Genomic DNA, 63,813 nt, shown 5'->3' with positions numbered 1-63,813 from the left:
TTTATTAAATAAATAGGATTTATTCCTATGAAACGTGTGTATTGAAAACTTGGGTTTTTACCCATATGTTTAATATTATAAACGTGGTGGTTTACTCTGATTAAATATTTCCTAACTACGATCCTGATGAAAATTTCCGCTGCCAAATTGGATAAATAAATGTGATACCACCGAAACTGGCTCACGGCCGCCCGTTCCCGGGAGATAGGGATCGGGGGCTGTGACAGAAGGTGGTATCAGAGCTATGCCACTGATTCAGCCACAGAAGCGTTCTGCTGACATCAAAATTTAAAGTGTTAGGAAATAAATTATGGAAATACGTGTATAATTGTATTTCTTGCTATGTGTTATCTGACTATTTGTTAGTTTACAGTATGAGTGACCAAGGACCTTCTGACGCCTATCGTCAACTGTCTGGTTCGCCTAGGAGCGAAGGCACCTCCTCTTCTCAGCCTGCCCTCTCAGGGTATTCTGCTGACACAGAAGAAGGGATCTTTGTGTTTAAGGCTCAGTCTGAAGAGCCATTTCCTCAGAAAAAGAGGGGATGGTTCAGTAGGGGAGCGCACGAGCGTAGGAAAAGAATGAAAAAGTTGCAGGAACAGCGAGTGTTAGCCGCAGCAAAAAGAGAAACTGATGCTTATAATCAGGATATGCTCAATAGGGGTATCGCTAATATCCATATTTTAGCAACCACTGCTGCTGACCCAAACCTGGAACAAATGCTAGCACCACAACCACAAAATCCTAATCAACCCATGGAAATAGAAGACCAGATAGAAATGCCTGATTTCAACCCGGAGGAGATACCTATGGTACCTGCACCTGATCCTCTAGACCCAAACAATTACGACCCCTAGTGGGACGATGTTAGGGACTACGTGCAACAAAACCCAATACAGGAAAATGTGCCAATGCCCAACTTAGGAGCTTATCCAGGGTTAGATCCTCAAGATCCCTACAACATTAGTGATGCATACGTTAGGGAAATTTTAGAGAATCCATACCCGTACCAGGCCCCTATGCCTCCGTATCAGGAACCCATACCTCAGTTTCCAAACCCAGTCCTAGAACCTGCACCCCCAATGAGTGCAGAAAATGTCCAGGAACTTAGGACTTTTGGGGAGGAAATTTTAGAAAGCAGTGATCGAATGCGACAGGTGGGAGAGCGTCTCGTCTGGAAGTATGACGAGCGCAATATGGATTTTTGGATGAATCCATATCAGTGAACGTGATGACAGTACGGTAGTAGTAATAATAATAAAATAATATATGTGTGTATGTGTTAGAAAAAAAAACTACGGATGCATACTATTAGTATTGTAGCTTTACATTTCAGTCGGTACTGTAATTTTTATTTCTGTACTGGTGTGTATTGATGCATACTATATAAAAAAGAGTAAAAGTCGCAATGCTCGACGCTTTTGGTTAAAAAATGCGTGTTATGTGATTGGTTATATATAAATATTATTTGTGATATTAATATTTGGTAAATGTCTAAAATTCAGATGGCTGACGCAGGAAATCAAGAAAATCTGAATAACGATAACCAGAGTAACATTAACGTGGTTAATGAGAATTCGGACAATAATAACAACGGAAACCAAATGGATAATAGTGCCGTTCAGCATATAGTGGCACAAGGAATTATAGATGCAATGCCATTTATTATTCAAACAGTTCAGGAAGCTAATAATAAAAGTAAGCATAGCAGTAAGCGACCAACTGAACCAGAAAACAGCGTGAACAATGGACCCATACTTCAAGCGCCCGTTCCCAAAAGAAGAAGAACCATGCCACATGGTTGTTCTTACAAGGAATTCTGGTCCTGCAAACCAATAGAATTCTCGGGCAATGAAGGACCCATTGCAGCTTTACGCTGGATAGAGAAAACTGAGGCAGTTCTGAAAATAAGCAAGTGTGCTGAAGAAGATAAAATAATGTTTGCTTCAAATCTGTTTAAAAATGCAGCCTTAGAATGGTGGAACACTATCCTCCAGTCAAGAGGAAGTGATAGAATTTATAATATGGAATGGGAAGAATTCAAGAACATGGTAGAAAGGAAATTCTGCCCTCCCAATGAAAAAGAGCAGATAGCAAATAAGTTTCTGAATCTAAGAATGACCGGGGTAGATAGTAAGGGTTACACTACCACATTCTTTGAATATGCTAGAATAGTACCTACCCTTGCATCACCTGAACCGGTATTAATCTCCCGTTATATCTGGGGATTAATTGGAGAGATTAGACATGTAGTCAAGGCAGCTAGACCCCAAACCATAGAGGAAGCTGTAGAACTAGCCAATACCTTGACAGATGAGTTAATTCGTACTAGAGAAGAAGACCAGAGGAGAAACCTAACCCAAAGGCTTACTCAAGAATTCCGTTCTGGGAATTCCAATCGTAGGAATGTAGGTTCTACCTCTGCACCCTACTGCAAAGCCTGCAGAAAGAAGCATTCTGGAAGATGCTCTACTTACTGTAATTTTTGCAAGGCCCCAGGACACAAGGAAGAGAATTGCAAGAAGAAATCCAGTAATGGAATGTGTTTCAATTGTGGGGAAAAAGGTCACATTAGGACAAACTGTCCGAAATTGGCTCCAACTGCAACAAACAAAAATCCTAAAAATGCCAGAGCATTCGTGCTAACTACAGAGGAAGCCAGGATGATTCCAGACGTAATTGCTGGTACGTTTTTAGTTAATGATATTTTTGCTAAAGTATTATTTGACTCTGGTGCAAACCAAAGTTTTATTAATACTTCGTTTTGCAAACTCCTAAATCAATCATTAACTAAACTACCACAAGAATGTCTAGTAGAAACAGCAAATGGAGAAACCGTTAGAATTTCTGAAATCTTGCAGGGAGCGAGAATAGAAATTTTTAATCAAAAATTTATTGCAAACCTTTACCCAATGAATCTGGTAGGATTTGATGTCGTATTAGGAATGGATTGGTTAATAGCCAACAAAGCAAATATCTTATGTGATCAAAAGTCAATTCAGATAAAATCACCAAGAGGTGAAAAGATCACAATTAAAGGAGATAAACCCTTTAGATCCACTAAATTCATCTCTGTGATGAAAACTGCGAGTTGTATAAGAAAAGGATCTATAGTGTATTTGATTTCGATAATCACTAACACTAAAGAAAAAGAAGGACGGATCAATGCGTATGTGCATTGACTACCGTGAATTGAACAAAGTCACAATTAAGAATCGGTACCCATTACCGAGGATCGATGATTTGTTTGATCAACTTCAAGGAGCTCGATTTTTCTCTAAAATCGATTTAAGATCAGGATATCATCAATTAAAGGTACAGGAAGAGGATATTCCTAAAACCGCATTCAGAACAAGGTATGGTCATTATGAATTTACTGTCATGCCATTTGGTTTAACCAATGCCCCAGCCGCATTTATGGACATGATGAACCGAATATGTAAGCCATATTTGGATAAATTCATAATTGTCTTCATAGATGATATTCTAATTTACTCTAAAAGTAAGGAAGAGCATGCAAAGCACTTGCATTTACTTTTAAGTTTATTAAGAAAAGAAAAGCTTTATGCTAAGTTTTCAAAGTGCGAGTTTTGGATAGAACAGGTACAATTTCTCGGACATTTAGTTAACCATGAAGGAATTCATGTAGATCCAACAAAAATCGAGGCAATTACCAAATGGAAAACCCTAGAGTCACCAACTGAAGTTAGAAGTTTCTTAGGATTGGCCGGTTATTATAGAAGATTTATTCGAGATTTTTCTAGAATAGCCATTCCTTTAACTAAGTTAACCTGTAAATCTGTTAAGTTTGAATGGGGACCAAAACAAGAAGAAGCCTTTAGAATCCTTAAGCAAAGATTAACCCATGCACCGACACTAGCATTACCAGAAGGAACTGAAGACTTTGTAGTCTTTTGTGACGCTTCTAAATTAGGTTATGGATGCGTATTAATGCAACGTCAAAAGGTTATAGCTTATGCATCTAGACAGCTTAAGAGTCATGAAGGAAATTATTCGACCCATGATTTGGAATTAGGAGCCATAATTTTTGCCCTTAAGATTTGGAGACATTATCTTTATGGTAGTAAGTTTACCATATTCACTGATCATAAGAGTTTAAGATATGTCTTCGGGCAAAAAGAGTTGAATATGAGACAGAGACGCTGGATGGAATTACTTAGTGATTATGATTGTGATATCCAGTATCATGCAGGAAAAGCAAATGTGGTGGCTGATGCTTTAAGTCGAAAATATCACGAAAAGCCAAAAAGGGTACGTTCTCTTAAATTAAATCTACAAGTAGATTTAAACAATCAAATTAGAAAAGCACAAGAATCAGTAATCAAGGAGGATACTGAAAAATTAAAAGGAATGATTAAGGAATTAGAACAAGGAACAGATGGAATTTGGAGGTTCCATAAAAAGAGAATGTGGATACCTAAATTAGGAAAATTACGTCATCGTATATTAGAAGAAGCCCATAAGTCTAAATATACGATGCATCCAGGAAGTGATAAAATGTACCAGGATTTAAGGAAAAATTTCTGGTGGATAGGAATGAAAAAGGATGTAGCAACTTATGTTTCTAAATGTTTAACTTGCTCACAAGTTAAAGCTGAACATCAGAAACCCTCAGGATTGTTACAACAATTAGAAATACCAGTTTGGAAATGGGAATTGATAACAATGGATTTTGTTACCAAATTGCCTAAAACAAGAAAAGGTAATGATACAATCTGGGTGATTGTAGATAGGTTAACCAAGTCAGCTCATTTCTTACCAATGAAGGAAACCTTTAGTATGGAACAATTAGCCAAATTGTATGTAAATGAAATTGTTTCATTACATGGCATTCCTTTATCAATTGTTTCTGATAGGGATAGCCGTTTTACCTCTCATTTTTGGTCAAGTTTCCAAAAAGCAATGGGAACCAGGTTAAATCTAAGCACAGCTTATCATCCTCAAACGGACGGACAAAGTGAAAGGACAATTCAGACAATGGAGGACATGCTTAGAGCTTGTGTAATTGATTTTGGAGGTAATTGGGACGAACACTTACCTTTAATAGAATTTTCTTATAATAACAGTTATCACACAAGTATCAATGCTGCACCATTCGAAGCACTTTATGGACGAAAGTGCAGAACCCCAGTCTGTTGGGCAGAAATTGGGGAAAAACAATTATCTGGACCTGAGATAGTACAAGAAACAACTGATAAAATTATTCAAGTCAAGGAACGACTGAAAACAGCACGTGATCGCCAAAAGAGCTATGCTGATAACAGACGCAAACCATTAGAATTTCAAGTGGGAGATAAAGTGTTATTGAAAGTCTCTCCCTGGAAAGGAGTGGTAAGATTCATCAAAAGAGGAAAGCTTAGTCCCAGATATATTGGACCTTTCAAAATTCTTAAAAGAATAGGACCTGTAGCCTATCAGCTACAACTGCCAGAAGAAATGGCAGGAATACATGATGTATTTCATGTATCCAATCTTAAAAAGTGTTTAGCTAATGAATCACTCGTAGTACCTCTTAAGGATATAGAGGTTAATGAGCAACTCAAGTTTGTGGAGAAGCCTCTACAGATTGAAGATAGAAAGATTAAGAATCTCAAGCATAAGAGATTAGTTCTGGTCAAAGTAAAATGGGACTCCAAAAGAGGACCCGAGTACACGTGGGAGCTTGAATCCGAAATGCAAAAGAAATATCCACACTTGTTCCAGTAGATCTCGAGGACGAGCTCTAAAACAAGGTGGGGAGAATATAACAACCCTCGGTAAAACAGACATCCTCATAATAGTTCCGACACCCTAATATATTTTAAATATCTCAATGTGTCTTTATATGCACCCCGTATGTGAAAACCGAGCCCCAAAATAGATTATACTATATAAAATAAATAAAAACAATAATTATTAAGTTGAGGCGGGCCGCGTAGGGCCTCACCTCAAGTTAAAGCGGGCCGCGCGAGTGTGTAACCAGACTTCGCTAAAACCATAAGCCCAAGCGGGCCGCGTACAAGTTTGGTCAAGTGAAGGCGGGCCGCGAGCGTCCTGAATTGTGGCGCAGCCTTGGGCCGCCACGTGGCCCAACACGCGTTGAACCTAGGTGGTGACCCGGATCAGCTAGCCTAGACCCCTAGGCCATGCGGGCCGCGTAAAGCCCAGCCCTAATGTCACGCGGGCCGCGAGGAAGTCCAATTACAGCCCTATATAAGAAGGTAACGGGCTTTCGGTTTTCGTCGCTCACAACTTTCTTTCTTTCTAAAATTCTGAAGTAGTATACACTATAGCCGGGTATTATACCCCCTAAAATAGCGAGGTTCTGCTACGATGTAAGTATTATAACCCCTGGAGACGTATTAGATACGCTGCCCGATTGATCTAGGGTTCCGTAACGGCTGTCGTGGTTCTGCCCGACGTAGTCGTTGGAATGCCGTCTCGGGGAGGGTATTACTAATGTTAAAATGGGTTATTATACTAACACACGTGCATCTGTGTAATTTATAGATTATCTCCAGGAAACCCTTACGAAAAACCTAAAACAGCAATGTGAGTAATCTCCTTTTTGTTAACTGTTTTTACAAAACCTTAAATACCTTTCCATGCAAATGACAGTTATTGAGTATTTGTGAAGAATACAATTATAGTGGGTATGTTGGGGTTTTGTATACAAAATTGGTTACTGGTGTGGTAACATCCCATATGTTGAGTATGACCGTACCACTGATGTTAATTGTGATGTCTTGGATACAAATGTAATTGCGGATGTGCCCTCAATACTGCAAATTGGTTTTACTTAAACTTGATTAAATTGGGATTCACTCACCAGTATTTCCCACTGACAAAATGTTTTTAAAAAGCGTTTCAGGTAACAATATGTGAAAGCCAAATAGAAGCCAGCTGGACAGCACTGAAGGCTTGGAAAAGTGGCAATAAAGTTACCTAAGAATAAAATGGATATTTTTATTAAATAAATAGGATTTATTCCTATGAAACGTGTGTATTGAAAACTTGGGTTTTTACCCATATGTTTAATATTATAAACGTGGTGGTTTACTCTGATTAAATATTTCCTAACTACGATCCTGATGAAAATTTCCGCTGCCAAATTGGATAAATAAATGTGATACCACCGAAACTGGCTCACGGCCGCCCGTTCCCGGGAGATAGGGATCGGGGGCTGTGACATGATGTTATCGCGAGGTATCGACCAAAATGTGTACGATGATATGCATGTATAGTTGTTTAAACGAAACGTTGAGTTTATTGAATCAAATTTAGATTGAGCTTGGTTTGAAAGGTAGAATATAGTTTGCATATGTAAGAGGATATAAAGTACTTATTGGTCATGCATATCGTATTTTGTAATGAATGGAAATGCTACCTTTGTTTTAAAAGAGTTTACGAAATCCGAAGATGGTCGGTCCCCATGGAGTCTTCTTGCCCACGTGTTTTGAAAAATAGGTGTAGAAAAAGGTAAGTTCGTTTCATCAAAACAAGAAATTTTGGAGTTTTTGTGAATACGTTGATCCTTGGAAAAGGGATTTATCAAAGGTCTTAGTGTTCATTTTAAAGGGTTTTGACAAATGGTTCGTTGATGTTGGAAATATTCTTTGGTAAAACGATCTCATAATATCTATAAGATCCTATAGGTAATTGAGAAAGGTTGGTTTGGTTTCAATTAAGAATGGAAGTCTCTAGTATGACGATATAATGTGAGCAAGTTTTAGTGATTAAGTCGAATACGAAGTTCATGGGCAAGAGTTTCATTGGGCCGATTAAATTGATAGGTAGCATTTCGTAAGGTTTTGAAGTTTGCGTAATAAAATGTTTTAAGACATGATTAAGAATCTCGTGTATATGAGTTGAGTGAAAATAGGTTGTAGAATAAGATGTACGTTTGATAAAACAATGTATTTTGAAATCGGTATGAGTGGGTATTTTGAATAATGATAAACAATTTGGGTATAAAATATGATCGAGTTTGCATAATAAGATATTTTGAAGAGACGTTTTGGTAACGATCACCTAGGTAAGGGAATCACCCCTAACTCGTTGGTGAGGTTGTTTTTAAGAAAAGGGGAGTGGAGTTAATCGTCAAGGTAAGGAAATCACTCCAATCTCGATGATACCCCTCCACTAGTTGTTGCAAGGAATATGAATTTAAATTATATGAAAATCATGCATATATAAATGTATCGAAAATGTTCGATATGTTGTGCGTGTGAAAAGAGAAATCAAAGGTAAACTCGAGGTTGAAAGATTGCATCGTATAAAATGAACAATAGAAACACATGTTTGACCAAAGTTTGGAGTGTTCCAAAACGGAACTTTGACTAACCAAAGTGGTCGAAAAGTCTTTTAAATTTGAGGAGCATGCTTTGGCCTAATAGGTAAAATACTCTCGCCGACAAGTCGGTTAACGGTATTTACCCTTCCGGTTACTACATGTCCCAAATCAATCGAAATGTCGAGACTTGGCGGGATTTATGAAAAAAAAAATGCCAAGGAGTGGAACTAGTCGACAAGGTGCGGGTTTCACCCCTAACTTGACGATTTCGTATCCTAAGTGTGGTTGGTACTCGTCGGGTCAAAATTTAATTTCGACGTGTTGACGAGGGTCCACTAGAATTTGAAATTCGAATTTCTCCATCAAGGTGAGGATTTCACTCCTAACTTGGTGGTGAATTCCGTGTAAAAAGAAAGGTAGAAGGATTGAGAGTCATTCACCAAATTGTGGGTTTCACGCCTATTTTGGTGGACTCGTCTCGTTTATGCAATATGTGTGTTGTCGGATTTAGAATAGTCGAGTAAAATGCGTGAGGAAAAGTGTATATTAAAGATTAAACAAACAAGTATAACATGTCAAGAATATCACAATAAAAGTGAAATGATGAAACGAATATTAATGCATAAAAAGTATGTCAAGAACACACATAAAGGATAAGACGATGAAACAGGTATTAACACATAATAAAAATAAGTATAGCATGTTAAGTGTTAACGCATAAGTGACACATATGCTTACAAGATCAAGAGAATAAATAAAAGCAAATAAGATAGCATGCAAGTAGTTTTTAGTAAAACGTACGAATAAGGCTCTAGAACTATAGACTAGGTTAAAGCATTCCTACTTTTCCTAATTCCCTATAGTTATGGCTCTGATACCAATCTGTCACACCCCAACCAATGGCGGAAACATCGGGATGAGGTGCTAGAGCCAGCATAACGCTATTTGTGACAATATTTAATAAACCGATTTCATTTCATAATTCATTTGTCAACGTTACAAAGAAATCAAATAACGTCAAGTTCAAAGGAATTAGAATACAACATAATCAAAATTGATACAACGATTAAACCTAAACGTCTATATGTGTATCTAGGCATCAACGCTACTTCATTTCATAGCATCATCATCCTCGACCTGTAACATGTTTAAAATAAAGTTCAATGCAAAAGCAAAGGCGAGTATACAAGTTTAAGCATAAGTATAAGTATAAGTATAAAAGTTTAAAATGAATCCACATGGCAACTTAGTTTATACGAGATCAACCTATCGTGGCATGCAATATTTCTAGCCAACCTCTGTTTACGCAAGTAAGTTTAATTAATTCAAAATGACCCAAGTTTAAGGGGGGCGGTGCGTTACTCCTATAGCGCTATACATATCGAAGGGAGGCTCGTGAGAGCTAATGACTAAAACATATCACATAAGTATGGTCCACGTAAGCATCAAGTATCATAACATAGTATTCATGTATAAGGATTGTTTTGTGCATTGCATAAAGAATAAGTTTAAGTGTAGTTTAATAGTAAAACATGTTACACCCCAAAAAGTGGTAAACATAAAAAAGGGGGTTGCGAGTATACTCACAAATTTGCATATGCTTTCCGATTATCCAATGTGACGAAGTTGATGGGGTTAGAAAGTTGAATGTGTAGGGTTAAAGTTCTAGTATGCTTAGAGTCGAGATTCGGTATTTAAAACAACATAAAAGTAAGATATGAGAATAGCATGTGAAAATAATCATCTTCAACACTTAACCCTTGTATGACACTTGGTAACCACAAGGGTTATGATAATGTTTTCATGAGTTGAACACCCATAAGAATCACAACAAGGTTTAGGTCTTAGGTGATGTTCTACTACTTTAACATATAAACACAAGTTCAACATCAAAGGTTCGAATGAGTGTATATATATACTTAGGTTAGGTACTACATATTATTTAGTCCAATAATTCAAGTAGGAGGTAGAAGATTAGGATCTTCATTTAGGCACCTCGTATTATCATAGATGTCATGTATGGGGTAGGAAGGACATGCTTCCATTTAGGAACCCCTTGAATGTTCACCACTTCACTTGGTGTAACAACAACCAAGGAGGGTCACGAACTAGGATTTGCACAATAACATAAACAACCTAACTATAGAGAAATCATCAAATCATGTGAGGATTGTATGTAGGACAACCCAAGTCGTTCCATAATCACTCATGTATCAAAGGCTATGTTTGACATGATTTGTGGGTTGAAACCCTAAACAAAACACCAAGTTTATGAGGTTTAATCCTCTGATTTTAAATGTCTCAACCTTGTTTTTAAGCTTAACCAACCATGGGATAAGTTGTAAGCATTAGGACATAGGTATGAGATGTGTTGAACACAAGTTACATAGGTTTAAACAAGTTTTTGATGAACATAAAAACAAACAGAAAGTTTATGGACGATTTCGGGGCATTTCCAGGTCTGATTCCTCCAAGGAGAAGTCTAGGAATCGAACCCCATGATTATCCAAGTAAGTAGGAAAAAGAATCAAGTGATTTCGTTAAGAAATGAGTGAGTTATGCTCATTTTCGTGAAGGGGTGTCAATCTGCTCGAACCCTTGCTTTCAGCTACGGTTTGGAGGATGTTTTGAGAGTTTTTAGTGTTGCAAAAGTGGTAGGGAGGCTGGTTATAAGTGGTATTTATAGGGGGAAGGATTAGGGTTTCAATGGGTTGGGCTTTGGAAGTGTTTAGAAGGGGTTACACCTTGAAACTAGCCCACAAAGCCCAACTATATGGGGCTGAATTTTGCTGAATTGGGGCTGCCATATTTCTTTATTTTTTTATTCTTTTAAAACATTATAATGAGTAATTTTGTTAATTAAGTTGTGTAATAATATGCAACAATGTTTCTCCTAACTTGTAACAAGGTGAAATATGAAATAAAACATGATTTAACTAGGTAAAAAGTGTAATGTACAAGTATGTAACATGTTTGTAAGTGACAAGTATATGTCACATATTAGATGATTAACCGTTGTATAAATAAGCATATTATTAGGGGTTTTTAGGTATCAACAATTTAAGGACAAGCATGGACATGCATCGTGAATAAGTATCGTATAAGTATGAATTACAAATAAGGATTCGATGTACAATGAATTCCAACGTATGAACATGTATGAATATGTAGATGGCGAATTTAAAGAAATACGAATTTTATTTATGATCCAAGTCTCGGATTTTACAACGAAAAAACGACTATAATAATACAAGATTTCCAAAAATAGCATTACAAGGCGAGCTTTCTAATTATGGAAAGTATGAAAAAGCAGGGCGTTACATTTTAGGTTCAAATATAATTTTTTATTTTACCTCATATTTAGATTTAAATATTTTTCTAACTGATAAGTGATAAGGCATAATTATAGATAAGCTTTTTTTTTTCATTTCAAGTATTCTTTATATTCAACTATTACTTATATATTTCCTAATTGAACTTATTTGCTTAAGGTTTTGTTTTTCTTTTACATTTAATTCATTCATGACTTTATTATTATTATTATTATTATTATTATTATTATTATTATTATTATTATTATTATTATTATTATTATTATTAGAAAAAGTATATCGTACATTACGGCTTAACGTACTTCACGTACAACGTGCGTGATTTGTTATATAACATGCGTGATTAATGTTTCCAATATGCGTGATTATTGTGTTTCAACATGCGTGATTTTGAATTTTTGAGTTATAACGTGCGTGATTTTAAAATGAACGTGCGTAATTACCTATCGTACGTGATGTACGTTAAGCCGTAATATACGTTAACCTTCCTATTATTATTATTATTATTATTATTATTATTATTATTATTATTATTATTATTATTATTATTATTATTATTATTTGGTTCTATAATAAGGTTTTGTTTTTCTTTTACATTTAAGTCATTCATATGCATATACCTCGTATATCCGGGGGCGTACCCAAGTGAGATATAATCATTCATATGCAAATACCTACAAAAATGTTATATCAATATTTTCAACCCTATATTATATAGGAGTAAGTAGTTTGTTGTTAAAAAAACACGTTAATTAGCGATAAAAGTTATTTTGACAAATATGTTGATAAAATTATTTAAGGAAGAATTTGGTTTCAAGACACCTTAAAGTGAGCTTCATCCTTTTTTTCGTCTTTACTCCACATAAGTTTCGATTCTATATTGTTTAATTTAACATAGATTAAAAATTATGTGTTTTGATAATCACTTTATATTACTTATTACTAGGTTAGAACCTCGTGTATTACACGTGTTAAATAAATGTAATTCTATATATTAAATAATAAAAAGTTATATTTTTATGAACCTCGTATATTGTACGGGTTAAATAAATATAATTTTATATATCAAATAATAAAAAATAGTTATATCTTTAAAACCATGTGTATTACACAGATTAAATAAATGCAATTTTGTATACTAAATACTAAAAACGTAGTATCTTTAAAAAACCCGTGTATATTAGGATAACATTTAATATTAATTTATTATTTATATATTTAATATAAGATAAGCAGGAAAGAGGTATTTGTTTTAAAAATATATTAAATTAACAATTTAGATTTGAGGATAATATTTTATTAAAGTATGATAAGATTTAATATTAATTTTTTATTTATTTATTTAGTTAATATAAGATAAGTATATATTTGAGTATATATTCTATGAATAACACTAAACTTGATTTATTTTATTATAGCAGATAAATTACTTATATATTACTTATATATTATTATTATTATTATTATTATATATATACAAATGATGAAGGTCCTTAAGAACAGTATAGGTTTCCAGGTGACATATGACCGCCATCTGCCGATGTCTTCCCACCTTTGCAAAACGTTTCATCTACCCTACCACACCGCTTCACCCTTCCAGTTCTCATCCACCCTGCCATACCACCTGATGCTTCGAACACTCTTCTACCAGATAACCCCGTTCACGCCGGCGACACAACCAACTATTACCGTCGATTCTTAGGAACAGTTCACCTCCATCTGCCAGTCATTCTCTTTATCTTCTTAGCAATCTTTTTGAGAGAGGTGAGAGGCTACAGAGAGAGCAGAAAGCCGCCGGACGGAGAGAAGTAAGATGCTAGAGGGAGAGAGAGAGAGCAGAAAGCCGCTGGTGGGGAGAAGTGAGAGGCTAGAGAGAGAAGAAAACCGATGTCGCCGGTAGTGTGTTGGTTGTCGCTAGAGAGACACTGTCACCGGCAGTCTTCGCCGGTCCAAGGGTACCTATGGCTTTCGATAGTATCCCAGATTGTGGCATGGCATTTAGATTTTGAGGAAACGGCGTTCGTCGGAACCCTAGATAACACAACATTAGGAATAGTAGCATATATAATTACTGGTCCACGTTGTTTTCCCTCCTGCCGTCTAGCCCTTCACGCCGCTTCAACATCTGCTTCACCAGGGTAAGACAAGCCCTGTTAAGCCTCTCTTGCCACATTCTCTCTTCCTTTACACCAATTTTATAACTTGCAAATTTTACCGGTGTTATATTATTATTGCAAATTTTATAGTAACTATTTAATTCCTTTTCACATTGTGCTCGGGGGTTCTTTTGTGCCTGGGAGATTTAATTTTCCCCACTTTCATTGTTATATTATTATTCAATGGTTAATTATCGACCTCGATTTAAGGTTTTAGAGTGAAATTGGTGATCGAGTTTGATATTTTTGCTGATTTATAGGAGCATCAAACTGGCCAAGGGGCACCAAATGCGTTGGCTTTGACTTACAATAGCAACTACCAACTACCAAGACCTTTCACTTTCCTTAAGGTTTTCTTTGATCTCAATTACTTCTTATTCTGAATATGTCCTCTTTGAACCACTTGAATATTTCTTATTTGATGCCTAAGAGTGGTGACTGAACATAGGCTTAATTTACATTGAAGTCGGAAAAAGTGGATAAAGCTATGGAAAAAAAGGTTACATGCCTAAACGACGTTTGTAAAGGGACAAAACGTTGTATGTGGCGGCATGTTCGAGGGATAGGCTCATGCGTCTCCGAGGCACATGTTAGCATAACATCACACTCGCACATGCTACCATAACATCACTGATGGTGTCCCCTACAACCTAGGACGGTGGGCAAGGTGGCTATAGGAATTTGCATCGTGAGTAATCCCATTCTAAATATCAATTACTCACATTCTTAGTCACATAAGTTGTAAATTCAGCACTGTAATTAGCTATTAAGGCCAGTCTTTTGTACAACTTATATGTTGCTTTTTTGCTGTAACCAAAAGAAGCAGCCAACCAAGCAACCACATAGCTGATATAATTAGCGAATGGTAATGTTGAGTTTTTTTATTGCTTTTTCAGCTAGAGACGTGATGGTGGATGGCAGCGGTGCTGCGAGCAACCACATAGTCAATCCATAGGTCAGTAGTAAGTTTTTTTATTGCTTTGAGACGAACTTAAAAAAAAAACCATTGCAAATCAAATGGTAATGTTGAATTTTTTTAATGCTTTTGTAGATTACAAGAAGATAATCAGCATGTCAAAGTTTCCATTAACCAACACAAGCAACAAGAAGGATTTCTATTATGTCCTTTCTTCTGGAATTCTCATCCATGACGAAAAACTGGTGATTCAATATCCTAAACCACATATGTTGTCTGCTTTCCACACGTTTAGCACATCTCCTTTGTCCGATCGATGCCATCGTCCTTAACAATGCAAAATTCACATTAACCAAACTTTAAATAAACTAGAAAGGAGGTTTTTGCAGCTATATCAGAGTAGAAAGTTTAATTTAACATTGATATAGGATTTTTTTTTCTTAATGTAATTATAAGCTAGGAATCTTTAGAGGAAATTATAAATTTTAAGTTTACATACTATTCCTATGACGCATAACTCCCATAAGCAATCTTAAAATGTATTACATGAACTCAGCATACTCACTCTTTGTATATATATTTTGTTAATTGGTATATGTAATTTTATTGCCTTCTTCTTGCAACAATGGTTTTCCACCAGCTTTTCCATCAGCATGAATGAACAGAGTGAAAAATGAAATGATATCAACAAGATTGTTTTTTTTTTTATAATGTGAAGTGGAGATCCATAAGAAATTCAAGGTCTCTCTCTCATGGTCAAAATAATATAGTAACTATTTAATTCCTGTTCACATTGTGCTTAGGGGAAAGGTGAATTGTATTTGATTGTTTCTTCAATATGCTATGTAGTATATAGTTTCTAATGTTGTAACATTGAGATACTTGCTTAATATTAGTAAACCTTATATGGATCTCTTTAAACCAAAACGCTAAATATATTTTGAGTTCTTGGTGTCCAAATAATAATTTACTAGAATGCAGGAGACTAACAAAATTTAATTCGAGCGCCTTGATAAAGAGAATTGTGAATATTTGTTTGGGATGTTGAACGGATTCATTGCTAATCCGGTATGATATTCTCAAGTTCTAATTTTGAATGCTTGATACATGTATGGAAGATAAATGTTTGCGTGACGGGTCAAAACTACTTTTCCAAACTGTTTTCTTGCTAAACCGACGAAACAAGTATTTCCAGATCTTATTGCAAATAAATATCAAGTGATTAATGCCGTTCTTTGCTAAAAAAGGGTTTCGAACCTTTTGTACATGTCTCTGTAGAAGGATGATTCTGTCACTATACTTTGCCTACATATTTTATCATTCCTTTTCTGTTTTATATTTGTTTTCCTTTATAGAAGAATGCTTGCAATGGTGCCAATGCAATGCAGTCATTTCAGAACATGCTAACTTTATTGACAAAGCTGGCACAACTTTTTATCTTCCTTTATATCTTGCTACAAATGTGATCTATATCTTAGATCACATTTGTAGATAGATGGCTGAATACAGAATATCTGTATGTGAAAGAAAGCAAAGCAAGTGGGACAATTTGGTGAGATGGATCATGTATTATTATTGCAGGTGGTGGGATTGGATTTGGTGGATGATAGAAGCAAGCCAGAACCAAGAAATGCCCAATGGACAAATATAAATCTCCTAGCCACAACGCGGCGGGTTCCATCTAGTTAATTTGAAATTAAAAATCTCTTCTTGCTAAACACTATCCAATTTTGTTTGGCTTTTTTACTTTTTTTTTACTCTTTTAACTTTTATTTACTCTTTAACCCTTTTAGTTGATATTTTTTACACTTTTAACCCAATAGTTATCATCTTGTACATAAACCTCATAATTTACATATTTTACACTTTAACACCATCGTTTTCATCTTTTACATATTTGTCACAAACATTTTTTTTAGTTTTTAACTCCAACACTTTTCCGCTTTCAACTTTGGTCCTTATACTTTACATCTTTTACAAATTTTGTTGTTTTACGATTCATTCTAAATTTTGCGAGTTAACAAGCTGCAACGTGCGCGTGTGGTTCAACGTTTTTACGGTTTAACATCTCCATCGAAACTCGCGGGTCCTCAGCGACTTAGTTATTCTTTTCTATGTTTTACTTTTTCGGTCTATTTTTTTTACGAGTTAACATGCCGTAACGTGTATGCATGTATCATCATTTTTACGTGTACTTTTTGTTTGGCTTAACGATCTCGCCGCAAAACGCGGGTCCTAGATACAAGTATTATACATATATATATTGTTGACGAACAACCATAAATAGTAATTTTATTTTTATAATAATATGTCGCTTTTAAATTATTTATTTTTTTAATATTGTAATTCATGATTATTATATTTTCATTTGACTTTTTACATATTTTTATTTTTTTCTTTTCTTAAACCATATTTCCTCTATCATTTATTTTCTATTTTTAATAATTATTTTTTTTCTTTTTTAAATAATATTTCATGTTTAGTTGATTTGATATATTTTTAATAACTTATATAGTTATATTCATTATTTTTTTTCTTGACATTCCCGTATAAGTTTTGTTAAAAATAAACATGTATTCAAAATAGAGTATTTATTTGGTATCATAAAACGATACGATAATAAACTGAACCGATTCTGACGGTTAGGCTTTCTAAAAAACATGCTTCCTTTTCAAATAATATTTGTTTTACCTTATCATTTGCTTCGCTTCACGGCAACGCACGAGCTCAACATATCTAGTATGTATATTAATTTCTAACATAAAAAGAAATATTGTAGTTTTGTGATTTTGTGTTTTTGGCACTAATCTTTTCCATTCCATCTTTTCTTTTAATATATTCAGTAAATAGTTATAAATAAATTCAAAGTTTTATTATTTTATAATTATAGCATAATAATATTATAATTATGTTTTGAGCATGTTTTCTTTTTCGCTTACAACTTTTTTAAATACAGTGTTTTATAAAACTCCAAACAAGTCGTTGCGATGTGTTTAATTTAATTTACTTCTAGATGTAAATTTTACTCAAACCTGAGTTGAGAATAGTAGTTTACAACTGATCGAAAACCAAACGTACATGTTATCAAAGCTCTCTTGGTGTTTACTTCTTCTTTTTTCTCTCCTTTTTTTGAGTAAACTTCCGTTTTGCTCCCTGTGGTTTGGTCATTTTAACGGTTTTGCTCCAATAGTTTAAAAATAGTCATTTTCCTCCCTGATCTTTCGAGTTTGTCGCCAATTTGCTCCCTAATCTTTCGAGTTTGTCGCCAGTTTCCTCCCTGATGGAGTTAGAGGCTGGGAGTAAAACGAAGATAAGTCAGAAAAATCAGGGAGGAAAATGGCTATTTTAAAACTATTGGAGGAAACCGTTAAAATGACCAAACCACAGGGAGCAAAACAGAAGTTTACTTTTTTTTTTTTTTTTTTGTAAAGCAACGTCGTTTACACCTTTTGTAATTAATATCACATCATATAAAAGTTACATTTGAACGGGTTAAATGTATTTGATTTTTTTTCTTTACTGTGATGAACTGAATTGATACCGTTCGAACAACATCAATACCCGTATAGTATTCACTTTTATGGTATTCTTGATGTTTCACAATATAGTATTGTTCTGGTACCATAACTCCGTAAGCAATAGCGAGTGTCAGTAACCAAACAATACCGACAAAACAAAATTGGTAATGGTACCGGTATATGTTTTTTAGTTTCGACCGATGTAAAACACGTGTCGATATCCTCTTGAACACATCTCTTTCGGTTGTAATACCAAGTATCAATATTATAACAGTACTCTAACAAACCAAATCAATACTGACTGAAAGCCCGCTACAAAGCGAGGAGATTCCCACTAGATAATATAACATAACCTTATTTATCTAACATATTAGAGAAGTCGTACATGCATTCATAATTTTTTACAAAGTTACACATTTTAAGGGTGGATGGAGTCGTTCAATTACTTTAGAGTACCCATTCAAGTACCCATTCTACTCTATATTTTGCACTCAATCTGGCAATGATTAAACACATGGAAAGTGGGAAAAAATTTTAAAAAAAATTGTGATTGGTTGAAAGGGGTTGAGACCCACCATTACCCCCCTCCCCCCCCCCCCCCCTCTCCTCCTTACCTCCTCTTCCCGATCGGTGTATACTCACTGCACGACACCCTCACCGATCACCGAATTGAAGTCGGCACCCGATCGTCGATTGATGCAGAGCAATGTTCACCGCAAGGATACTGACCACCCTAAACAAAATAAAATAATCAATTTTTTAAGACCAAGCGTAATGGGGCGTTTTTTTTTAAAAAAAATTGCGCGAAAACGCCCGAAAACGCCCAACCCCCCATTACAGGGGGCGTTTTACGGCGTTATTTTCGAAAAAAATCCCGTTCGGCGTTTAAATTATAACGCTGCCACCATCTTTCGACCGTTGCCACCATCTTTCGACCCCCCATCTTTCGACCGTTGCCACCATCTTTCGACCGTTGCCACCATCTTTCGACCGAAACAAAAATAAATGTAAAATGATTGAATGTGGCATTATGGGGCATTATACCCACTACACCACTTTTGCTATAATGCCCCCTTGCTGACTAGGACGCCACATGACGCAAAACGCCCCATGGTGGAGGCATTATAGTGTTCTACCACTACACATGGTCTAATGGTTAAAAAATACAATAAAAGTGAGGAGAGAGAAGATGAAGATGAAAGGAAGTAGAGTACTTTTTTATGTTGCACCATGGGAGCCAAAAAAAAACACTATTTTACACACACAAAACACAAACCAAACATAAAAACACATCATCATATCACAAGCTACCAAAAAACAAAACTTACAAAATCTTACATCTTCTTCTTCTTCAAACCCTTCACATGCATTTCTTAAACCTTTAACTTTCAAAATCGGTTTTTGTTCTCATTCTCTACAAGTTTTTGTTTCAAGCTGGAGAAGTTTGAGTTTGAGGGGAAGGGGGTGGTGGTGTGGAACAACCACCAACAAGAGCTTGTTGTACCTTATGCATCTCCACTTGTACATTTACAAGATTTGGTGAAGAACAAGAAAAGAAAATACATTAACGAACCAACATCTGTACTTGACAACATCACCACCAGTCCTAGCCCACCTGCCTCTACTTCCACCCTGTCGTCTCACGGCGGAGCTGACACCGCCACCGCCGCCGGCACGGCGGCGTTTCGGCCGGAAAATCAAGAAACCCCCACCTCCAATGTGGGTGTTCTTGACCTTTATCAGTTCCAACCACCACCGCCACCGGTTGAAACCACCGCCGGAACCGGAAAATGCGGCGGAACAGACGACTGGGAAAACGAAAACTCCGGCCAAGACCAAGCTATGCTCGGGTGGATTATGGGTGATGTTGAAGACCCATCAGTGAGTTTAAACAAAATGCTTAACGCCACCGTCTCCGACAGTGCTCCGGTGGACTTCGAGTTTTCCGGTGGTTTTATATCTCCGGCGACATTCAACACCCACCTCAACCACCACCAAAATCAATACTTTTCACCATTAAACGATACCCTTTTGCCCCATTATGATAAAAAACCAAATCTTTACAACACCCAGATGCTCATTCCACCGCAACCCAAAACGTACAACTCAAGAAGCATAGAGTACAACCCTTCAATGCAGCAACAAGGGATCATTGATCAGCTTTTCAAAGCCGCGGATTTGATCCAGTCGGGGAACAATAATCCGATACTCGCGCAAGGGATATTGGCGCGGCTCAATCATCAGCTTTCACCAGCCGGTAATTCTTTCGAAAGGGCTGCTTTTTATTTCAAACAAGCTCTTCAATTACTCACACATTCAATCCTCAATAATATTAATATTAATCCCCAAATTACCCCTGTTGACTCACCCTTTAGTTTAATTTACAAGATTAGTGGTTATAAACTGTTATCAGAGGTTTCCCCATATATTCAGTTTGCTAATTTCACTTGTAATCAAGCAATTCTTGAATCCCTTATCGGGTTTGATCGGGTTCATGTTATCGATTTCGATATTGGGTTTGGTGGTCAATGGGCTTCTTTGATCCAAGAGCTTGGTTTGAGAAACAATGGTGCGTGTTTCTTGAAGATCACTGCGTTGGTTTCGCCTTTAACTCATGACCAGCTCGAAGTCGGGTTGACCCGAGAGAGTTTGATCCATTTTGCTAGCGAATTGAACGTCGGGTTTGAGTTTGAGATAGTCAACATTGATGCTCTTGCTTCTGCTTCATGGTGTTTACCCTTTAATGTTTCGGATAATGATAATGAAGCCGTTGCAGTGAATCTTCCGGTTCATGTGTTTTCGAATTACCAAACTCAGATTCCAGCCGTTTTACGATTCGTTAAACGTTTATCGCCTAAAATTGTGGTTTCGGTTGACCGTGGGTGTGATAGGACCGATTTACCGTTTGCTAATCATCTGATCCAGGCCCTGAAGTCATATTCGAACTTACTCGAGTCATTAGATGCGGTCAACATGAACCTTGACTCGTTGCAGAAGATCGAGCGGTTTTTAGTTCAACCCGCGGTTGAAAAGATTGTTTTGGGCCGGTTTCTTTTCCCCGAAAAGACTCAGCCTTGGCGGGATCTTTTCGTATCAGCTGGATTTTCGCCATTGTTGTTTAGTAACTTTACTGAAAGTCAAGCGGAATGTTTGGTCAAAAGGACTCCGGTTCGCGAGTTTCATGTCGAGAAGAGACAATCGCTGCTCGTGCTATGTTGGCAACGTAGGGAGCTCGTGTCGTGTTCGGCTTGGAAGTGTTGAAAGGTGTTGGTTATTGAAAGATCATGATAAGGTAGGTAGTTGATGTTGTTAGTGTTTGATATGACTGTGAATGTATTACTGTTAATTATGTTTTTTGTTAATCTTGATTCTAGTTATGTTTAGGTTATGGCTTTTCACTGTGGTGTGTATATTTTGTTAGTTAAATCATTCAAAGATCTAACCTTTGACCTGTATGAGCGATTTTCGATTCTAGGAACGGCATGCATTGTTGATCAGAGTCGTTTCATAATTGTTTTGCTGTATGAATCATCCTTAACGCCAACGAGTGGTTGCATGTTAGGCCGACGAGTGCCATCGGCCATAACAGCAGTGACGAAGGAGAGGTTATATAGTTCTATATAGGGATAAGCAAATGGAACCGGTACCCGGTACCGAATTTCCTGAACCGGTTCGATTTTTGGTACCGATTCGGTACCGGTATTTACCTTTAAAAACTGGTCTGAACCATTACCGGTACTGAACCGTACCGTACTGGGTATTTTTGGTTCAGTGCTTACTTTTTGGGATTTCCGGTACCGGTTCTAAGATTTTCTTAGTTTTTTTCATTCATAATTACTCTAAGATTGGTTTGATTCGAGTTGCTAAAGAAATTGCTAATTGTATATGTTGTTATGTTATTTGGTGTTAGGTGGATTGTCATATTTTCAGAAAAGAAAGTATCGAGACCATTTAATATGTATAATGATGATATAACACTTGTGTTATATATTTTTGATGGTTTAGAGAATAGGGGATAGTTATCTTGAGAACGCTAAATATTGCTAGAACTGTGAGAACGATTGAAAAAAACCAATCAAAATCAATTTTTTAATACAGACCTCTTTGTAATTAAGATACAATATCAAAAAAAGAATTTACAACATCAAATAATTCATTTCTTATCTCAAAATCACTCTTATTAAATATTTTACACATGTGTAAATATAACAAATTTACACATGTGTAAATTTTATTTATTTATAAATTTATGTAAATTTAAACGTGTAAATTAAATTTCTAACATTATATTTGAATAATAAAGATAAGTGTAGAAAAAATTTGAATTTGAATTGTTTTTACTAAGCTCTCATGGGTTTTTCATTCGTTCTCACAGTTCTCACAATATTTAACGTTCTCATTTATACCTTGCCTAAAACAATATATGTTTGAATGGTTATATTTCTGTCACAAAGGTAATCATTTGATGTTTTCTAGCATATTTTCTATGCATGCATTACCATTGTGACCAAAACTAAGTACATCAATGTCATATCATCTGTTATAAAAAGTTTAAAACAACTTAGTAACATGGGCGGACCTAGGTGAAGCCCAGGGTGGGCGGGCGCACCCATTGAAAAAAAAAATTTAGTGTATTTTTTAGGCAAAAAAACCTGATCGCACCCCTTGAAAATATGCTTGAACCATTCATTCGTACCCCCAACAAATAATTCCTGGGTCCGCCACTGCTTAGTAAGTTACAAAAATAGATTATACAAATCAACAATCTTATGTTAGTACGTTATCATTACATGTTTTTTCTTTAACGAGAAACCAACTTATTCATAAATACTTATATATACAGAGAAAGTTTAAAATACAAAAGTCTCTTAGTGTGCGACTGTACACGATCAAACGTGCGTAATTAGGGCAAAAACCAACCTATGCGTTTGTGTTTTGGCCATGTGTGATTTCTTCTTAATGCGTAATTAGGGTTTGAAATTTATAACGTGCGTAATTTACAAATGAACACGAATAATTAAGTCACGTACTATCGCACGTTAAGGAGCTATTGTACGTTAATTTTCCCCTGAATATATACACACACATCTTACAAGATTCAAACCCTTCACCTCTTAGATGGAGTAGAGGCACCTTACCACCACATAATGTTGATACCCTTACCCAAATATGGTTTATGGATCGTTAATCGTGTAGTTTTAGGGAGATTCGGGTTAACCCGATTAATCCGTTTTGTTAGTTGTTTCTCGTATTGTTATCTTCTGTTTTTCGTCATTGCAGGAAATTTGGAGCAAATTTTGGGTGATAAAGCTATTATTATCAATAATGAGTGTGAGGTTTTCATGTAGTGGAATCACCAATACGGTTACCAATTAAAACCCGAACCCGGCCAACCGAACAAGGTGGGATTCAAACAGAGAGAATGATTGAGAACATGCCCATTACATTAACGATCAGCCAAGTTTTAAATGGTTCGATTAATGAGTAAGTTTTTTCCATCTAAAAACCTGAATAATACAATCAAAAAAATCTAACCCCGGTTAAAAAACTCAAAGGAACACCCTTAACACCATTTCTTTTCAGAGCCATTACCCTATATATTAAAAACATAAGGTTATGAACAGTGTTATAACAGTGTTATATGCCACATGGCAGGCAATACATTATCAATAGATGATAAGCAAATGGTACTAAGTATCCGTACCAGTATCAAATTTATCAAACTGTGTGTATTTTCGGTATCGGTTCGACACTCGTATTTACCGGTTTTTACTCTCAAATACCGGTGTCGTACCAGTACCGACCGGTACCGTACCAGGTATATTCGGTGCCGGTACCGTACCAGGTATATTCGGTACCGGTACCGTACCAGGTATATTCGGTACCGGTATTCACCGGTTTTTACACTCAAATATCGGTGTCGTACCAGTACGGACCGGTACCGTACCAGGTATATTCGGTACCGGTACCCACTTTTGGGAACCACGGTAACGGTATTTTCAGTACCGGTTGGTACCGAGCTCATCAAATCATGTAGCAACATAGCAATGCAAGTAATTGCACCGTTTAGATTATTTTTCATACACACAGTAAGTAAACTGTATTTCGTTTGATTGAGGTTTTATATACACAACAACTTATTTTGCTTTCTTTTTTGTCTTTTTCTGTACTGAGTGAATTGTAGCATGTAAAATTAACTTGTATATTTAGATTATTGATTAGCAAATCGTATCAAATCCTGTAATCAAACCGATATCGTATCAGTACCAAATTTACTATACCAAATCATTTTCGGTACCAATTTGGTACCCACCTTTTGGCGTTTTCAGAATCGTTACTTTCGGTTCGACACCGGTCTAGCACTATACCTGTATTTATTGATTTTTACTTTCAAATACCATGCCGTATTATACCGAGCATTTTCAGTGCCGGTACCTAATTTTGATGATTTTCCGGATCGGTACTTTCGGTGCCGTTACCGGTACCGAGCTCATCCATATTTTAACGTGTTAGCGCTGTAATAATTGAACTGAAAACAACCGAATTTCCAACGTGTAGAACGTATGGGTCCTATTATTATATATTAGGTTATTTAAAATCGTATTTTAGGACGAAGTGACTATCCTTACCACTTTATTTTTATTTATGTATTAATATTCGGTATCTGCTTGCCGTTGCTGACACACGTTTTGCAGTCATTGGGTCCCCGCCGCAAAGCGCGGGTAGAAAATCTAACTAGTTACATGTAATTAACACTATGAAATAATATATGTATACGTAACGTGTCAAGATTACACATTTTTTGTTGGATATTGGGAGGATATACATTGAATTTGGTGTGTTAACCTCTTATTAGTTTATTTCATTAACCACAAATTTTAATGACACTTCTTTTTTAATAACACTTCTAATCATATCACATGCAACTTTTATCATTGGGCCTCACAAACACTTGTTTATCCCATCTCTTTACTAAAATAATAATAATAATAATAATAATAATAATAATAATAATAATAATAATAATAATAATAATAATAATAATAATAATAATAATAAGGGGAAAATGAGTATGGAGCTGTTTCACATCTAAGGTTAGATGTAAAACCATCCAAAACTACGTAGTTTTGATAAAAAAGAATTAAATCCCCTCCTTATTCCTAAAAAATATATACATAAAATATTCTAAAATCTTTTCTATTTGGAACCCTAACTTCATCTCTAGCAAATTCCTCTGTTCATTCGTTTTTCTCCCCCAAATCCAGTCGACCTAAAACTAATATCCATTGAGTATTTTAATACGAACCCACTAGTTTTAAATTCTTTATCTGATTGGTCAATCATGGAGGTAATACTTGAATCTCTAAACAAATTGTTCTTATTCATATTTTCTACGATTACTTGCTTGCAATTCAATTGGTTGATTTGAAATATTGAGTTTTAATTCTTTTCATATAGGAATCGTCTAACCCAATGGATTTCAAAACACATTTAATTGAGGATATTGATGCAAATGGATATTTGGTCAACAATAGTGGCTCAGATGTTGAAATAAATGATGCAACAATAGAGAAAAGAAACTGTGCTGAGAAAGAGAAAGTAAATGATGCAACAATAGAGACAAGTAATTATGCAGAGAAACAGAGCAAATAAATGATACAGAATTAGAGAAAAGAAATGATAAAGACATGGATTTTGAGTTGGAGAAAGAAGCAGCTAATGATGTAATAGGAAAGGTTTTTGATACCCCCAATGATGCATATGACTTTTACAATCGCTATGCATTTTTACATGGATTTGGAATACGTATTTCTTCGGCATTTAAAAATAAGACAACAAATGAGCCTTATCGAAAGAAATATGTATGCAACAAACAAGGTTTTACGGACATGAATTGTAATAGTTCTAAAGGAAATATTAAGAAACGCCGTAGAGATTTAAGGACCGGATGTGAAGCGTTTATTCGGATTTCGAAAACTAAAGATGGGAAATGGTTAGTGGATAAATTTCTATTAAATAGCCATATCACATTACAAATTACTATCTATAATGGTCAACGATACTAATTACATGAAAATCACCTAACTAAACAAAGTGCACAACGTATATTATCATGAAAAGTGAGCAGCCATTCATATCAGCAGCCCTACAATAGGTGTATGTTGATATATCGTCCAGAGCCGCGTCCAAAATTTTCCCCATCTAATTGAAAATATTCATACTCAAGAGGCACTAGAAGACATGGCAAAAAAAAATTCACTATAGGCGAGACCCCATTCAAATAGTTTTGGCCAGCAAGTGCCGCCTTCTGATAATGCCATATAAGGATCTGCAAAAAAAAGTTTAGAAGATCCAGACCATTTCAGACAATTTGGAAAGAAACATTAATCTTTTTTTACTATCTTTTAAGTTTAATATATGTAAGAACCTTACCGGGTCAATTACAAATATAACTCTTCACTTTTCAACATACATGGAAGTTGTTATGGTCATTTGTCCCTAGAAAAAAAAACAAAAAAAAATGTTAATCAAACTCCACAAATAAGATAATAACCATAGTTTAAAAGAACACTCGAGGCGTCCGTTTTGAGGCGCCCTCGAGGCAGAACGGTGATAAATCGTACATGAGGCGGCGCCTCAGTGCCAGTTACTATACGTACGCCTCAGTGGTACGAGGCGGACGTTTCATTTCGAGGCGGAATGGTAAATGTAGACATTTACACAAACACATAATATGCATAACCAAACACAGTTAGTCAGGTCATGATCTTATAATAAACCTTTCAACTCTAAACATGAGGTTCATCAGATTATTACTATATTGAAAAAAAAATACTGAGACATGGATTTAGGGCTTTAAGAAAGCACATTAAACACAAATTCCTAAACACCAATTTCCTTCCTGAATACAAATTCCTAAATAGGCCAATCGAAACAAATCTACAAGTAGGAATCTAGATTATTCAGTTACAACTCGGAATCGAGCTAACACTATTAGCTAATCAACCAAATTACGCAACAAGTAGGAGGTAACAATTGACAAGATCAAGCTTTTGTGATGTAAATCTTAATAAATTTAAGTATACCAACTGGAATTAAAGAAAAGCACTTAAAACACAAAAGCTTTATGAAAAAGTTGTTGCTCCGAGTACGATGATCGGAGAAATCGAAGGAAAAAGAACGACATCAATAGGTAGTGAAGAAGTTTGACTTACCGTAGATGGAGATATCCCAATTAGGAGAAGCCATGGGTTTGGATCTGTGAGATGAAGAGGAGGTTTTGTTTGGTTCTGTGAGAAGATGAAGAGTTAGGTTTTTTTCTTGTTTGAAGAGAATAAGGAGGGGATTTAATTATTTTTTATCAAAACTACGTAGTTTTGGATGGTTTTACATCTAACCTTAGATGTGAAACAGCCCCATACTCACTTTCCCCTAATAATAATAATAATAATAATAATAATAATAATAATAATAATAATAATAATAATTTTTTAATGTTAAAACTAGTTTATGAAACATTAAACATGTTTAATGATTTTAATTTTCAGAAAAGACCGGTTCATATTTAAACAAGTCACAAGTCAATAATAAATAACAATGTAACCATAAAAGGCATATATCAAACAATTTAGACCATTATAAAGTCTGTCCTCGAAAGTATTCCTAATTATTTTCTCTCACTTTCAAAGCTCCCGTGGGTGTGGTAAAGGATTTGGAAAAGATAATTAGGAGATTCCTTTGGGGTAGTACCAGTGAAGTTTTTAAAATCCCATGGCTCGCATTGTGGAAAGCCTCGGTTCTCTCCATCGGTGGTAGGTTGACCCTTATAAAGTCTGTCCTCGAAAGTATTCCTAATTATTTTCTCTCGCTTTTCAAAGCTCCCGTGGGTGTGGTAAAGGGTTTTTTGAAAAGATAATTAGAAGATTCCTTTGGGGTAGTAGCAGTGAAGTTTTTAAAATCCCATGGGTCGCTTGGAATCGTCTCTCATTACCCATCGAGATGGGTGGGATCGGAATCCCTAATCTTTCGGATGTGAACATAGCGCTTCTATCCAAATGGTTTTGGAGATACAAAACCGATCTTAAAGGGTTATGGAGGAAAGTTATTGTGTCTATTCACTCTAGAAGGAATTGTTGGAGTTCGATTCCGTATAATAAAAATATTAACGGCATTTTTAAAAACATCATTGCTTTGATGGATAATACGAAGATATGGGCTGTTTGTTTATCTCAGAATTTTTTGGGAAAGACCGGAAACGTAACTTCTATTAATTTTTGGCTGGACCGGTGGGCTTGCAGCTTATCTCTCAGGGACAGGTTTCCTTCTTTATTCCTTCTCGAATCTGAGAAAAATTGCAAGGTTTTTGAAAGATATAACGTCGTGTCCAAATCTTTTTCCGGTAACTGGTCTTGGTCGAGGCCTCTTGTTCCTCGGCTCGAGACTGATGATCTGCACTCGTTGGAATCATTGCTGTCCGATAAGTCCTTATGTGATACTCTTGATAAATGGGAATGGACCGGAGGTAAGAACAGTGATTTTTCGGTAAAGAAGTTAAATCTTTTCTTAGAAGTGAGATCGATTATAGCGGGAATTTTATTTTTAAATGGTCGAACATCTTAGTTTGGAGAGCCGAGATGGGAAGGATCGCGACGTCTGATGCCCTTATTAAACGGAATTGCTTCAATGGTGACTCGTTATGCCCTCTATGTGAAGACGGAGAGTAGTCGGCTTCTCATCTCTTTTGCTCGTGCTTTGTTGCTTCAAAATATCTGGTGTATGATTAGTCGATGGTGCAAGATTAGTCCTATATTTTCTTTCTCAATCCAAGACTTGCTTCTTATTCACGAACATGCCGGTTTGAACAAGGCTGCCAGTGAAGCCCCTCCATGGTATCATCATCGTAGGCTGCTGGTGCATTTGGTCGGTCAGGAACAATAGGAGATTTAATAACAAAAGAAAAGAAATCCTAGATATTTTTCAAGATATAAAAGTTTTAGGATCCCATTGGTACCATAATAGATCAAAAAATAGAGGTATTCTTTGGAGAGATTGGTGTTCTTTTAATTTAATGTATTTGGGTTTTGGTTTTGGGCTTCCCTCGATTGAGAGTTGCTTGTGAATAAAAGTTAACTTTCAAAAAAAAAAATTAAAAAACAATTTAGACCATGTTGACTTTTTTAAAGCAATTCTAAGATGTTATAAGTTTATTAATTCTATTCTATTCCCTAAGTATACATTTACAAGCTTAGGGAATAGTGCCAGGCAGTTCCTTATTGGACCAACTCAATTTTTATTTACTTTTATTCCCAGTTTAAAACTACGCTTTCGTCCTTCATTTAAAATTATGTTTTTACCCCCAGCTCAAAATAAAATTATAATTTTGCCCCTAGCTCAAAATCACGCTTTTACCCTCGGTTCAAAAACTCATTTTTAATTTTGTTCCCAGATTAAAATTACGGTTTCGCCTTCCGTTTAAAATTACGTTTTTGCCCTCAGTTCAAAATAAAATGTTGCTTTTTCCTCTAGCTCAAAATTAAGCTTTTGCCCTCAGCTCAAAATTACATTCTTCTCCACAGTTCAAAATAAAATTATGTTTCCCCCCTAGCTCAAAATTATTAGCTGTCTGTCATTTCTCTATTGGACCAACTCATTTTTAATTTAATTTTATTCCCAATTTAAAATTACGCTTTCGTCCTTCGTTTAAAATTACGTTTTTGCCCCCATCTCAAAATAAAATTATAATTTTGCCTTAGCTCAAAATTATGCTTTTGCCCTCGGTTCAAAAACTCTTTTTTAATTTTGTTCCCTGTTTAAAATTACGGTTTCGTCCTCCGTTTAAAATAACGTTTTTGCCCCTAGTTAAAAATAAAATGTTGTTTTTTTCCTCTAGCTCAAAATTACGATTATGCCCTTAGCTCAAAATTACTTTTTTGCCCACACTTCAAAATAAAATTATGTTTTTCCCCCTAGCTCAAAATTATAATTTTGCTCTCTGTTTAAAATTATGATTTCGCCTCCAGTTCAAAATATAATTACGATTTTGCCCTCTGTACAGACATACATGTTGTGAGAGAGAAATATTTGACTTATTGCTCTGCAACGTGGGCGAGGCAAAAACTAGTTATATATAAATATTTTCAGACGTAAACAATCTTAATTTACCATTGGTCTATGTCACTTAGTCTGTAGCTATATATTATTATTGATTTTTATTTTTTTAATTAATTTAGGTTTTTAAGCCTTTGAAAATGTGAGCAGTCTTAATTCACCATGGGTCTATGCGGCTTAGTTTGTAGCTATATGAAATTTTTATTTTTATTTTTTAACTAATTTAGATTTTTAACTCTAAATTTTATACAATATTTATACGACCTCTAAACTCTAATAATTTGATTTATAAACTTTTTACGTTTATACCTCTAAACTTTAATAGATTTTTCTTAAGGAAGTTAAATAATAAATTTGATAAAGTTAGTTTTTTTTTCTTTTTTTTTTAACAATTATTTGGTCCTTTTTTTATTTTGCTTATTATTTATTTAACTTATTTATATACTATTATTTTGCAACATATTGTTGCATTAGTAGTTGTACCCATTGTTTAAAGTTTAGTACTATTAATTTGCATTGTTGTATTATATTATATACTATTAATATTAATATTAATATTATTGCAACATATTGTTGCATTAGTAGTTGTACCCGTTGCTTAAAGTTTAGTACTATTAATTTGCATTGTTGCACTATATTATATACTATTAATATTAATATTAATATTTATATACTATTATTTTGCAACATGTTAGTGCAATGTAGAGTTGTAAGTGTGGCTTTAGTTGTGGTTTATGCTATTTTTAGTTGTACCATTTCTTTGGTTATTTGTACATTATTTATAAATTTATATACTATTAATTTGGAATATTTGTATGCATGTTTGGTTGTAAATTGTGCTTAAGTGGTTGTACCTTAATCAAATAATGGTTTCATTACTTTACCAAATTCAATCTGTTTTGTATGCATGTATGGTTGTAAATTGTGTTTAAGTGGTTGTACTCTAATCAAATAATGGTTTCATTATCTTACCATATTCAGTCAGTTTGATCCATTCTAAATTGTGTTGTTTTATTTGTAAATTATTATTATTTATAATAATCTAATTAATTTAGCCAAAATCTTGTATAAATATAATTTGCAACATATTGATGCAATGGCTGTTGTAATGTATGCATTATGGTTTTTTATAGTAGTAATGATATATATTATATATAGATTACGATGAACCTGTCAAACGGGAAAAAATAGGCGCGGGTTCATCGTAACGCGCGAGTGCTAGATGAACTTAGTTATTTTATTCTATGTTTTACGTTTCGGTTTAATTTCTTCGTATTAACACACCGCAACTTCAGTGTCGGTGGTCGCTGGCGGTAGTGTGGCATTAGTGTTCGCCCCCGCCGCAACGCGGGGGCTACTTAATACTAGTTATAATCAAAAGTAACTTTTAACTCTTGACATGATATCTAACTATGTTGCCTGCTTATTTTTACCATTATTATATATATATATATAGTTAACAAAGGTCGATTAACAGTAACTTTATTTTTAAAATAATATATAGCTTTTTATTATTTTTTTCATTTAATATATTATAATAGTTTATTATTATATTTACTTTTATTAACATAATTTTATTTTTGGGTAAATTACTTTTTGAGTCCCTGTGTTTTAGGGGTTTTAACCAGTTGAGTCCAAAAGCAAAAAGTTTAACGACCTGAGTCCCCATAAGCATTTTCTTTAACTATTTGAGTCCAAATTTCAAACACTGTTAGTTTTTCATTAAAAGACTAAAATACCCCTGTATTATATTATTATTAATATTAACATATATAGAGAACCTCAAACACTGATTTCTTTCTCCCTCTTCCTCATCTCTCTCTCTGTCTTTCTTCCTTATCTCTCTCTCAACCACACCGCCACCACCGTCACCGTCGCACCACCATCACACCATCACCTAACGCCCTCTAGAGTCTGAATTCTTCAAATAATTTCAAACCTAATTCCGGCATCCTGTGCACAACAATGAACTTCTGCAAAAATAGTTCATTTGGTTCAGTCACGCATTTCATCGAACAATTACTAGCAGTTCTTGGAAAAACGATTTGTTATTCATAACAGAAACATTAAATAATGCCTTAATTTTCAAATTTTACAAACCCAAATCACTAATTTGTCTTTTAAATCAGACCAAAAAAATGTTACCAAAATCTTAACAAGCATTTCGTCGAACACCTAACTATCATAATCTTTTAGCAATAAAGATTTATAATTCATGACTTACAAACTTCAAAAATCATCAAAACAACAAAACTGAACAAAACCCAATTACCAATTCCACTTACCAATAATAAACGAATCAGATTTCCAGTACGAAGAAGCCCCAAAACTATCAATACGCCATTGAACGAGTCGTGCAATCGTATCCACTCGATAAGTGGATGGAGAATAGATCGGCCGAAGAGAAAACTTACCGGTGGCCGGAGTGAGTTAATCACCATCCTACACACCTCGTTTAACTGCTCACCGGTGAATCTCTCCATCGTGGGACGCTCCTATTTTCTTCAATCACCGTCCACTACCATCTCCCCACTCCCAACCACCATCCCCGTCGCCCACCTGACACCATTGTCCGTCGCCAACATCCACCAAAATCATCACATCTGTTTTTGTTCTCCATCGGACCCATGGGTCGATTTTGAGATTGAATAAACATATCAGCGAACTTGAATATTGTTTGAGATGGAATTTTCAATCGAACAACATTAAAAGCATTAAAATGAAAGCTTTTGCAGTGTAGTTTTTGAGGAACATCAAAACCATCACAACTGTTTTTGTTCTCAAACAACGGAACATCGTGATTTGTTCAATCGGTCGTAGTTTTTGAGGAGAATCGGAAGGAGTTGCAGGAATGCTGGTGGCTAGGGTCTTAGGAAAAGGAGAGATGGGTTTTTAGGGTTTTGAGATTTGATAGGGTGGGTGATCTTATTGATTTTTATTTTAAATATAAGGGTATTTTGGTCATTTAATAATACTTAACCAAAAAATTCTAACAGTGTTAGAAATTTGGACTCAAATGGTTAAAGAAAATGCTTATAGGGGACTCAGGTCGTTAAACTTTTTGCTTTTGGACTCAAGTGGTTAAAACACATAAAACACAGGGACTCAAAAAGTAATTTACCCTTTATTTTTTTCTTTTTTAAAACCAAATATTTCCTTTACCATATATTAATTTATCAAACAATTTGATATTTCTTTAATAATTTACGTTTATAATTTTTTTTTCTAAAAACTGAAGTACTTAGTTGCTCTTGATTTTTTCCCTTGACATTATGTTATAAGTTTTGTTAAAAATGAAGTTGTACTCAAAATAAAGTATTTATTTGGTATCATAAAATGGTAAAAATGATAAACTCACCATTCTAATGGTTTGACTTTCTATAACATTCTTTATTTTCAAATCACGTTGTTTTACATTATGATTTGCTTGGTTTCGCCGCAACGCGCGACGTAAAAAAAACTAGTTTACATTAAAACATACATGGTCTAAGTTGACCCTTTATTTAATATACTAGTGTCACACCCCGATTTCCACGTGTCTCACCGGTGGGCCCAGTGGGGGATTACCGTGACGTAGTTGGCAACAATATAGTCAAACCACACAATTATATGAATGCACAGCGGAAGCATAAAGATAAATATAATTCAACCTTTTGAATGTAATATCAAGTGTATTACAGAAGTCGAATTGTATCCACAGGGGATCATAAATAAAATAAAGTATTGTTCAGTCAGATACAGCATCAAGTTTGCGAGACTATTCGTGATGCTAGGAAGCTATTACCAGCCAATTTCGTGTAGTACCTGCACTTAATCTTTTGGGGAAAATACGTTAGTTTACACTGGTAAATACGTTCAACTGACACATTTAAAAATGTTTATTAAAATTGATTTGAATGCACGAGGCACAAACTCTTTTATAACTTGGGAAAATTATTAAAAATCTTGTGAACGAATTACATGTCCTTTTATGCGTTCAGTAGCCCGGATCCTGTCCGGGTTAAAGATTAATAGACACACCACATTGCGTAAAACCGTAGTGTAAAAACCAACGGCTACGTCTTTTAATAATAATAATGTCGACATAATATACCGGGTGTACGCCTACACCGGGATGTCGAGGTCGTGGCCATTTCGTAAAATGATGCCAAGGATATCCGGGACAACGGTCATTAACCCCCCAAAGGCTTTTAAGTAACAAGACTGTTTAAATGAGCCGATCATATTATTCAATTAACCACCTAAGCGATGGAAGATATGATGCTCAATCAAGCGGTATTAATATACCGTATCCCAAGCCCGTATAAGGGAAAATAAGTTAAAGTATTTACCTTTGCAAGTATATTCCTTAACGGATTACGTCACAGATAGCTTTTACTGGGGCTCCTATTCTGGAACGAAGGTTTTAATTAACCTATTAGAATCCTAACGGGTCTTTATATTAGCCGTAGCCTAGACCGGTTGGTTTCAAAAGACAGATATGGTTTAATCGCGCGAAAAGGCGAAAACCGAGAATGGAGTGTGATTCTGACCCAACAAGTTCAGAGACTTGATTTATATGGGTTTAAAGTTCACACTCTGGATTTTAGGGTTAAAATAATATGGTTTGACCCATATCGGCTAATTTATGAAAACTAGTTCCATAAGCCGAACCGTGCGCGCAATAGGCGAAACGGTTACCCATGAGAGTCCTACGCTTGTTTCCTAAGTTAATATGCCTTAAAGAGGTTGTGGTATCAGTAGGATACTTTCCGTGATGCCCGTAACGAGTTTTAGTTAATATTATGCCCCGTAGGGGTTTTTCGGTCATTTTAAAGACTTTTAAAGAGCTTTTCGAGTTCTACAGGAAATCTGAGTTTCCCGATCAGTTTATAAAGTTTAAAATACTTTATTTATTATTTAAAATCAGTAGCAACTGGAATCGGGTCAAAAGACCTTGTAGAACTCAAGTTTTGGCCGAAAAGGGCATATTCGGTATTTACCGAACCGTAGCCATAACCGCAGGTTATGAGCAAGGTAAAAATTATTAAAAATCTTTAAAATTCCAAAAATATTATTTTACAACAGTGGGTAAAAGTTTTGGTGACGAAATCTTGGTTTAGATAGGCGTTATGCTAATTGCGCCGTTTATTACAAAAGTTTACTTTAATTGCGCTATTTAGCATGACTCCCATTCTAGACCTCGGATTGACGTGAAACTTTAAGGACATGCTTATAATTCAATAAGCAAGGTTATGGTCCGTTCACGTGTCCGAAATACTCGTTTTATTTTTAAAAAGGGCGTTACGGTCAACTTTTAGGCGATTAACGGAAATGCGTAAAAGACTCGGACAACCATGAACCGGTCACAGAGGGTTATACCATCATGTAACCTGGTCCTAAGAGAGTCCTAAGGCATATCTATACCTCACTAAAACGGGTCAGAACTGAAGTCAATGCAAAAGTCAAACTTTTGCGACATTCGGCTCCGAACCGGGTCAATATAGCAAATGGTCGATTCAAACGAGCTTAGACAAGTTTATATACTTAATATCATGTTTTATAAGTGTCAAAACAGGTTTTATATCATTTATATTACAGATTATGCAAGAATCGCAAAAATAGCTTTCTGTTGACTTTTTAAGCATTCGTTTGACTCGACATTTGAGCTAGTTAGAGTGGTGATCAGAGGGAACCCTTTTAGAGGTTTATTACCCACATGAATACCAACTCATAACTACTTTTGGTCCGTCATAAGACTGAGCCATTACGGATTTATTTTGAAGTCAAACCGTAGTTACGACGGTTTGGTTTTTAGCTACTTTACTAAGTAAAATTGAACCATAAAGGATCTAAACGACTTACAGAAGCTTAGGCTTGCTTAGAGAACAGGGAAGAACACTTGAGAGCTCTTAGAATGATCAGTAGTTGAGTGTTTGAGGTGTGGTGAACATATGCACACAATGTGTCTATTTATAGTGTTCAAATGGCTCTTAGATCATTACACAATAGCCTATGAGTGAGTATGGATGATGGGCAGGTGGCCCCTGATGCTAGGAGGCAAGTAGAGGGCACCCATGCTGCACTTATTGTCCAAATGATCGTTCACAAGTTCAAAAGGCATAAAAATCCAAAGTTTCTGCATCTGGGCGTCCCACGCGGCCCGCCTGGAGGTTTAGGCACATTTTAACGCGGGCCGCCTGATGTTTAAAAATCAGACGCGAATAAGAGGTGGCTCGCGGCCCGCCTCAACTTAACCCAAAACATAACGCGGGTCGCGAGAGGTTAGATTTTCAGGGTTTTTAAATCTTTTGTAATTATGACAAAATCCTGGTAATTAATAACGAAATCTTTTGTAATTATTAACCTGACCTTTCGGGTTTGAAGGGGTAACTTTGCGGTTTGGCCCTCGGTTAATTACAACTAGGGACCTCGTGTTATTTACCCGCATTGTTAAGTCCCCGGTTAGTTTATTAATTATTCTGAAAGCCTTAACTTTCATTGTTGACGCTTTTAACCCTTCTCATACGAATTCGATCATAACTTTCTCGTTTTAAAACGGAACTTCGCGGAATTTATACAGTATATTCTAGTGAGCGTATAATACTGTTACAAAGCCTCGGGAGCGTTAAAGGGTCACTCAGAGGTATAATTAAACATGTTGACACGGTTAACCCCTGTAGCTTGTAATCTCTCACTTTCTTCCGCGTTTCGCTTCCGTACGATCCATGATTTATTCGTTTTGAAGGTACAAGCACCACTTAGGGTTACTATACAGTATATTTATCCTTGTTTGATATTTATAACCCTCGAATTTATATACTTTCAAGGTTTGTCAATATTGGTCCTTTATTTAATATCAATGCCACGTGTAAACAAATGACACGTGTTAACACATCATTGGACACAAAAATTCGAGGTGTTACATCCTCACCCCCTTAAAATAAATCTCGACCCGAGATTTACTCAAATAAATAAGGGTATTTTTCTTTCATTGTGGCTTCGACTTCCCACGTATATTCGGGACCTCTACGAGCATCCCATTTTACCTTTACAATCGGTACGTGTTTTCTTCGAAGTTTTTTCACCTGTCGATCTTCAATCGACAAAGGCTTCTCTACAAACTTTAAGTTCTCATCTATATGCACATCTGTGTGTGGGATTACCAGTGATTCATCGGCGAAGCACTTCTTGAGATTGCAGATGTGGAACACATTGTGAATTCGATTGAGCTCTTCAGGCAAGTTCAACTTATAGGCAACTGACCCGACACGTTCAATGGCCTCAAAAGGTCCTATGTATCTCGGACTCAGTTTGCCTTTCTTGCCGAAACGCATCAGCCCTTTCCAGGGTGATACTTTAAGCAATACTTTTTCACCCACCTCGAAGTGAAAATCCTTACGCTTCGGATCAGCGTAACTTTTCTGCCTATCTCTGGCAGCCTTGAGACGTTCCCGAATCTGGACAATCTTGTCCGTTGTCTGGAAAACTATCTCTGGTCCTGATAATTGGACCTCTCCTACTTCCGCCCAACAAACAGGCGATCTACATTTCCTACCGTATAATGCCTCGAAAGGCGCAGCCTTTATGCTGGTATGGTAGCTATTATTGTAGGAGAATTCGATTAGGGGTAGGTTCTTATCCCAGTTACCACCTAAATCTATAGCACATGCACGAAGCATGTCTTCTAACGTTTGGATAGTACGCTCACTCTGACCGTCCGTCTGTGGATGGTAAGCGGTACTGAAGTTCAAACGCGTGCCCAAAGATTGCTGGAAACTCTTCCAGAAATGAGACGTGTATCGAGTATCTCTGTCGGAGATAATAGACACAGGTATGCCGTGTAAGGCTACAATCTTATCAACATAAAGTTGGGCTAACATATCGGAGCTATACGTCTCCTTAATGGGTAGGAAATGAGCTGATTTAGTCAGCCTATCGACTATGACCCATATTGTGTCGTTTCCTTTCCTTGTTTTGGGTAACTTGGTTATGAAGTCCATAGTTACGCATTCCCACTTCCACTCAGGAAGTTCAGGCTGTTGTAGCAAGCCAGACGGCTTTTGGTGCTCGGCTTTGACTTGAGCACAAGTCAAGCACTTTGCTACATGGGCGGCTACAGACTTTTTCAAGCCTATCCACCAATAGTTTGCCTTTAAGTCTTGATACATTTTATCTGCTCCCGGATGGACCGAATATTTGGAACTATGAGCTTCCTGGAGGATAACATCTCGTAGTCCTCCATAAATCGGAACCCATATTCGTCCGTTTAATCTAAGGATTCCATCCTTGCTAAGAGTCAACTGTTCTTCAGTTACTCCTAACTTTTCCTTAGGATAATTAGCTTCCAACACAGCCTCTCGCTGTGCAGCTAATATCCTCTCAATCAAATTATTCTTGACTTCAATGCTCTTGTATAACAACCCTCGGTAAAACCGACACCTCTCATAATAATTATGTCACCCTAATATATCTTTAAATATATCAACTTGTCTTTATATGCACCCCGTATGTGAAAACCGAGCCCCAAAATAGATTATACTATATAAATAAATAAAAACAATAATTATTAAGCTGAGGCGGGCCGCGTAGGGCCTCACCTCAAACTTATGCGGGCCGCGCGAGTATGTAACCAGACTTCGCCAAAACTATAAGTTAAGGCGGGCCGCGTGCAAGGTAGCCCAAGTTCATGCGGGCCGCGAGCACCTGGAAATCTGGCAACGCCCTGGGCCGCCACCTGGCCCAACACCCGTCGAAGCTATACGATGACTGAGCCAAGCTACGCGTTGACCCAGCCTTGACGCGGGCCGCGTAAGCTTAGCCCATATATCACGCGGGCCGCGAGAGACCCCAGATCAGATCCTATAAATAGCACGCATCGGCTTCATTCGACGATCGCTCAATTTCTTTCTTTCTTACTAAATTTCCGAGTAGTATACACTATACCCGGGCATTATACCCCCTAAAATAGCGAGGTTCTGCTACGATGTAAGTATTATAACCCCTGGAGACGTATTAGATACGCTGCCCGATTGATCTAGGGTTCCGTAACGGCTGTCGTGGTTCTGCCCGACGTAGTCGTTGGAATGCCGTCTCGGGGAGGGTATTACTAATGTTAAAATGGGTTATTATACTAACACACGTGCATTTGTGTAAATTATAGATATTCACCAGGAAACCCTAAAGAATCACCTAAGACAGCAATGTGAGTTGATCCACCTTTTGTTAACTGCTTTTACAAAACCTTAAATTTCCATGGGAATAACAGTTATTGAGTATTTGTAAGAATACAATTACAGTCGGTAAATTTGGGGTTTTGTATACAAAATTTGTTACCACCTGGTAAAGGAGTAACATGACCATAAGTCGGAACGACATTACCGTGTGGTGGTAATTGATATAACTTGGAAACAAATGTAATTGCGGATGCGCCCTCAATACTGTTCACTGTGAATTTTTATTTAAACTTGATTAAACTGGGATTCACTCACCAGTATTTCCCACTGACAAAATGTTTTTAAAACGCGTTTCAGGTAACAATATGTGAAAGCCAAATAGAAGCCAGCTGGACAACACTGAAGGCTTGAAAAAGTGGCAATAAAGTTACCTAAGAATAAAAGAGATGCTTTTTAATAAATAAATAGGATTTATTCCTATGAAACGTGTGTATTGAAAACTTGGGTTTTACCCATAAGTATAATATTATAAAATATGGTGGTTTACTCTGATTAAAATATTTCATAACTACGGTCCTGATGAAAATTTCCGCTGCCAAATTGGATAAATAAATGTGATACCACCGAAACTGGCTCACGGCCGCCCGTTCCCGGGAGATAGGGATCGGGGGCTGTGACAGAAGGTGGTATCAGAGCTATGCCACTGATTCAGCCACAGAAGTGTTCTGCTGACATCAAAATTCAAAGTGTTAGGAAATAAATTATGGAAATACGTGTATAATTGTATTTCTTGCTATGTGTTATCTGACTATTTGTTAGTTTACAGTATGAGCGACCAAGGACCTTCTGACGCCTATCGTCAACTGTCTGGTTCGCCTAGGAGTGAAGGCACCTCCTCTTCTCAGCCTGCCCTCTCAGGGTATTCTGCTGACACAGAAGAAGGGATCTTTGTGTTTAAGGCTCAGTCTGAAGAGCCATTTCCTCAGAAAAAGAGGGGATGGTTCAGTAGGGGAGCGCACGAGCGTAGGAAAAGAATGAAAAAGTTGCAGGAACAGCGAGTGTTAGCCGCAGCAAAAAGAGAAACTGATGCTTATAATCAGGATATGCTCAATAGGGGTATCGCTAATATTCATATTTTAGCAACCACTGCTGCTGACCCAAACCTGGAACAAATGCTAGCACCCCAACCACAAAATCCTGATCAACCCATGGAAGTAGAAGACCAGATAGAAATGCCTGATTTCAACCCGGAGGAAATACCTAGGGTACCTGCACCTGATCCTCTAGACCCAAACAATTACGACCCCTGGTGGGACGATGTTAGGGACTACGTGCAACAAAACCCAATACAGGAAAATGTGCCAATGCCCAACTTAGGAGCTTACCCAGGGTTAGATCCTCAAGATCCCTACAACATTAGTGATGCATATGTTAGGGAAATTTTAGAGAATCCATACCCATACCAAGCCCCTATGCCTCCGTATCAGGAACCCGTACCTCCGTTTCCAAACCCAGTCCTAGAACCTGCACCCCCAATGAGTGCAGAAAATGTCCAGGAACTTAGGACTTTTGGGGAGGAAATTTTAGAAAGCAGTGATCGTATGCGACAGGTGGGAGAACGCCTCGTATGGAAATACGATGAGCGTAATATGGATTTTTGGATGAATCCATATCAGTGAAGGTGATGGTAGAAACAGTAATAATAATAATAATAAAATAATATATGTGTGTATGTGTTAGAAAAAAAAAACTACGGATGCTTATTATTAGTATTGTAGCTTTACATTCCAGTCAGTATTGTAATTTAAATTTCAGTACTAGTGTGTAATGATGCATACTATATCAATAGAGTAAAAGTCGCAATGCTCGACGTTTTTGGTTAAACGTGCGTGTCATGTGATTGGCTATATTCAAATATTAATTGTGATATTAATATTTGGTAAATGTTTAAAATTCAGATGGCCGACGAAGGAAATCAAGATAATCTGAATAACGATAACCAGAGTAACATTAACGTGGTTAATGAGAATCCGGACAACAATAACAATGGAAACCAAATGGATAATAGTGCCGTTCAACATATAGTGGCACAAGGAATTATAGATGCAATGCCATTTATTATTCAAACAGTTCAAGAAGCGAATAATAAAAGTAAGCATAGCAGTAAACGACCCAGTGAACTGGAAAACAGCGTGAACAATGGACCCGTACTTCAAGCGCCCATTCCCAAAAGAAGAAGAACCATGCCATATGGTTGTTCTTACAAAGAATTCTGGTCCTGTAAACCAATAGAATTCTCGGGCAATGAAGAACCCATTGCAGCCCTACGCTGGATAGAGAAAACTGAGGCTGTTCTAAAAATAAGCAAATGTGCTGAAGAAGATAAGATAATGTTTGCTTCAAATCTGTTTAAAAATGCAGCCTTAGAATGGTGGAACACTATCCTCCAGTCAAAAGGAAGTGATAGGATTTATAACATGGAATGGGAGGAATTTAAGAATACGGTAGAAAGAAAATTCTGCCCTCCCAATGAAAAGGAACAAATAGCAAATAAGTTTCTGAATCTGAGAATGACCGGAGTAGACAGTAAGGGTTACACTACCACATTCTTTGAATATGCTAGGATAGTACCTACCCTTGCATCACCTGAACCGGTATTAATCTCCCGTTACATCTGGGGATTAATTGGAGAAATTAGACATGTAGTCAAGGCAGCTAGACCCCAAACCATAGAAGAAGCTGTAGAACTAGCCAATACCTTGACAGATGAGTTAATCCGTACTAGAGAAGAAGACCAGAGAAGAAACCTAACCCAAAGGCTTACTCAAGAATTCCGTTCTGGGAATTCCAATCGTAGGAATGTAGGTTCTACCTCTGCACCATACTGCAAAGCCTGCAAAAAGAAGCATTCTGGAAGATGCTCTACTTACTGCAATTTCTGCAAAGCACCAGGACATAAGGAGGAGACATGCAGAAGAAAACCAACTAATGGGATGTGCTTCAATTGTGGAGAAAAAGGTCATATCAAGCCAAACTGTCCAAAGTTAGCCCCAGCTGCGAACAATAAGAACACTAAAAATGCTAGAGCATTCGTTTTAACTACAGAGGAAGCCAGGATGATTCCAGACGTAATTGCTGGTACGTTTTTAGTTAATGATATTTTTGCTAAAGTATTATTTGACTCTGGTGCCAACCAAAGTTTTATTAATACTTCATTTTGCAAACTCCTAAATCAATCATTAACTAAATTACCACAAGAATGTCTAGTAGAAACTGCAAATGGAGAAACTGTTAGGATTTCTGAAATCTTGCAGGGGGCAAGAATAGAAATTTTTAATCAAAAATTTATGGCAAACCTTTACCCAATGAATCTGGTTGGATTTGATGTAGTATTAGGAATGGATTGGTTAATAGCCAATAAAGCCAGTATTTTATGTGATCAAAAGACAATTCAATTAAAATCACCAAGAGGTGAAAAGATCTCAATTAAAGGAGATAAACCATTTAGATCCAGTAAATTCATCTCTGTGATGAAAACTGCAAGTTGTATAAGGAAAGGATCTATAGTGTATTTGATTTCTATAATCACTAACACTAAAGGAAAAGAGTTAAAAGACATTCCAGTAGTGTCCCAATTTTCAGATATCTTTCCAGAAGAATTGCCAGGACTACCACCAGACAGGGATGTTGAATTCAGAATTCACCTATTACCAGGGACAGCACCGATTGCCAAAGCACCTTACCGTTTGGCACCCGCTGAAATGCAAGAACTAAAGAAACAATTAGACGAATTGTTGGAGAAAGGATTTATACAGCCAAGTTCATCGCCATGGGGAGCGCCGATTTTATTTGTTAAAAAGAAGGACGGATCAATGCGTATGTGCATTGACTACCGTGAATTGAATAAAGTCACGATTAAGAATCGATACCCATTACCGAGGATCGATGATTTGTTTGATCAACTTCAAGGAGCTCGATTTTTCTCTAAAATCGATTTAAGATCAGGATATCATCAATTAAAGGTACAGGAAGAGGATATTCCTAAAACCGCATTCAGAACATGGTATGGTCATTATGAATTTACGGTCATGCCATTTGGTTTAACCAATGCCCCAGCCGCATTTATGGACATGATGAACCGAATATGTAAGCCATATTTGGATAAATTCATAATTGTTTTCATAGATGATATTCTAATTTACTCTAAAAGTAAAGAAGAGCATGCAAAGCACTTGCACTTACTTTTAAGTTTATTGAGAAAGGAGAAGCTTTATGCTAAGTTTTCAAAGTGCGAATTTTGGTTAGAACAAGTACAATTTCTCGGACATTTAGTTAACCATGAAGGAATTCATGTAGATCCAACAAAGATCGAGGCAATTACCAAATGGAAAACCCCAGAGTCACCAACCGAGGTTAGAAGTTTCTTAGGATTGGCCGGTTATTATAGAAGATTTATTCAAGATTTTTCTAGAATAGCCATTCCTTTAACTAAGTTAACCTGTAAATCTGTTAAGTTTGAATGGGGACCAAAACAAGAAGAAGCCTTTAGAATTCTTAAGCAAAGATTAACCCAGACACCAATACTAGCATTACCAGAAGGAACTGAAGACTTTGTAGTCTTTTGTGACGCTTCTAAGTTAGGTTATGGATGCGTATTAATGCAACGCCAAAAGGTTATAGCCTATGCATCTAGACAGCTTAAGAGTCATGAAGGAAATTATTCGACCCATGATTTGGAATTAGGAGCCATAATTTTTGCCCTTAAGATTTGGAGACATTATCTTTATGGTAATAAGTTTACCATATTCACAGATCATAAGAGTTTAAGATATGTCTTCGGGCAAAAAGAATTGAATATGAGACAGAGACGCTGGATGGAATTACTTAGTGACTATGATTGTGATATCCAGTATCATGCAGGAAAAGCCAATGTGGTGGCTGATGCTTTAAGTCGAAAATATCACGAAAAGCCAAAAAGGATACGTTCTCTTAAATTAAATCTACAAGTAGATTTAAACAATCAGATTAGAAAAGCACAAGAATCAGTAATCAAGGAGGATACTGAAAAATTAAAAGGAATGATTAAGGAATTAGAACAAGGAACAGATGGAATTTGGAGGTAGCAGCTTATGTTTCTAAATGTTTAACTTGCTCACAAGTTAAAGCTGAACATCAGAAACCCTCAGGTTTGTTACAGCAATTAGAAATGCCAGTTTGGAAATGGGAATTGATAACAATGGATTTTGTTACCAAATTACCCAAAACAAGAAAAGGTAATGATACAATCTGGGTGATTGTAGATAGGCTAACCAAATCAGCCCATTTCTTACCAACGAAGGAAACCTTTAGCATGGAACAATTAGCTAAATTGTACGTAAATGAAATCGTTTCTTTACATGGCATACCTTTATCAATTGTGTCTGATAGAGATAGTCGTTTTACTTCTCATTTTTGGTCAAGTTTTCAAAGAGCAATGGGAACTAAGTTAAACCTAAGCACCGCTTATCATCCTCAAACGGACGGGCAAAGCGAAAGAACGATTCAGACAATGGAAGACATGCTTAGAGCTTGTGTAATTGATTTCGGAGGTAATTGGGACGAACACTTACCTTTGATAGAATTTTCTTATAATAACAGTTATCACACAAGTATCAATACTGCACCATTCGAAACACTTTATGGACGAAAGTGCAGAACCCCAGTCTGTTGGGCAGAAATTGGGGAAAAACAATTATCTGGACCCGAAATAGTACAAGAAACAACTGATAAAATCATTCAAGTCAAGGAACGACTGAAAACAGCACGTGATCGCCAAAAGAGCTATGCTGATAACAGACGCAAACCATTAGAATTTCAAGTGGGAGATAAAGTATTATTGAAAGTCTCTCCCTGGAAAGGAGTGGTAAGATTCATCAAAAGAGGAAAGCTTAGTCCCAGGTATATTGGACCTTTCAAAATTCTTGAAAGAATAGGACCGGTAGCCTATCAGCTACAACTGCCAGAGGAAATGGCAGGAATACAAGATGTGTTTCATGTATCTAATCTCAAAAAGTGTTTAGCTGATGAATCACTCGTAGTACCTCTTAAGGATATAGAGGTTAATGAACAACTCAATTTTGTGGAGAAGCCTCTGCAAATTGAAGATAGGAAAATTAAGAATCTCAAGCACAAAAGACTAGTTCTAGTCAAAGTAAAGTGGGACTCCAAAAGAGGACCCGAGTACACGTGGGAGCTTGAATCCGAAATGCAAAAGAAATATCCACACTTGTTCCAGTAGATCTCGAGGACGAGCTCTAAAACAAGGTGGGGAGGATATAACAACCCTCGGTAAAACCGACACCTCTCATAATAATTATGTCACCCTAATATATCTTTAAATATATCAACTTGTCTTTATATGCACCCCGTATGTGAAAACCGAGCCCCAAAATAGATTATACTATATAAATAAATAAAAACAATAATTATTAAGCTGAGGCGGGCCGCGTAGGGCCTCACCTCAAACTTATGCGGGCCGCGCGAGTATGTAACCAGACTTCGCCAAAACTATAAGTTAAGGCGGGCCGCGTGCAAGGTAGCCCAAGTTCATGCGGGCCGCGAGCACCTGGAAATCTGGCAACGCCCTGGGCCGCCACCTGGCCCAACACCCGTCGAAGCTATACGATGACTGGGCCAAGCTACGCGTTGACCCAGCCTTGACGCGGGCCGCGTAAGCTTAGCCCATATATCACGCGGGCCGCGAGAGACCCCAGATCAGATCCTATAAATAGCACGCATTGGCTTCATTCGACGATCGCTCAATTTCTTTCTTTCTTACTAAATTTCCGAGTAGTATACACTATACCCGGGCATTATACCCCCTAAAATAGCGAGGTTCTGCTACGATGTAAGTATTATAACCCCTGGAGACGTATTAGATACGCTGCCCGATTGATCTAGGGTTCCGTAACGGCTGTCGTGGTTCTGCCCGACGTAGTCGTTGGAATGCCGTCTCGGGGAGGGTATTACTAATGTTAAAATGGGTTATTATACTAACACACGTGCATTTGTGTAAATTATAGATATTCACCAGGAAACCCTAAAGAATCACCTAAGACAGCAATGTGAGTTGATCCACCTTTTGTTAACTGCTTTTACAAAACCTTAAATTTCCATGCGAATAACAGTTATTGAGTATTTGTAAGAATACAATTACAGTCGGTAAATTTGGGGTTTTGTATACAAAATTTGTTACCACCTGGTAAAGGAGTAACATGACCATAAGTCGGAACGACATTACCGTGTGGTGGTAATTGATATAACTTGGAAACAAATGTAATTGCGGATGCGCCCTCAATACTGTTCACTGTGAATTTTTATTTAAACTTGATTAAACTGGGATTCACTCACCAGTATTTCCCACTGACAAAATGTTTTTAAAACGCGTTTCAGGTAACAATATGTGAAAGCCAAATAGAAGCCAGCTGGACAACACTGAAGGCTTGAAAAAGTGGCAATAAAGTTACCTAAGAATAAAAGAGATGCTTTTTAATAAATAAATAGGATTTATTCCTATGAAACGTGTGTATTGAAAACTTGGGTTTTACCCATAAGTATAATATTATAAAATATGGTGGTTTACTCTGATTAAAATATTTCCTAACTACGGTCCTGATGAAAATTTCCGCTGCCAAATTGGATAAATAAATGTGATACCACCGAAACTGGCTCACGGCCGCCCGTTCCCGGGAGATAGGGATCGGGGACTGTGACATCTTGGCATTGATTCGAATAGGTTTTACCCTTTCTTTCCTGCTCAAGGCATCAGCGACTACATTCGCTTTGCCGGGATGGTACCTGATCTCACAATCATAATCATTCAATGTTTGCATCCAACGGCGTTGCCTCATGTTCAACTCTTTCTGGTTGAACAGATGTTGAAGACTTTTGTGATCAGAATAAATCATAAATTTAATACCATAGAGGTAATGCCTCCACAATTTCAGTGCAAATACAACGACACCCAATTCCAAATCGTGGGTGGTGTAATTCTTTTCGTGCACCTTTAATTGCCTTGAAGCATAGGCAATCACCTTGCCTTTCTGCATAAGCACACACCCCATGCCTGTGTGTGATGCATCGCAGTAAACTACGAATTCATCTGTACCTTCCGGTAATGTCAACACAGGTGCGTTGCTTAGCTTCTACTTCAGAATTTCGAAGGACTCTTGCTGCTTTGGGCCCCAATTGAACTTTTCTTTCTTCTTGGTTAGGGAAGTCAAGGGCGCAGCAATCCTTGAAAAATTCTCAATGAATCTCCGGTAGTATCCTGCCAATCCCAGGAAACTACGGATCTCTGTGGGCGTCTTTGGCTCTTGCCAATTCATGACCGCCTCTACCTTAGCGGGATCCACTTGGATACCACGCTCGCTTACGACGTGACCCAAAAATTGAACCTCTCGTAGCCAGAATTCGCATTTAGAGAATTTGGCGTAGAGTTTCTCACGCTGTAGCAATTCGAGAATAAAACGGAGGTGTTTCTCGTGGTCAGCTTGGCTTTTGGACTATATAAGGATGTCGTCGATGAAGACGATGACAAATTTGTCCAAGTACGGCTTGCAGACGCGATTGATGAGGTCCATGAACGCAGCCGGTGCATTTGTGAGCCCAAAAGGCATCACTAGGAACTCATAGTGACCGTAGCGAGTCCTAAATGCTGTCTTGTGCACGTCTTCGTCTCTGACCTTTAGCTGATGATAGCCCGACCTTAAGTCGATCTTCGAAAAGTAGCTCGCTCCTTGCAGTTGATCGAACAGATCGTCGATCCTTGGCAAAGGATACCTATTCTTTATGGTAACTTTGTTTAGATCACGGTAATCGATGCACAAGCGCATCGATCCGTCCTTCTTCTTTACAAATAGGACAGGTGCTCCCCAGGGAGACGAACTAGGTCTGATAAAACCTTTTGCCAACAGTTCGTCCAACTGGGTCCTTAATTCCTTCATTTCAGTCGGAGCAAGCCTGTAAGGCGCTCTAGCTATAGGAGCTGCTCCAGGTATGATATCTATTCTGAATTCCACTTGTCTATCTGGTGGTAAACCAGGTAGTTCTTCGGGGAAAACCTCGGAATATTCAGAAATAACAGGAAGATTCTCTATCTTCGGCTTGGGCTCTTCAATTATCACCTGAGCCATGTAAATAACACAGCCTCTGTTCAAACATCTAGAAGCCTTGAGCATAGATACGTCTTTGGGCAATCCATACTGCGTGTCACCTCGAATGGTAAGCGATTCACCACTCGGAGTCCCTAGCACTATATGCCTTTTGTTGCAAATTATTTGGGCCTGATTGCGGGACAACCAGTCCATGCCCAGAACAACGTCAAAACCTGCTAATTTGAAGGGAAGTAGAGATAGAGGAAAAGAGTGGTTCTTAATGGACATTTCACATCCCTCTAGAACAGTGGAGACGGTTTCTATCGTGCCGTCTGCTAACTCTACCTCGTATTTCACATCTAGGGTTTTGATAGGCATATTCAGTAGTTTGCAAAATTTTTGGTCTACAAAGGATTTATCAGCGCCTGAATCGAAAAGTACTCTTGCAAATGTATTATTTACGAGAAAAGTACCTGTAAGTACATTGTCGTTCAGCACAGCCTCCTTTGCATCCATACGGAAGACTCTCGCATTTGTCTTCTTGTTCTCTTCTGGTTTCCTGGCATTCTTAGGACAGTTACTCTTGATATGCCCCTTTTCGTTGCAACCATAGCATGTTGCATCCTTGATTTTCTTGCAGTCCACCGTCTTATGGTCCTTGGACTTGCATAGTCCACAGGCAAAAGACTTTGGCTGGGACTGTGAATTCGACCCAAACCTACATTTTCCAGAATGGGGTTTCTGGCAGATTTTGCATTTGGGCCTTTCTCCAGCTTGCCCATCTTTCTTTGCTTCAGTCCCTCTCTTGCCTTCACCGTTTCCACGGTGTTTCTTTCCTGACCTACGTGAGGTGTCGTCCTCACGTTTCCTCTTTTCCGCCTCCTTGCTCCTTAGCGTCCTTAGACGGACAGCATCTAAAGTGAGAGACAAGGAGAGGTCAGTTACTGACCTGAAGGTCGTCGGCCGAGAGGCCTTCACACTAGCCTTTATCGCAGGCTCTAAGCCCCCAATGAAACGGGCGATTCTCCTGGATTCTGGTGTCACAAGGTACGGGACCAGGCGAGACATCGTATTGAAGCTCGTTAAATAGGCCTGGCAGTCCAGGTTTGTCATCACCAGTGACACAAAATCAGACTCGATCTTCTCTACCTCATGCTGAGGACAGTAGTTTTCCTTAATTGAGAGCAATAAATTCCTCCCATGTCATTTTGTATAGAGCAGACTTACCGGATGCCTGTACCAACGCTCTCCACCACGCTAGGGCCTCGCCCTTAAATGATTGTGACACAAACTTCACCACATCCTTCTCCGCACACCCACTGATGTCCACAATAGTGTCCATCTCATCCAGCCAGGTGATACAATCCACAGCACCCTTCTCCCCTGTGAATTCCCGGGGCTTACAAGACACGAAGTACTTGTAGGTGCAACCCTTGGCACCGGACGCATCCGTATATTCTCGTTCACGACGAATACTATTTTCAGCGGACGAGTGATTATTGTCATCTTTCTTGGGTTTGGAGAGTGGTTTGGATTGTGACTTTGGTTTGGAGGGTGGTTTTGATACGGTTCTGCCTTGAGACTCAGTATATTGACGATCCAGAGCTGCCTGAACAGCGTTGTCAATCAGAGCCTTTAACTGTGCGCCTGTCAGATGCACTTGCGCATTGTCGTAGTCATCTTCATTTGTATGGCTATTCTCTCCGTTGGGATCCGCCATTGTAACTTGAATCTGTTACAGAAGATAACAAAATTTTTATTCAAAAGCTTATTATAGAATTGTCTTTTATGACAATTCGTTAACCATGGTAACAGAGACCATATTTGGTTAACTTATTACTCACTTAATCTTAGGATTTGAATATATCCTATTTTAGCTATAATAATAATATTGGCGGCGTAAAGCCTAATCACGAGGATGTTTTATAATATTAGCCGAGATTTCAGAGAATCAAAGGCATAGAGGTTTGAACCGTAGTTATTTTGCCCCTTTCTGACAGGGAGTCATAAACCACCACTGTCTTTTGTCCTTTATAAGATAATTATTACGGCCCATAGGCATTACATCACTAATGGATGTTTTAATAAGGTTGGCCCGTAGGCACTACATCACTAATGGATGTTTTAATACTGATCATCTCTATTGATGATTTAACCCATGATCCATAAATCATTTAGTTGGGTTTTTGAAATCCCTTAAAGGATTATTGTATAAGAATGACGTGCGTGATTTTAACGAATCACATCTGCCATGATCGTCAACATGCTTGCAGAGGTTAACAGGGAATCTGAATCTTTTAATTTGGTCGTACCATCTTGGCCGGATCTTAAAAGATACCAGGCTAGGTTTCACTCTTAAGATTCTTTATTTTGGCAGATCAATTTAAAAGGAATGGTTTTGATTTATTTCATATATATTAAAACAAAACTCATATCATACATTCCAAAATCTCAAATACTATCACATATTGCCCTAAACGGGACTTTAAACAAGTACACACCTACTTAGAGGTTTTAAAATAAGTGACAAGTCCACGCAGGGACTAATATAAGATAAGTGTCCATGCAAGGACTAAAAGATAAGTCCACGTAGGGACTGAAATACGATAAATGTCCACGCAGGGACTTATTTTAAAGTAGAAATTACATTAGTACAACTATTAGTGGTCACGTTTCTTCTTCTTGCCCTTTAATAGGTTCGCTAAGCCTTTGAGAAATCCTCGGTGGCTCTTTTTCTCTTCCTCGAACTCTCTCTCCACACGATCTAGTCGTTGGAGTATCTCTTCCTGCTCAGGAGAAGAGAAACGTGGTTGTGGCGCTTGTTGCGGAACTGGAGGTCTGGGAGGTATTGGATACCCATGAGCTGAGTAGTCAGGTGCTCCCATGTTCCCATGAGCTCCGTCAAGATAGCGTGCATTATATCTAGCCGACACCACATATGGGTCGCGCTCATAATTGTAGTTGTAATTCGCTTGCGACGGTTCGAACGGGTTGTAAGCCGTTGGACCCGTGTAAGCAGGTATGGGTTGGTCATACCCAAATGGTGGCGAATTTGGTGCAGCTGGTGCGGAGTTCGCCTCCTGTATAGGACTTGAAGGTCCTTCTTCTTGTAGTGGCGGATAGTGGCTACTACTAGAGTGTCGAGGGGTGCTGAAGTGGAAATCCCCTCCTCCTCGTGTGGACATACGAGCATTTGTCCTCCTACGCCTAGGCGGATCAGGCATTACTGGCTGTTCCGGTGGCGGAGGTGGTGGCGTAACTGCCACGAAGCGTGAATCCTCAGAGGGATCCTGTGGATGTCGCGGTTGTTGTGATGTCTGTTGAGGTAGCGTGTAGTACCACTCGTGTCGGTCAAACAACGCTTGAAAGCTATCTGGTCCCTGATAGGGTGTGCCATGGAAGGATGACCCATCAGAGACTTCTATTGGATGCGTGGGCGTACCACGAGCAGGTTCTGTCGGATCAGTATCTTCGTCCATATGATCTTCGGAGAAGTGATCTTGTGGCCCTAGTGGAACAAAACCTGATGGTTCCTGGATGTAGTCAGCTGGATTAAACTGTCCTCTGAAGTATGGAGTAGGGTCGTCAAAATTTCGGTGCGATACCGAATGCTGTAGAGGTATGAAGGAGGGTTGCGGGTTGTTGGGATCATTCTCTGAATTTGGCCCGAATGAGTGCCGGTATGATGGCGTCGAGCTGTGCGAGGTGGAATGCCTCGCAGGTTCGTAAAGGTCTCTTCGCCTCTGCGGTTCTTCACTCCTTGTAGTCGAAGGAGCTCGCGTACCTGAAGGCCCGGCTTCGTGATCGTGATGAGTAACGACCTCTCCTCTGCCTCTTCTTCCCCTTCCTCTTCCTCGGAATATCACTGGCGGCATATTTCCTGCTTTATAAAACTTTAAATACCAATAATAAAGAAAAGACAAAATTGGAATAACAATTCGAATTTGTCCTAAGTTCTTGTCTAGACTCAAGTATGTGCAATTGTGTCACTGAGATTAAACACGTTAGGATAGTGTTTAATTCACTCAATGTTGGCTCTGATACCAACCTGTCACACCCCGATTTCCACGTGTCTCACTGGTGGGCCCGGTGGGGGATTACCGTGACGTAGTTGGCAACAATATAGTCAAACCACACAATTATATGAATGCACAGCGGAAGCATAAAGATAAATATAATTCAACCTTTTGAATGTAATATCAAGTGTATTACAGAAGTCGAATTGTATCCACAGGGGATCATAAATAAAATAAAGTATTGTTCAGTCAGATACAGCATCAAGTTTGCGAGACTATTCGTGATGCTAGGAAGCTATTACCAGCCAATTTCGTGTAGTACCTGCACTTAATCTTTTGGGGAAAATACGTCAGTTTACACTGGTAAATACGTTCAACTGACACATTTAAAAATGTTTATTAAAATTGATTTGAATGCACGAGGCACAAACTCTTTTATAACTTGGGAAAATTATTAAAAATCTTGTGAACGAATTACATGTCCTTTTATGTGTTCAGTAGCCCGGATCCTGTCCGGGTTAAAGATTAATAGACACACCACATTGCGTAAAACCGTAGTGTAAAAACCAACGGCTACGTCTTTTAATAATAATAATGTCGACATAATATACCGGGTGTACGCCTACACCGGGATGTCGAGGTCGTGGCCATTTCGTAAAATGATGCCAAGGATATCCGGGACAACGGTCATTAACCCCCCAAAGGCTTTTAAGTAACAAGACTGTTTAAATGAGCCGATCATATTATTCAATTAACCACCTAAGCGATGGAAGATATGATGCTCAATCAAGCGGTATTAATATACCGTATCCCAAGCCCGTATAAGGGAAAATAAGTTAAAGTATTTACCTTTGCAAGTATATTCCTTAACGGATTACGTCACAGATAGCTTTTACTGGGGCTCCTATTCTGGAACGAAGGTTTTAATTAACCTATTAGAATCCTAACGGGTCTTTATATTAGCCGTAGCCTAGACCGGTTGGTTTCAAAAGACAGATATGGTTTAATCGCGCGAAAAGGCGAAAACCGAGAATGGAGTGTGATTCTGACCCAACAAGTTCAGAGACTTGATTTATATGGGTTTAAAGTTCACACTCTGGATTTTAGGGTTAAAATAATATGGTTTGACCCATATCGGCTAATTTATGAAAACTAGTTCCATAAGCCGAACCGTGCGCGCAATAGGCGAAACGGTTACCCATGAGAGTCCTACGCTTGTTTCCTAAGTTAATATGCCTTAAAGAGGTTGTGGTATCAGTAGGATACTTTCCGTGATGCCCGTAACGAGTTTTAGTTAATATTATGCCCCGTAGGGGTTTTTCGGTCATTTTAAAGACTTTTAAAGAGCTTTTCGAGTTCTACAGGAAATCTGAGTTTCCCGATCAGTTTATAAAGTTTAAAATACTTTATTTATTATTTAAAATCAGTAGCAACTGGAATCGGGTCAAAAGACCTTGTAGAACTCAAGTTTTGGCCGAAAAGGGCATATTCGGTATTTACCGAACCGTAGCCATAACCGCAGGTTATGAGCAAGGTAAAAATTATTAAAAATCTTTAAAATTCCAAAAATATTATTTTACAACAGTGGGTAAAAGTTTTGGTGACGAAATCTTGGTTTAGATAGGCGTTATGCTAATTGCGCCGTTTATTACAAAAGTTTACTTTAATTGCGCTATTTAGCATGACTCCCATTCTAGACCTCGGATTGACGTGAAACTTTAAGGACATGCTTATAATTCAATAAGCAAGGTTATGGTCCGTTCACGTGTCCGAAATACTCGTTTTATTTTTAAAAAGGGCGTTACGGTCAACTTTTAGGCGATTAACGGAAATGCGTAAAAGACTCGGACAACCATGAACCGGTCACAGAGGGTTATACCATCATGTAACCTGGTCCTAAGAGAGTCCTAAGGCATATCTATACCTCACTAAAACGGGTCAGAACTGAAGTCAATGCAAAAGTCAAACTTTTGCGACATTCGGCTCCGAACCGGGTCAATATAGCAAATGGTCGATTCAAACGAGCTTAGACAAGTTTATATACTTAATATCATGTTTTATAAGTGTCAAAACAGGTTTTATATCATTTATATTACAGATTATGCAAGAATCGCAAAAATAGCTTTCTGTTGACTTTTTAAGCATTCGTTTGACTCGACATTTGAGCTAGTTAGAGTGGTGATCAGAGGGAACCCTTTTAGAGGTTTATTACCCACATGAATACCAACTCATAACTACTTTTGGTCCGTCATAAGACTGAGCCATTACGGATTTATTTTGAAGTCAAACCGTAGTTACGACGGTTTGGTTTTTAGCTACTTTACTAAGTAAAATTGAACCACAAAGGATCTAAACGACTTACAGAAGCTTAGGCTTGCTTAGAGAACAGGGAAGAACACTTGAGAGCTCTTAGAATGATCAGTAGTTGAGTGTTTGAGGTGTGGTGAACATATGCACACAATGTGTCTATTTATAGTGTTCAAATGGCTCTTAGATCATTACACAATAGCCTATGAGTGAGTATGGATGATGGGCAGGTGGCCCCTGATGCTAGGAGGCAAGTAGAGGGCACCCATGCTGCACTTATTGTCCAAATGATCGTTCACAAGTTCAAAAGGCATAAAAATCCAAAGTTTCTGCATCTGGGCGTCCCACGCGGCCCGCCTGGAGGTTTAGGCACATTTTAACGCGGGCCGCCTGATGTTTAAAAATCAGACGCGAATAAGAGGTGGCTCGCGGCCCGCCTCAACTTAACCCAAAACATAACGCGGGTCGCGAGAGGTTAGATTTTCAGGGTTTTTAAATCTTTTGTAATTATGACAAAATCCTGGTAATTAATAACGAAATCTTTTGTAATTATTAACCTGACCTTTCGGGTTTGAAGGGGTAACTTTGCGGTTTGGCCCTCGGTTAATTACAACTAGGGACCTCGTGTTATTTACCCGCATTGTTAAGTCCCCGGTTAGTTTATTAATTATTCTGAAAGCCTTAACTTTCATTGTTGACGCTTTTAACCCTTCTCATACGAATTCGATCATAACTTTCTCGTTTTAAAACGGAACTTCGCGGAATTTATACAGTATATTCTAGTGAGCGTATAATACTGTTACAAAGCCTCGGGAGCGTTAAAGGGTCACTCAGAGGTATAATTAAACATGTTGACACGGTTAACCCCTGTAGCTTGTAATCTCTCACTTTCTTCCGCGTTTCGCTTCCGTACGATCCATGATTTATTCGTTTTGAACGTACAAGCACCACTTAGGGTTACTATACAGTATATTTACCCTTGTTTGATATTTATAACCCTCGAATTTATATACTTTCAAGGTTTGTCAATATTGGTCCTTTATTTAATATCAATGCCACATGTAAACAAATGACACGTGTTAACACATCATTGGACACAAAAATTCGAGGTGTTACAACTAGGTAACAAATTTAGTTATTTTTTATTTACGTTATTATAGCTAAATGTCACGGGTCAAATATTTGAAGGACGTAATGTTGTGGGTTGTGCTTGAACGCTTGGGTTACTGGCTAGTTCTTGACTTTATCGGGGGACAGAGTCAGTGTCAATGAAGAGGTGTATGTGCCTAGTCCTGTCTACGACGAATGCACCACTAGTCGAGAGCTGGCGTCACTCTCCTGATGAGTCCAAGGCAGAACGAAACCAGTGACCCACACAAAGAAGCGAGATGGATTGACTTGTCCCCGGGGACCTAGGGATGCCACACGGGGGTCGAAAACTAACCACGTGACAACTTGGTATTAGAGCAGAACGATTCTCGGATACGTTGGAACGTGACTCTTAACCAAATGAGCTTAACATTTAGAGTATGGTTACACAATGGTAGTGGGAGAAGACCAAATATGGGTTTGCTTCGACGAACACATCCCCATTAGCACCGTATTACAATCCCGTCACGAAGCGCGGCTCCAATACTAGTTGAAGTTACAAAACTAGATTTATATAGCCTTGAATCAAAATACCCAAGTTAGTGATTACCATGAACCATATATTATATGAATAAAATGTTAGATTTAGATATAAAACCATACTTACATTATATAAAATGGGAATATGAGGCTACTCAAATTAAACATGTAGTCAAACTGGATCATTTGAAAGTTATAAACCCTTGCTAACTTAATAAATTTAGATGAACTAGCAAAGTTCACGACAACCATTTTTTGTTGCCACCATGGCAACCATCGTCATTGCCACATGCGATTTAAGTCAAAATTACACTGACTTTCTCACGTAAGAGTTTTGAATTTTGATCAATTCTTGAGTCAATGGAACCATAAGGTTGATGTCGCTATCACGTGATGTCGTCCCTAGTGGTGAGTATAATAGTTTTAATATGGACATCTTGAATTATATTGATTAGGATTAACATTTCTTTTGTCATAATCGAACCTTTTCTACCATCTAGGCATAACAGAATTGTGTATGGATTAATTTAGATTATTCTAGTTATCTTCAGCAAAATGAATACTCCACTTGATTCTTACAGGTCAGGTTTTGAATCATACCTCTTAATTTACCATTCTATAATGTTAATCACTTAGTTTTAGAATTGTCACAATTTGTATTTATATAAGTAGAGTGTTATAGACGGTAATAACTATATGTTTATCGTGAGTTTTAAATTTCACTATTAGGGCAGAGGGGGCCGTGCGTTATTTTATCACAGAAAGCATATATAACGTGTGATGGAATATTTTTTCCACCCCCACAACAAAGTTCCACACGTTATTTTATCACTGAAAGCAATTTTCGTTATTTTCTTCACGCGTTATTGTTTTGTTTTGTGAGTGTAATTGTTGGTTGGGGGGAAATTGTTGGGTGTGGTGGTGAGTGATGACCACCCCCACTAAAAAAGGCTGTGAGTGATGGAAAAATGGTTGCTGACATGGCGGAACATGATTGGATATTGGTAATGTTTGATATAAAATGAAATCGAACGAAATAAAACGTTTGATTGTTATATGCATTAATTAAATGGAGCATTTGTGATTCATTCAAATTCAAATTCTAGTATTATCTCTATAACAATTACCAAATCGGATTAACAGTGCCAGCCAGCTGGGTGGCAGCTGGCTATTGGCTTACAATTTTTCCCCCACGTTTCACTCTCTTATTTGTCCAGATCAAAATTTTATTTTTACAAACCGTCCACCACATCGACATCTCTACCGTTACCGACGGTTACAAAACCAACATAGTTTCCTTTGGAAAATTATCAGTTTCACATACGATATTTCTGGACTGGTTGTAGAAATATAGTCAAAAGTGACAACTGAGAACACATGTCGCCTTCGGCAGCGTTGCCCAACCGTCCCCGATCTATGATTGCACAAGAGATCAGGTTGGTCCCCTCCGGCAGCGGTGCCCAACCATCCCCGGTCTATCGTTTAATCTCCATCAAAATCTTCTCCAATGAACCACCAAAAGTTTGGATCTTACATAATGGGCGACATACAGTCGCCGGAAACCCTCGCCGATAAACCGATTTGTCGCTCCAACTCATCATCGTTGTCCTATGGTCGGCAGAGACTACCATAATACCCTTTCTGCACTATTTACAGTTTAGAAAGAGAGAGACGAGGAGAGGGGGAGATGAAACCAACCTGGTTTTGAGATTTTGTAACTAAAACAAGAACTGTATTAGGTGTACACAGGTTTTAGGGTAAATTACAGTTTTCGTCCTTTACGTTTATATCAGATTGCAATGGATGACCTTTAACTTTAATAATTACAGTCACAGTCCTTTATTTATAAAACTCATTACACCATACATCCTTTAGCACTAACCTAGTTAATTTTCTGCGTTAAGTCATAGCATGTGCACCTCATGTGAGGGCATTTATGTCTTTAAACACCTTATTTTTATGTAAAATAAATTATAGAATTATAACCTTATCTCTCAATTCTCTCTCTAACCCTCTTCTATTTCTATCTCTCTTTAATATCCATCACAATCAAACCACCATCATCTTCTTCCAGATCGTAAATCATTCAAATTTGTCATTTGTCACAAAAAATAACTTTAACAAAATCATTTTCAATTAAATCACCATGAACTGGGCTCCTTTTCTCTTTATTTACGTCAGACAACAAATTGAGAAGTGGTCTTTTTCACTTTATTTACATAACCACCATGAACCAAGCTCTACCTCGGTGATAAACAATCTCCAAAGCAACCCACTTTCTTAACCTACGATTTTAGATCATACAAGGGGATCTTCATATCTCTCGATTCTCTCTCACACATGAATTTCTCCAGCGTTTCATCGGTTTGTGAACGAACGAATATTAAGGTTTCGCCTAACAGTGGCCATCTGAAGCTTCCAAGTGTCAGATTTTGACTGATTTACGGTAGATTTTTGCTGGTTTTTTCCTATAAATTATTACTTATTCATGGTAGATTGTTACTGGCTGTGTAGGTGAGAGAGGGCAGGGGCGAAGCTTAGTTATGTTTCAAGGGGGCGCCCGCCCCCCCTAACTTTTCGATGCGTAGTGTTATGAATAGTACTTTCGTATAGAAATTTTTTAGGTATATACGTTTCCGCCCCCGGTTTCGAAAAAATTGGGGGGGTCAAGCTTCGCCAATGAGAGAGGGGGTGTGGTGTGTTGTAGTTGTTGGTCGTCATAGTGATGGTGGTGGTGGTTGTGGTGGTGGTGGTGGAAGAATGTTGAATAAATAGAGTGAAAACGAGGTAATAAATAAGGGGGAAATTAATGGGGTAAAATGAATGGTTAACCTGGTGGTTCTCGGAGGTTGGGGAGGTGGTGGTTACGAAGATGATGGTATTTTTCGGTGGCGGCGGTGGTTGGATGATGATGGTGGTGGTGGTTGAGAAAACTAGAGAGAGATAGGGAATTGAGACACACAGAGATGGAGAGACGAGTGTGTGTGAGAGAGAGAAATTACTTATATATATATATACTAGGCTATCACCCGGGAACTTCCCGGGTTAGGAAAAATTAATTTACAATAAACAAAAGTATATAAATAACACTTTGAATCTCTAAAATATCCTCTTTCTCTTCTTCACCACAAATGTTTAGTTCGGTTTCATAAGTATACCAACTTTGCCTCCATATGTATTCAAAATTTTCATGTAAAGTTAATTCCTTTTTAATTCATAATGAGATCTCTGTATAAGAATGTTTTCGAAACGCATACGCCTAAGAAGACACGCCATTTATCTAGTGATTGTAAGTAATTTTGTTTGTGGGCTAATAAGCTACTTTTCTTAATCTCAATTTCCAGCCCAGATTAGGTAAATTTTATATTCCAGCTGCTACATCAAGTGACTTTTCATTTAACTTCAATTGCTTGACAAATCAAGCATAAAATTGGGGTTGTATAAAAAAAATGATTAAAGATCATTATTTATGCAATAAATGGTAAAGAATAAAATATATTTGATAAAATTGGGTAAGTATGAAATTATAAAAAAGCAGATATACAAAATTGTCCCTACTGAATAAAGTGATTTAGTAGGTTGTATTAATTAACAATATACTTTAGCAACTTTCAAGTTTCAACCTGTTTTACTTGTTGGAGATCAAATATACCTCAAATCAACCATTTGATAATAAACAGGTCAAATTTGCCTCAGGCAAATTAAATGGAAGCTTAATTCATATTTCAATTCGGATACAATATCATGTCTCTTTCACTACAATACAAAGATTTTTTTTTGTGATTCGTAATAAAAGACCATTTTGCCCTTTCACTATGCAAATTTCTCAAAGTGGTGAGTTGCAGGTTATGGACTTAATCTTGAATACAATCTTAATTCACGTTTGCAGGCTTTAATACGCGCTTCATTTTTCACTACAAGTCAATAAACCAACAAACTTGGGTTCTTCAGTCACTGCTGTAGAAACTCCTTTCATGTTTCAAATTACCTACAAAATGAGTAAATTTGGATGCATTAGTCACTGAACTTTGCATGAGATGATTATGAAAGAATACAAGGCTTTCAAGAACAACAAATCATTAAACTTTCCAGTGAAATTGACAAAACTGATTCAGTATAAATTTAGTATAATAATTAACAAATCAAGATTGTCATTCTTGCTAAATGATACAACAATTACCTTACATAAGTGGTTTGTTCTACAAGCTATTTGTCACTTCAATCTCTTTGGTGAGGATACATGAACTCTTCATATTTTTCAAAAATAATCTTTGGCAAGAAAGCAAAATTCTCGAGCTTTAATTTATTTGAATCTGAAGAACTGCAAACACGAACATTGGACATAAAATGATGACTTATATCATTCTCTGTAACTGGTAAAGATGAGCACCAAGGATGGAATACAGATAGATCAACACGAGCTATGAAAATATAACAATCGATATTCGCATCAATTTTAGTCATGTGGATAGCTTCACAACCTGGACCATTCATAGCTTCCCTGTACCTAAAAAAAAAATTATTATTAATTAGAGATACACAAACTCGAACATATAACATTCTAACCAAAAATATGTTTTAGAGTAAAATTCCATTTTCGTCCCTGAGGTTTGACCAGTTTTGCGATTTTCGTCCAAAGGTTTGTTTGTTTGTTTTTTTTTTTTTTTTGCATCTGGCTGGATCCAAAAGGTTTGAAATCTCGTCATTTTTATCCGGCTCATTACCTCCATCCATTTTCCTCTGTTAAGTTAGGGGTATTTCCGTCTTTTTATCAACTTAAAAGGGCAATTTGATCTTTTGTATACTTGTACATTATGCTAAATGCCCTTTTAAGTTAACAAAAAAGACGAAAATATCCCTGACCTAACAGAGAAAAATGGATGGAGTTAATGAGCCGGATGAAAATGGCAAGATTTCAAACCTTTTGATCCAACCGAGATGCATAAAAACAAATCTTTGGACGGAAGTTGCAGAAATGGTCAAACCTTAATATTTGTCCCCCTCCTATAACAAACACTTTATCTAATATAAAGTCTTACACACACATTATATTTCTTATTTCTAAGACTTCATTGCATGTGCACTACCAATATTGTAAAATCCGAAGCACGTTTAACACTACAAGAAAAGGTGGCAATTGCGGCGGCCCATGCCCCTTCGTGTCGGGTTGTCGCCGCTATTGATACCCATTTCTTGTAGTGTAAATGAGACAAATATAATCTTTTAAAAAGGAAAACAAAAACAGGTAAACATGAAAGAGTTTTCAGTCATAACATCATGTAAGAAGCTAATATGAGCCAGGTCATTACGCTATCATGCACCGACACACAAAATTTTGCAGGAAGGATTTAGATGAACTTACCTTTACTTATAAAACTAAGCTATGTTTCAATATTCTTGAGAAAAAACAGTAGCTTCATCAAAAGGCCTTGCCAGATCGGACTTAGATTTCACTAACACTTGCCTGTATGTCTCCTACAACCACACGTTCAAATAGTTTATTATAAATTAATGCATCATATATTATATTAAGCTAAACATAATAATATAGATACACAAACCATAAATTCGATGGTCATCATCTTCATCCACCTCCCCGCATAGTCGATATGAAATCGGACCTCTAAGCATATTCCTTTTCTGCACAGCCCGTTGAGTGTAGAAAAACGGTCTTGTTCGGCTCTCCACGCAAAGAAATTAATATTTTTGGAACCCGTTTAACCCACTCGTATGGGTAGAATGAAATCACATGTTTCCCAAGAAAATCCCGACAAGAAGCGACTGAAAACTCCCCGCGGGAATACATACACCTGGTAAATTCCTGTTCACTAACAAACATCAAACATTACCCTACGATCAATTGAAAGTTAACTTGATTTCACGACAAATTAACCATAAAATCATCAATTCCCTGACAAACTAACCCAAAAATCAGTGATTTCACGACAAATAATTAATATTTACCTCAAAATTACGCAGTACAAATCTTCAGATGAGATGATTTGAATTCGAACTTCTTTAAGTTATGAGTTTTGATAATCAAATTGAATCTAACTTTGGAAACCCGTTTGTTTTTTAGAGTACCCACCGTGTAATTTTATTCATCATTCCGTTAATCTTTTATTTATATAATACCCATTTCAACCCACTTAAGTATTATGTTTAACCCAAAGCAGCCCATCACTTCTTTTTTAAAGTCCAAATTCAAACTATTGGGTCAAAATTGGCAATTTACCAAGTCATGTGTAAGGTCAATTTAGAAAGGCTATACACTACCAAAATATGTTGACTTGTTGACTAAATTCTTTGTCTACACTGTACAAATGTATATGTTGACACTTTACCAAGTTTGAGTTAAACCAGTTCATCCTCTCGTAACCAGCCCGATTTGCCTACCAAATCGGTTTAACTGGACCCAAACCGCCAGTTTGTATACCGGTTCCCCCTCTCGTCACCCAAACCGGTTTCAACCCAACCCACAAAAAAAATTTAAATACCGGTTTTTGGATACTGCTTTGTGAACCAAACTGATTTGAATAGGGTTCGAACATTTGCTATAGCGACCGTTGCGATTGCTATTGACAACTATGATTACATGCAAAGAATATGAAAAGATTATAGTATGTTTGTTACTTTCGATCACGAGCCACAGCACCCAGGGAACTTCTATCAGGACCATTCCAGCAATTGTCACCATTTGAAAAGAGCATTTACATTATATGACTCCTCAAATTTCTCTCATTTCCTGTACATTAAATGGAGGAATAAACATTAGCAACTGAGAAATAAAAAAAGATAACAAAACTATTATTTGTAAATTAAATTCCGGTTACATGGGTCATTTTATCTCGTTCCGATCACCTTATGACATTTAGTGCATGAAGATTAATATTCATAAGATAGAATATTCAGGTATATATATATTAACTTATAAACAATTGTAAATGGGCCAGCACAATCCAGTCCGGCCTGCATCCACCCGTACTAAAAAATATAGCCCGTTTCAACCCCAGCGTGTTTTGACTAACCCCAACCGCATTGTGTTGTACCCTTCCTGCATTGTTTAAAAGGTCAAACCTTGTAAACATATCTGGAATGAAATCAATCAAAAAACAGGAACAATTCAAACTTAGAGAAAATAGATAAAGAAATTTTATAGCTCAATATGGAAAAAAAGGTAAACAAAAAGTTGCAAAGGTTGTAACTTGTTCTGTTTGCTTTCAAAACATTGACCATATCGTGAGTAGAA

At 37.2% G+C, this 63,813-nt stretch overlaps 1 protein-coding gene and 3 long non-coding RNA genes across 6 annotated transcripts; 2 read left to right on the top strand and 2 right to left on the bottom strand.

Moving 5' to 3' along the window:
- Positions 1–13,122: 13,122 nt before the first annotated feature.
- Positions 13,123–16,570, top strand: LOC110864706. 2 transcript variants are annotated; one of them, XR_002550038.2, is made up of 6 exons: positions 13,123–13,763; positions 14,042–14,131; positions 14,230–14,469; positions 14,678–14,736; positions 14,833–14,942; positions 16,279–16,570. It is a non-coding gene; the product is annotated as an uncharacterized LOC110864706 (long non-coding RNA). The 2 variants fall into 2 exon arrangements; XR_002550037.2 differs by lacking the exon at positions 16,279–16,570 and having other exon boundaries at positions 14,833–15,193.
- A 2,920-nt stretch (positions 16,571–19,490) lies between these two features.
- LOC110864705 (scarecrow-like protein 6) lies at positions 19,491–21,666 on the top strand. The gene has a single exon (XM_022113826.2). It carries the CDS (start codon positions 20,058–20,060, stop codon positions 21,474–21,476), a length of 1,419 nt encoding a protein of 472 aa, XP_021969518.1. The 5' UTR covers positions 19,491–20,057; the 3' UTR covers positions 21,477–21,666.
- Positions 21,667–26,199: 4,533 nt separating this feature from the next.
- On the bottom strand, positions 26,200–27,566 carry LOC110864703. The gene is made up of 3 exons (XR_002550034.2): positions 27,431–27,566; positions 26,649–26,714; positions 26,200–26,544 (listed from the first exon to the last, which is right to left on the bottom strand). It is a non-coding gene; the product is annotated as an uncharacterized LOC110864703 (long non-coding RNA).
- A 32,724-nt stretch (positions 27,567–60,290) lies between these two features.
- Positions 60,291–63,797, bottom strand: LOC110863754. Of its 2 annotated transcripts, none has more exons than XR_002549338.2 (5): positions 63,198–63,797; positions 62,126–62,392; positions 61,927–62,039; positions 60,745–61,071; positions 60,291–60,552 (listed from the first exon to the last, which is right to left on the bottom strand). It is a non-coding gene; the product is annotated as an uncharacterized LOC110863754 (long non-coding RNA). The 2 variants fall into 2 exon arrangements; XR_004860056.1 differs by having other exon boundaries at positions 62,126–62,385.
- Positions 63,798–63,813: the final 16 nt, after the last annotated feature.

Source organism: Helianthus annuus, chromosome 6 (genome assembly GCF_002127325.2).
Source record: "Helianthus annuus cultivar XRQ/B chromosome 6, HanXRQr2.0-SUNRISE, whole genome shotgun sequence".
Taxonomy (NCBI): domain Eukaryota; kingdom Viridiplantae; phylum Streptophyta; class Magnoliopsida; order Asterales; family Asteraceae; genus Helianthus; species Helianthus annuus.
Note: the sequence above shows the minus strand (reverse complement) of the source record. Positions and strands in the feature narration are given on the sequence as shown.

What these genes read in the sequence shown, in the direction of transcription:
- LOC110864705 (XM_022113826.2), top strand. Translation starts at nt 20,058, where the DNA reads ATGCTCGGGTGGATTATGGGTGATGTTGAAGACCCATCAGTGAGTTTA.